General features: G+C 38.4%; 3 protein-coding genes and 2 pseudogenes across 11 annotated transcripts; all 5 read left to right on the top strand.

Moving 5' to 3' along the window:
- The first annotated feature begins 9,960 nt into the window (after nt 1-9,960).
- LOC125471523 lies at nt 9,961-12,744 on the top strand. 3 transcript variants are annotated; one of them, XM_048571999.1, is made up of 7 exons: nt 9,961-10,079; nt 10,185-10,314; nt 10,512-10,681; nt 10,967-11,108; nt 11,436-11,599; nt 12,165-12,271; nt 12,351-12,744. In XM_048571999.1, exons 1-7 carry the CDS (start codon nt 10,052-10,054, stop codon nt 12,444-12,446), a joined length of 837 nt encoding a protein of 278 aa, XP_048427956.1. In that variant the 5' UTR covers nt 9,961-10,051; the 3' UTR covers nt 12,447-12,744. The 3 variants fall into 3 exon arrangements, with proteins under 3 accessions (XP_048427956.1, XP_048427953.1, XP_048427955.1); XM_048571996.1 differs by having other exon boundaries at nt 10,817-11,108; XM_048571998.1 differs by lacking the exons at nt 12,165-12,271; nt 12,351-12,744 and adding an exon at nt 11,671-12,022 and having other exon boundaries at nt 9,962-10,079; nt 10,817-11,108.
- A 5,551-nt stretch (nt 12,745-18,295) lies between these two features.
- LOC125471414 lies at nt 18,296-19,413 on the top strand (annotated as a pseudogene).
- A 3,486-nt stretch (nt 19,414-22,899) lies between these two features.
- LOC103944675 lies at nt 22,900-25,402 on the top strand. 4 transcript variants are annotated; one of them, XM_048571771.1, is made up of 7 exons: nt 22,900-23,250; nt 23,434-23,533; nt 23,639-23,768; nt 23,971-24,140; nt 24,275-24,566; nt 24,941-25,104; nt 25,174-25,402. In XM_048571771.1, the coding sequence occupies exons 2-7, from the start codon at nt 23,506-23,508 to the stop codon at nt 25,326-25,328; spliced, it is 939 nt and encodes a 312-aa protein (XP_048427728.1). In that variant the 5' UTR covers nt 22,900-23,250; nt 23,434-23,505; the 3' UTR covers nt 25,329-25,402. The 4 variants fall into 4 exon arrangements, with proteins under 4 accessions (XP_048427728.1, XP_048427729.1, XP_009353409.1 ...); XM_048571772.1 differs by having other exon boundaries at nt 22,900-23,274; XM_009355134.3 differs by having other exon boundaries at nt 22,900-23,533.
- Nucleotides 25,403-29,151: 3,749 nt separating this feature from the next.
- Nucleotides 29,152-30,956, top strand: LOC103944782 (annotated as a pseudogene).
- A 4,199-nt stretch (nt 30,957-35,155) lies between these two features.
- On the top strand, nt 35,156-38,457 carry LOC103944783 (ubiquitin C-terminal hydrolase 12-like). Of its 4 annotated transcripts, none has more exons than XM_048571768.1 (6): nt 35,209-35,528; nt 35,634-35,763; nt 35,955-36,124; nt 36,260-36,549; nt 37,965-38,128; nt 38,275-38,457. In XM_048571768.1, exons 1-4 carry the CDS (start codon nt 35,501-35,503, stop codon nt 36,451-36,453), a joined length of 522 nt encoding a protein of 173 aa, XP_048427725.1. In that variant the 5' UTR covers nt 35,209-35,500; the 3' UTR covers nt 36,454-36,549; nt 37,965-38,128; nt 38,275-38,457. The 4 variants fall into 4 exon arrangements, with proteins under 4 accessions (XP_048427726.1, XP_048427727.1, XP_048427725.1 ...); XM_048571767.1 differs by having other exon boundaries at nt 38,271-38,457; XM_048571769.1 differs by lacking the exons at nt 37,965-38,128; nt 38,275-38,457 and having other exon boundaries at nt 35,156-35,528; nt 36,414-36,805.
- Nucleotides 38,458-57,772: the final 19,315 nt, after the last annotated feature.

Genomic DNA, 57,772 nt, shown 5'->3' with positions numbered 1-57,772 from the left:
CTATTGCTCGTGCTATTGTTTCAGATTCCATCATTGACTGAGCAAGAATGATCTGTTTCTTAAACTTCCACAAGACTGTACCCCCAACTATGTTAAAAACATAGCCACTCGTGGCTTTAGAGTCTTCTGAAGTGTATTCTAGTCAGCGTCGCTATATCCTTCAAAGACAGCGGGAAACTTTTCATAGCATGGACCAAAGTTGATGGTCTTCCTAAGGTATCTCATTTCCCTTTCAATAGCATGCCAGTGCTCAATGCTTGGATTGCTCATGAACCTACACAAGATCCCCATTGCATAGGCTATGTCTGGCCTAGTGCAATCAGTTGCATACCTTAGACTTCCTATGATGCTTGCATAGTCAGTTTGTCTAACACTGTCTCCAGTGTTCTTGAATAATTTCACACTAGGATCATACGACGTACATGCAGGCTTACAATCAAAATAGCTAAATCTTTTTAGAATTTTCTCTATGTAATGTGATTGATCTAAAGAAAACCCTTTCTTAGTTTTACTAACCTTAATACCAAGAATAACACTTGCCTTTCCTAAGTCCTTCATGTCAAAATTAACACATAACAGTGACTTTACTTCATTTACCACATAAATATTAGAGCCAAAGATAAGCATGTCATCAACATATAAGCAAATTATAGTGCACAGATTATTCATAGATTTGACATACATGCATTTATCACTTTCATTAATTTTGAAACCATTATTTATGAGTAAACTATCAAACTTAACATGCCATTGTTTTGGTGCATGTTTTAAGCCATAGAGTGACTTGTCTAATTTACAAACCTTATGCTCTTGGCCAATTATTATAAAGCCATCAGGTTGATCCATATAAATCTCTTCCTCTAACTCTCTATTCAAAAAAGCAGTTTTAACGTCCATTTGATGCACAACTAAATCAAATAATGATGCTAATGCAAACAAAACACGCATGGAAGTAATTCTAGTGACTGGTGAGAATGTATCAAAGAAATCAACATTCTCTCGTTGTCTAAACCCTTTAGCTACTAACTAACCTGGTTTTAAACTTGTCCACAGTTCCATCAGCTTTTAGCTTCCTTTTTCGTATCCATTTGCACCCAATGGTCTTGCATCCAGGGGGAAGATCAACTAAGTGCCAGGTTTTGTTGGATTCCAGTGAATCCATTTCATCATTTATGGCTTCTTGCCATGAATATGCATCCAGAGAAGTCAAGGCTTCTTGGAGTGTTTTAAGATCTTATTCCAGTGTGTAAGCTTGGAAGTCAGTCTCAAAATCCTTGGCCACTTTGGGCCTCTTACTCTTTCTTGGTTCAAAGCTAGTTTCAATCGAATCACTGAGAACATGGTTGATCATTCCAGACAACCCCAAATTAGTGGAAGTTGAACCCCCACTATTGCTTGGCTTAAAAGGAAATTTATTTTCAAAAGAAGGGATAAAAAGTATACCCCCAAATTTATTTCTTGGTAGGATTTTTACCACCTGCAAAAGTAGGGATAAAAACACTTACAAAATACTTGCAAGAGTACAAGGTTGTCGTAGTATAGCGGCTCAAGCAGGGTCGTTTTCCACAGGGATTGAATGAATAATTTGTACTTATACTAATCCTTAACTAATTATTTAGAACAAAGTTGTGAAAAGGATGATTTTGGAATTTAAAATAATAAAAACGAATTTAAATTAAAAACAATTAAATAAATTAACTAGAGAACAATTTAAAGAAAATCAATTTGTAAAAGCCCTGGGGTTCAGCCGTCCCTTTAACAATCCTACGCAATTTTACCAATTACTTATGAATTTCCACACACATGCTTTGAAGGTTAGGTTTTCCTAATGCATATTTTCCTCATGATGTTCAAGCAAAAACATATATCTGACATGCAAGCCGTCTGTGATGTTCAGATCAAATATAAACATGCAAGACTCATTAAGCTTTGTGAAAACCCCTTGAAAAACCATGCAACTCTTAAGAGCATGATGTTTGCCTTAAGTGAACTTACAATTACTAATCACAAGGAGACCTCCTCAATTTTAGGGTGATGTTCCAACAAAAATTGAATCAAATTACTTGTCTAAAAACCCTAATGGTTGAGAATCACTAAGACAATTAGATAGTTTAATCGCGGTGATTAATAATTCAAAGCAAGCATGCATCCATTCATAAGAAAATTAATAAAATCACATATTCATGCTAAGACTCGGGGCTTTGCCCTAGCAAAAGAACTAGTTACGAACAATCATAATAAAATATTATTAAGAACAAGGATAGAAAACACTTAGAAAATAAACTTGAATTGTCAAAGGTTAAGCGTTTCCTCCTCTCCTTCCCTAATGGCTAAAAAGCTTTATTTATACCACTCCAAATTAAATTCCTGATAGAAAAAGGCTTTCTAAAAACTAGAAAATAAAACCACAAAAGGATAACTAAAAATTACATTCCTATTATGACTAGGAAATCTGCCCAGCAGAGAAATAACCACGTTTCTGGACCTTCAGGGTTCCAAAATAGGCCTAAAATGACTCAAATTAAAGATTAGGGCCTCCTCTTCAAGTTCTAAGAATAGCCCAAGTCCAAAATCCATCATCTTCAAGCCCAAAAGTCGCAAATAAGCTCTGCAGCCCAATCTGCCAGCACTGCATGTTGGACATAAATTAATTCACCACGATCAGATGCTTAGGGATAAAATTATGAAATTTTGACCCGTTCCAATTGGAATCACTCAAAAATTCCACTGTCTGATTACTTTATGCTCAAAATAAGTTTGTGTGTCCTATATTAAAAACACATAGCAAAACATCAAAATCTCACCAAAATAATAACCAAAATATACCAAGAATAGGGAATAATATATAGTATAAAATTGACTCATCATTAAGCATCATTTGTTTGAATAATAACATGATTTTTCAAGTCATAGAACTTATATGCTTTACTATTGGATGCATAGCCAATAAAAACACATTTAAAAGCCTTACTTGCTAACTTTGATCTCTTAATGTTAGGTTTGCGTACATACGCTAAACAACCCTATGTTCTTAACTAGGACACATTAGGTTTCTTATTCTTCCAAATTTCATATGGTGGAGTTTTTGTCTTTCAAGAAGGAACTCTATTGAGAACATAACAGACAGTTAATAAGAATTCACCCCACCAATATGAAGCACTGCCATAATTAAGAAGCACAGCCACTGTTAATTCACAAAGTGTCCTATTTTTTCTTTCGGCCTTACCATTCATCTGTGGAGTATAAGGTGCAGTTGTTTCATGTATTATACCTAGGTTTTTATAGTGCTCATGGAAAGCCCTAGATTCATATTCAAGTCCCCTATCACTACGTAACCTTTTTATTCTTTTATTGAACTGATTCTCTATTTCAGCTAAGAATAGTTTGAACATGTCAAAAGCTTCACTCTTATTTTTCACCAGGTAAACATAACAATAATTAGAGTGATCATCTATAAAATTAATGAAATACCGTTTCCCATTTCTAGTAATTACCCCATCAAATTCACATATATCAGTGTGGATTAGTTCAGGTAACTCAGTTTCTCTAATTATTGATTTGTGTGGAGCTTTAGTGACCTTAGCTTGACTACAGAATTCACACTTTTCAAAATTGCTTAGTGAGAGTTCAGGAAGCAGTCCTAGGGTACTCATTTGTTTCACTAGTTTCTTATTTACATGACAGAGTCTAGCATGCCAAACATTAAAGGAACAAAGCATATAAGCAGAAGCAACATTTTTATTCATAAAATCAACATTTAACTTAAACATGCCATCAGCAGTATACCCCTTCCCCACAAAGACACCATTTTGTGTGAGAGTATACAAATCAGCCCCAATTGTTTGAGTAAACCCAGCTTTGTTGATAAGGTAACCATAAACCAAATTTTTCTTGATCTCTGGAACATGCAACAGCTTCTTCAATATTACTGTTTTTCCTGAAGAGAACTTGAGCTCAACATCCCCGACTTTAGCAACATTAGTTGAGTGAGAGTCACCCAACAAAACCCTTCTGTCTTCAGCTTCAGTGTAAGACTTAAAAAGCCCACGATCATAGCAAACATGGCGTGTAGCACTAGTGTCTACCCACCACCCCTCGGATCCATCAACTAGGTTGATCTCGGACACCATTGCAATGAGTCGACCCTCAGCGAGGTTGGCTTAAGGAGTAACTCTTCGTTTGTTGTGACAGTTGCGAGCAAGATGTCCAGGTTTATCACAGTTGTAGCACATAAATGGCTCAGCCGTTTCATCTCTTGAGGGGGGTAGTTTTCTGGTGTTGTTTCGATAAGTGTTCAGTACCTTCATAGGGTTCTTGTTACTGGAGTGATTCTTGGTGGCATTCTTCAGATTCTTGTTGTTTGGTTTGAGGACAACAATTGCATGGTTCTTTGAGTGTGGTTTCTTATTGGTATTGGAGATGACCAGAACTTCATCTTTCATGTCCTGTTTCCTTGCCTCTTCCTCGATTCGAAGACGCGTGATCAAGCTCTCTAGTGAAAAACTCATTTGTCTTGTGTCGCAGATCTTTCTTGAATTCCTTCCAGCTTTGTGATAGTTTGTCAATGATCACAACAACTTGGAATTGTTCATCCATGTTCATTCCCCCAGACACAATCTCATGGGCAATCTTCTGCAGCTTATGTGATTGGGTCTCTATAGGTTTTTCATCCATAATTTGGAACTTGAGATAACAGCTGACTGCAAACTTCTTTGCTCCAACTTCTTTAGTATCATACTTCTTTTGGAGATATTCCCACGGTTCCTTAATATAATTACAAGAAGAATAGTAGCCACAAAGGTCATCGCATAGGCCGTTTAATATGTAGTTTTTGCACAAAAAGTCATTTTCAGTCCAGGTTTGAAACAATTTAAATTGTTCAACAGTTGGATGTTCAGGTAGTAGTGGCATCTCAGAGGTGCAGTTTGAGGCAATTTTCTTGGTGGTCAAGAAAAACAACATCTTTTGCCTTCAACGTTTGAAGTGAAGTCCTTCAAAATTGGTGGGTTTGTTCAAATCAGTGAAAAAGTCCATGGCAGATGATAAACATCTTAAAAATGTTGACGGTATTGCACAAATTCAAAACAAAGAACGAGGTTACCTGGAAAACAAATATTGCAGACTTCTCCTGGGTTGAGTTGCGGACAATGTCACTTTCTTTAAGAAGTTTAGCGGCTCTGCCCAAGTTGTGCAAGCAGTCAAAAGTACCATGACATCCCCAGGATAAAACAGCCCATAAAACACCTTTGTATTCCTTTGCACTAAGGAAGATCAGTTCTTCTAGTTTTTCTTAATTTTTCTCAGTGTATTTTTATGTAGTAGAAAACCCTAGTATTTATACACAATTGTAAGACTTTAACGTTGAAGTAGTTGAGCAGATCACGGCCAAAAATTCCGGCCACAAAACAAGGGAGTAATGATAGGAGCATATTTATGTGACTTTTTTAGCCTATTTCCTTGCATTTATTTATTTAGTTTATATTTATTAGAGTGTTTTAAGCTATTTTCGTGTGTTTGTAGGTTCAATTGGCAAAAGTGGCAAGAAAAGGCAATTTGGAGCATTTTAGAGCATTTTTGGGCTTGGAATGGATAGCACATGCATGGAGCAAGGTGGATGGACGAAATTGAAGTTCAAGAAGGGCTAAGAATATGCTAAAGAGATGGAAGAATTAATTCAAGACAAAGAAGATATGGAAGTTCAACAAAGAAACAAGGAACATGAGCCAAAATACCTTATTTTGTCTTAGCCAATCCTAATCCTACACTACTTAAGTTCCAGCTACTAGGGGGATCCCTAATTATATTAGGACACCTAAATATATGATTCTAGAAGGTCTAATCCTAATTCTACAAGGGTGCCGCACCTATTCCTTCTAGAATACCCATGCCTTGCCGTGCCCTCCCTTTCCCTTTCCTTCCAAGATCTTGCCGCATTTTCTTTCCCTTTTTCCTATTGGATTCTGATTTTAATTAGCCTTTTTCCTTGTGGATTTGGAGTGCAAATCTTCCCAAAATTTAATGAGGGCCGTGGCTTTCTCCTTTTAAAGATATATGTATTCTGCCGCACAGGGGAGATAGATACCACTCGTCTATCTCTCACCACAATCCAAACATCCATCTACCACACACAATAACCTAATTTTAGAGCCAAACACCTTTGTGCCGCAACTTTGCAAGGAAGGAGAAGATAGCTTGGAGTCGTACCTGCCATTCAAGACTTTTGGATTGTTGGAGCGTTTCTAGGTGTATTCAATCTTCTGTTTTCAATATTTAAATTTAATTATACTTGTTTAATTGCGAACATGAGGAGCTAAACTCGTTTTAGCTAGAGGAGAATTCAAAGCCATGAACGTTTATGTGATATGAATTGATTACATCCAATTATTGTTTCGTAAAACATGAATGCAATTTGCTTAACTACTTGATTGATAACTTATTCTTGTATGTTGATTGAGGATGCATACTTAGTTTGCATGCATGAATTTGATGCTAAAATATAAGGGATTTTCACCTAATCGTTATGAACTTATATTTATAAGTAGTGGAGGTCGCTAGTTACGATCGTGTTAAGTAAATTCTTGGCAGGAGTATCATGATTTTCATAGTTACGAATGCCATGTCAGTGCTTATGATTTTCATAGAACTTAATGTTCTTTGATATGTATCTCAATTATGTTGTTCATATAGGGAACTTGATAAGAATAATTTGGTTGCGTCGCTGAGTTCAATTCAATGAAATTAGGCAAATCTGAGAGTTAATTTGTGCAATTCACAATTAATTTGGGGCATTGTCATTCATGGTTTATTGGAATAATAATTGGAAATCGATTTGTATGCATATGTGTCATGTGTGGAGAAGGACCTTCTAGCTAGCCTATCACCCATCAATTCATCCAAATTCGTATCAATTTACTTTGTTTCTGTAACTTGTTTGTTTAAATTTTAAATTCGTCAAAACCAACTCCCCTTTAAATATTTCGTGTTTACTTAGCTAGAACTTGTTCAAATCTATTTTTATTAGTGTTTTGAGTCAAAATCATCCTTAGTTTTTGTTTTGAGTCAATTTGCTTGTTTTATGCTGTTTTGAGCCATTCTAGTTTGTTTTGAGTCATTAGAATCTAGTTTTCTGTTTTTGAGTCTAGTTTAGTGTTTTAGAGTTTAAAATTGAGTAGATTAGCATCCCTTCTAATCCTTGGCCTATAACGATCCCTACTTATTCATACTACAACTACATAAAAAGGGTTTAAGTTTGTGTGCTATTTTATATCACACCAAGTATGACCATTTGTTGAGAAAGAATAGGTCTCCCAAATCAAAATAAAACCTTGCCGTTTAAGAAAAGATTTTCTCCATAAAAATAGGAAACCAAAGTTAAACAGAAAACTAACTCCAATAAATTTAAATAAACGTAAAATCCCAACAGTATATAACCCTAAACTTGTTAGACTTCGCTCCCTCTATAATAAATTTCTCTTGAAGACATCGGAAACTTAAGCACAGTTTAACTAAAAGTTTTGTAAATGTTTTGGTTGTTTTGCAGGAAGATACAGCTCTATCCCAAGTTAAAAAGGCAATGGAGTTGATGCCCATCTGGCTCTTTATTTGGTGTTAGCCGAACCAAAATCTCTTCCTCCTGGCTGTAAAATATATGCAGAGTTTAGCCTACGCCTCCAAGACCAGGTGCATGCCAGGCATCAGTTTGGTAAAGGTAAAGATTTGCTTAATCCTATTGCTACATAATCATATGCGGAAATAAGGATATGAAAATGTTATAAACTTCAAAATTAAGGGTGTTTTATTGCCGCCCCCTTATGAAATTCACCCCATGAACGACGACGATGCTCGAGTTCTTCGTGGCGTTTGAATCTTGATGGCATACGATACAACGTGGTGATGCTTACTATTGAACTTGAGTTCAGTGGAAAGTTGTTTGATAATTTATGCTTGTAACCTACTGAAAATATTCCCAATTTTTTGTTGGTTCTTGCGAAATGTTGACTCTTGTTGGGCTTCTAGTAGAATGCAACTGAATGTTTTGAGTAACATTAAAAGGACGATAATACATAGACAACAATTTAATCTGTTGTCTAGGGTCATTTAGTTCGAATTTTTATGAATAGTTCGTAACGTCTTTGTGCGTTAGATTCCAAGACACTCGTAAACTTATAAAACTTTTGGTGCTTGTAGTAAATTACTGGTTCAGTGCCTCAAATTTGGAGTCGGGATGGTGGAGATTCATTACATTGGGATTTTTCAATCAGGTGGGCATGAAGGATACATGCATGCTTCGTGGAGGCAGATGTTACTGCCCATGGAATTAGTAGTGCACTATAGCCAAATAGTAAAACAGTAAAAAAATGCCTCCTATACCACAAATTACCATTTGTTTGACGAATCAAATCTCATTGAGCAAAGTGCCTTTACTCAATGGAACAAAAACATTGGTTAGGCAAAATTGGTCAACATTTTAGTTTTTTTTTCAGAGGCTTTAGGCGACGGAAACATTTCGATGAGCAACGTAAATTTGTCAGACAAAATTTATGCGCCAAGGGAAAAAAGTTGGCGCCTATTTTTCTAACTTTTGCCTAACAGAACAACAATTCACTAGTGAAGGTATCTTTACCTGACGAACCATGTTGTCGGACAAATCTCAATTCATTAAATATTTCATTGGTCAATTCTCCTTTTTCTTGGTGACTTAGGGTTTAGAGTTTACATTTCGTCGGGAAATTTGAAAATTTATTTACTTAAATTTTTAAAATTATGGATCGATAATCTTAATTGGTTTTTTTTTTTTTTTTTTGTAGGCTTCTGTTTTGTAGCAGAAGGACGAGTACCTCGCCAATATCTCCCAACAACAACCCGATATGCCAATAGAGGAGCTGACACCTGATCTAGAGGTGCTGCTACTGCTCAAAATGATGAACTACGATTGGGTCGATCCATTCACAGGTTAGGCGCACAACAAAGTAAAATGAAAGGTTTCTACACTGTTGAACTATTAGTTTGTTTTTTGTTATCATGCTTCGGATTGGAGCGTGACAACTTTAATGATATCTGAACTTAGGTACGAAGTTCTCGTACATTTTCATTAGAGCGAGGATTATTAGTGAAAGAAAAAAAGGAGAAAAACAAAAAGAAAAAGTTGACAGCAAAGCAAAAGGAAAAAGCTAAAGCATAAAAGAAAAAGTTGAAGTTGGCTTCCAATATTTCTCATCAGAGATGCAAAGAAGTGCCTAAATCTATTATCAACAGCAGTAACCGAGAACCTTTTCGTATTCTCCTTGTATCGCAGAGCAGTGCCTAGATTATAACTGGTTCAGTGCCTCGGGTTCAAGTTATGTTGCTAATTCAACGTTTCAAAATTTCATTTTAATGGGCATGAATATTGCCTCATTGTGCTTGGGAAGAAAGGTTTGAGTGCTTTGTGTTGGAATTTGAAGAAAGACCGTTGTATGGTTTGAAGATTAAAGTACGTACGTGTCTTCCCTTATACAATCTTTTCACTTTCAATTTTTACCAAATCCAAGCTATCCACAATGTATGAGGCGAGAGATTTTTCAGTATGACCGGTACACGGGATGGTATACGACGTGTCACTATAAAAATGGTGAGATACGTGCGCTAAAAAGTTAATAACTTAAAAAATAAAATTTCTCACCACTTTTATTAAAACACATGGTGTACCACTTGTGTTCCCGTCATAATGAAAAATTTCTTGTATGAAGCTATTGCGTACAGTATAGAGAGATGAAAACACATATCTCGTCCAATATGCAGCAAACTCATTGCATGGAGAGATTTTTCACTATGCCGATGGTATGTCACATACAATTTGAGGAAACTTTTTTTTTTTTCCTCTTCAAATGGATAATGACATGTGGTGTACCATTCATTGTTTTGGATACACTGAAAAATCTCTCTACTGGATGGTCGTACTTCCTTCTCTAATGCAAAATCTATATATATATATATGTAGGTAAGCTCCTCTTGAAGCAAAAGATATCTCTTTAGCTTTAACAGTTTGTCAATCAATTTCAATTTTATTACCATGGCTTGTTATCCCTTTCAACAAAATGGTTAGATACTTGATCTGCTTTATATTACCGGTTTTCAGATTTCAGGTTGTTGTTGTATGTCATAGATGCCTGATATATGCTTGCATCAATACTATTTTGTTTCAGGGTTTTCGACATCATATTCAGATTCACCTCCAACTCATTACACTCTAAAAATCAGGAAGTTTTCATTGCTAACCAAAAATTTAGAGGACGAATATGAGTCGGGAGAATTTGAAGCTGGAGGATACAAATGGTAAATCCCTCATTGTATCATCTGCTAAAGTTTGAGTTTAATATCATCTTCTGCAAACTTATGTTTCACCCTCACTGTCTGACATTGTTCTATGACATTTTCTGTTTTTATAATGCAATAATGTATTTCGTATATCATGTTCTATATAAGCGGCCGGGTAAAAAAAAATGTTAGCCATACTGTATGTTCGCTCCCAGGAAACTAGTGCTCTACCCGAATGGAAACAAGAAGAAAAATGTGGAAGGCCACATCTCTGTTTACTTGGAAATGGTTGGAGCTGATTCACTTCAGACTGGATGCGAAGTATATGTTGATTTCAGGTTCTTTTTGCTTGATCAGAATAAAGGCATGTTCCTGGTTCTTCAAGGTACATTTTACCTACTTCGAAAGTTAATTCTCATCACGTGATCATATTTATAGACCGGAAAATTTTCTTGTTTGAAAATTGCAATGCTCCCTGCTCATTTTCTGATCATTATTTTTTACCTTGCTTATTCCATAGATACTAATAAAAAGGAAAAAGTTTTGCATGCAATGATGCGTTATTCGGGATTTGATAAGCTTATCACTCTTACATCGTTTACTAATCCTTCCAACGGATATGTCATTGATGATAATTGTGTGATTGGAGCTGAGGTCTTTGTTTGTAAAGAAAGAAGAGCTGGCAAAGGAGAGTCAATCTCGAAGATCAAGGATGCTGTTAAGTGCAAGCATGTTTGGAAGGTTGAGAACTTTTCAAAGTTAGGTACTGAGTGCTGCAAATCAGAACCATTCACTGCTGGAGAATGGAAATGGTATCTCTGCTAGCCCTTTATATTAATACCCTTAACAAGAGAATTTTAATTTTTTAATCCACTGTATAATCTCTTATCACTCATCTTGTTTTACCTGCATGATAACAAAAGGATATGATTTTTGAGTTTCAAACTATATATGCAATTTTAACTACATAACTTTCGCACTATATGTGGTCGATCACTGTAAAACTTGTTGAAATTTAGCTTCCCATGTAGGAGTTTGCTCTTTTAATTCAATCCCAAAGATGTGAGGTGAATAGGGTCCCATCCCAATTAACGAGAGATACGTAATAAATAGTCATCATATTCTTCCCAATGTTGCAGGAAGATACTGCTCTATCCCGAGGGAATTGGCGAGGGAAAGGGTACTCATATTTCTCTTTTCTTGAAATTGGATGATCCGAAAAAAGTTCCTGGTTCCAAAGTATTTGCAGAGTGTTCCATGCGCATTGTAGATCAAATGCATGCCAAACATGAGTGGTTTATAGGTAAAGATTGTCCTATTTCAGTGTTTAATTGTATGAATATCCTTCATAACATCAGGGTGTATTATGTGTAGTTAACCACTGGTTCAGTAACTCAAAGTCGAGTTTGGGCTGCCGTCAGTTCATTTCACTGGCCGATTTTAATCAGGCAGGCAATGGTTTTTGGGTGAAGGATACTTGCATAGTGGAGGCAGAGGTCACTGTCCATGGAATTGTAACTGCACTGTAGTCGGCATGTCGTACGTTTTGGCTGTTGCTAAAAAGATGTTACGATTGAAAGGACTAAAGGCCTTGTCACGGTCCATGATGTTGTAAAAGCACCGTCTATATGTGGGTGTAACTTAGTGCTAAAATCCTTGTTCTCCAAATGACTTGTGATTGAAGGGTATTTTGATGTTTATAATTAATTTTGGCTGAAGTTTGTGACTTTTGCGAATTGGAAGGCCGCTTTTCTTCCTTTTAAGTATGTTATGCGTTAAACATATTGAGCCATTGGCATGCACATTTTTTAACATTTCACCTCGTTGTGTGAGGTCAGTTAAGACTAATAAATAAGCAACCTTTGTAGATGATCACTGTGTGTTTGGGGAGCGGACGTCTTTGTTTGTAAAGAAAGAAGAACAGGAAATGGAGTGTCTATCAATGGTCAAGAATGCATGCATGAGTTTAAAGAAGGTAAAAGGTCGGCCTGGTAAGCTGAGTGTTTAATTGTATATAATGCCGTATAACATGAGATTTTATTTCTTCTGTGTAGATGGTCACTGGTTTAGTGCCTTTATTCCGGATTGGGGCTGGTCTACATTCCTTAAATTGGACACTTTCAATCAGGCAAGCAAGGGGTTTCTCGTGAAGGATACTTGCATAGTGGAGGCAAAGGTCACTGTCCATGTGATTGCGGAAGCACTATAGTCAGCTTGTGTTAGGTTTCAGATATTGTTAAAATGATGTTAATTGACTTATGAATACGAATGAAGATCTGCGTCCATGATATGATTTGTACTAAAAGTGGCGTTCTATAGACCCTAGAGCTACAGTCCTTTCCCACCAAATGACTTGTGACTGAAGTGCATTTTGACAGGACCTATTTTCTTCAAAAATTTGTAGTGTGAGAAATATGTCGAGTCTTGACCAATAAATTTCAATTAGCATCGCTTGTGTTTAACCAAAAACATTGTTTGGCTAGTCTAATCTTTACTTGTTTGACAATGCTAAACCGTAGACATTGTTCCTTTTAATAAGAACTAAAATTGCAGTATATGTGTTTGGAAGCACCCGCAGGCAGGTGATGGATACCTCTTAAATGAAACAAAGGCAACCCTTTTGAAGCAAAGCATAACAGTTCAATCTTTAAAAGGTTTCAAGTTAGGAATAACGCCTTTAATTTTTCCTTAATAAAAGCGGGAAATTTATTGTGCAACTGAAAACCGGTTGAATTCTTTGTAATCGAATCATCGGAAAATTAAGGTTATCGACATGAACAGTCTTAACTTCAATGACCAAAATGGTAAGATGCTCCATCTCTTTGCTTCAGTGTGTTGGAGTTGAAAGCAGTAACTAATGTACGCATTTTATTTCAGTGATTTTGAGAACAATTTCTGATGATCACTATGGAAATTTTAAGTTTGTTTGAATGTATTTTTCATAGATTGATTGAATGTACAAGGGGGATATATAATGAGGTAGAAGGTTACAAGCAACCCTACCTTGGCAAATCCTACTAACCCGGTAAACCCTAAAGCTGTCACTCCTTAAATTAAGGAAGTGCAGCAAGTAGCTAGCACACAACTATCAACAAGTCATCTAGATGTCAATCTTCCTGAAATTAAGGGATTAGACTTGATAGAGAATCCTATGGAAAGAGGGAACATAAAATCTGACAGCATTAGTTACCCAATATCGTCTAATATCCATATGCAACATCAGTCACCCCATATCGTCTAATACTCCCCCTCAAGCTGGATCGAGGAGATTGATCGAGCCAAACTTGTCAAGGAGACGTTGAAAAGGAACTGAGGGAAGTGCTTTTGTGAATACATCTGCCAGTTGATCATGACTGCGAGTATAGATGGTTTGAATAACTTGGGATTGAACTTGTGCCTTAATGTAGTGACAGTCCACCTCAATATGTTTGGTCCTTTCATAGAACACGGGGTTAGCAGCGATATGCATGGCTGCTTGATTGTCACACATGAGTGGCATTGGAGTAGAACTAGAGAATCCCAAGTCTAAAAGTAACCCCTTGAGCCAAATTAACTCACATGTTGTCGATGCCATTGCACGATATTCAGCCTCCGCACTAGAACGTGCAATAACCTGTTGTTTTTTGCTTTTCCATGTGACGATGTTTCCTCCAACAAATGTACAATAGCCAGTGGTAGACTTCCTATCAATTGCATTTCCGGCCCAATCTGCATCAGTGTAGCCACTGATTTGAGTGGATTGGTTGTTCTTCATAAGAATACCTCTACCAATAAAGCCTTTGAGGTAGCGTAGAATTCTTTTGACAATGAGAAGATGTTTCACAAATGGTGCATGCATGAATTGGCTAACCAGGCTCATAACATAGGTGATGTCCGGTTTGATTATGGTAAGGTAAATAAGCTTTCCAACTAACCTTTGGTAGTGACTCATATCGGTGAGAGGTTCTCCATCCATCTCAAGCTTTAGCTTACTATCAAGGGGAGTGATAGCAGGCTTGCAATCAAGTAATTCAACCTCAGTGAGAAGATCCACAACATACTTGCGCTGATTTAAAAACAAACCCTTTTGAGATGTTGCCATTTCAATGCCAAGGAAGTATTTTAGTCTCCCCAGGTCCTTTATGGCAAATGTGTGATTGAGAGATTTCTTGAGAGCTTCAATTTCAACTTCATTTTCACCTATGATGATGAGATTGTCCACATAGATGAGAACTACCAATATACTAGCTGATCCTTTACGAGTGAACAAGGATGAGTCCGCATTACTTCAAACAAAACCAGTAGCTTCCAACACTGAACTCAACTTGGCATACCATACATGTGAAGATTGTTTCAAACCATAGATTGCCTTGTGCAATCGACACACCATATCATTTTTACCTTGAGAAGAACTTGGTGGAAGTTGCATATATACTTCCTCTTGTAAATCCCCATGAAGGGACATATTTTTTACATCCATTTGATACAATGGCTAACCACAATTCATAGCCACTGAAAGAAGAACCTTAACGAAGTTCATTTTGGCTACTGGAGCAAATGTCTCCTTGTAGTCTACCCCAAACGTTTAAGTGAAACCACGTGCAACCAATTTGGCATTGTCACGTTTAATTGATCTATCAGCCTTAAACTTTGTTTTATAGATCCATCCACTCCAAACAACCTTCTTTCCTGGGGGTAACTTCACAATGCTCCATGTTTGATTGTTTTCCAAGGCATGAAGTTCATCCTTCATCGCATTTCTCCACTCAGGAATTAGTTGAGCCTCTTGAAAGGTTTGTGGTTCAATGTGATGAGAGATTTCAGCCAGGAATGTGGCATGATTGGGGTGAACACGATTATAACTCAGCACCTTAGTGATCGGGTGTTTGGAAGCGAAGGTGACATAGTCTCGAAGTCTTGCTAGAGGTTGTTGAGCACGCACAGGATTACGCCTTGTAGGAGGTAAAGTGGGAGCCTCTTTGTGACTTTCATCTTGAGTAGACTCAGTACCATCTTCCAGGTTTCTTGGTTGAGAAGACACATGAGTAGTTTCACTCACAATCTCTGCTTGTTCATGATTGCTAGTGGCTTCTGGATCCAAGTGCACTGAGTGATCAATGCACGCAGGCAAGGGAAATAAATCACACATTAACTCCCCCTCTCGGGAGTGAGCAGACTCCTTGGAGAAATAGGGAACTGTTTCCTCAAATCTTACATCTCTAGATACAAGCATCTTGTTAGTAATATGATGAAAACATTTGTAACCATTTTGGGAGGATGAATATCCCATGAAAACACACTTTGCAGCCTTAGCATCCAGTTTGTCACCGTGCAATGCTTGAACATGAACAAAGCACGTGCAGCCAAAGACTCTCAAATGTGATAAAGTTATATGTCTTCTTTTAAGAGTTTCATAAGGAGACTTAAACTCTAAAACACGACTAGGCAATTTGTTGATTAAATAGGTTGTAGTGAGAATGGCTTGTGACCAAAATTTCTTTGGTATGTTCATATGCAACATTAATGCACAAGTCTTCTCAAGTAAATCCCTGTTCTTTCTTTCAGAGATCCTATTTTGTTGTGGGGTTCCCACACAACTTGTCTGGTGAACAATACCATGAGAGCTCAAATATTGACTCATATTGTTGGATAAGAACTCAGTGCCATTGTCGGTTCTTAGGTTCTGAATGGTTGACTGAAATTGAGTTATGACAAGTTGATGAAAGTCTTTGAACATAGTGAAGACATCCTTTTTAGATTTTAACATATATAGCCATGTTGTTCTAGAAAAGTCATCCACAAAGATAACAAAATATTTATATCCATCAAATGATTCAATAGTTCGATCCTAAACATCGTAGTGTACAAGTTCAAAAGGTTTGCTAGCCCAAAACATCAGAGTGTACAAGTTCAAACAATCTTTGATAGATGGGTTAATCTTTGATGCTAGATTTGTTGGTCCTTGGAAGAAATTGAATCAACTTGGAAAGCTTTGACTAAATGAGGTTCCTTGCATATATAGTAAAGACCATTCAGGAAGAACCCTTAACTAATCGTCTTTTTGGTGAGAGAATCTTGAAACATAACACTGCTTGGTGAGAAAGTGACAAGACAATTTAGGGTTCTAGTGATCTTTCATATTGACAGAAGTTGAAAAGGAAAGGTAGGAACAAACAATGTAGTAGACTCAAGGTTGTTTGAAAGAAACTTTACTTTTCCTACGCCCAAAACCATGACCTTTTTTCCATTAGCAACTGACACATGAGAGGGTTTTGACAAAGTTTGAAAACTGTGTAAGTTTGAAGCTTTGTTTGTCATATGGTCAGTGGTTCCTGAGTCAATAATCCATTCAATACTAGTGTAAAGAGCAGTTGAGAATGCACTAAAAATACCTGGAGCTTTGCTTTTTAGTATATTCTCATTTTCAGCAAGGAAACCTGCGAACTGTCCCAGTAGTGCAGTGGGATTTTCAGTTGTACCCCTTGAGCTTTCTGCAGCTTCTCTATGTCCCATGGTTTACATGTATATTGCAAAGTCATTTATGAGAGAGACAGGATTTGAACTGAAGTCCTGAATGCTCTCAGGAAATGAGGTATAACTGTGATTTGTTGCATGCTGAGGTTTGTATGAGCTAGTATAGAATTGCCTTAAAGGAATCATTATGTGATCCTTGTTGAACTTAGGTTTCAGTTCGGGGTGCAAAATCTAGTACCTTACCTCCGCGTGACCTACAACGTCACAGTAACTACACTTTATGTGTGGATTTTTACCCTTGTAAGGCCTGTTGTCTGAGGGTTTATGTTTGGCAACATAAACTATTGACTAAAAAATCTTGGAATTCTTCTCCAATTCATCACCCTTTTTCAAGCTTCCTCACGTTGAACCGTGGCACAAACCGTTTTGAAGGAAAGAAGTTCGATATTCATCAGGATGTGACTCTTGAGATCCTCATAGTCTGAGTTCAAGCTCGTAAGCAGTTGATATATCTTGTCTTCTTCAACTCTTTTTAGAAGAACTGCAACATCAATGGTGTGAGGTAGATAAACATCTAACTCATTCCACATCGTCTTGAGACTTCCCAGGTGCTGCACAAAAGTTTTTCCATCTTGTTGAAGACTGACAATGTCCCTTTTTAGCTGAAACACTCGTGCATAATTATTTTGATTCTTGTACATGTCTTTCACAGATTTCCACAAATCGTGTGAAGACTCAGAATAGCTGAAGATTTTAACGACATGTTTCTTCATGGAGTTGAGAAGCATTGACATGACTTGTTGGTCCTTGCACAACCATGCTTCATATGATTGGGTAGAAGGCTTGGGTGCTTCAACTCCTCCATTGATGAACCCTAGCTTTCCTCTTCCATTGAGAGCAAGAAACACTGCTCTAGACCATGGGAGATAGTTGAATTCATTCAACAAAACTGAGCATAAATGCATATTTGTATTTATCTCAGTATCTGGAACAAAAGAGGGAGAACTTTGTGAGTTTTCTCCCCCAAGGTTTACTGAACTTTCTTCAGCCATAACTGGAGCCTGAAGACGAACAACAATGGAAAAAAAATGGGCAGAGACAGGTCAAGGACGACACTGCTCTGATACCACGTGGAAATTTTACGTTTGTTTGAATGTATTTTTCATAGATTGATTGAATGTACAATGGGGGATATATAATGAGGTAGAAGGTTACAAGCAACCTTACCTTGGCAAATCCTACTAACCCGGTAAACCCTAAAGCTGTCACTCCTTAAATTAAGGGAGTGCAGCAAGTGGCTAGCACACAATTATCAACAAGTCATTTAGATGTCAATCTTCCTCAAATTAAGGGATTAGACTTAATAGAGAATCCCATGGAAAGAGGGAACATAAAATCTGGCAGCATCAGTTACCTCATATCATCTAATATCCATATGTAGCATTAGTCATATGCAGCATCAGTCACCCCATATCGTCTAATATCCATATGCAGCATTAGTCATATGCAGCATCAGTCACTCTATATTGTGTAATAACCACCAACTCATTACACGGTAAAAATCTAGTCAGTTTCATTGCTCACCAAAAACTCACTGGAGAAATATGAATCCAGGGACTTTGAAGCCGGAGGATACAAATGGTACAATCCTTTCTCTCAATTTCTAGAAACAAATTCTTACTATTTCTTTTTTCGTAAGCTTTGCAATAATTGCTAGTATTTTCTTATTTTCGAGCTGCTTAATCTAGACTACTATAATTTGTTGTTTTGTTGTTGGAAATTGGCTTTCTATCCAAATGGAAACAAGAACAGGAATGTGACAGACCACACCTCTCTGTACTTGGTAATTCAGGATCAAATGCTCCCCAGATTTATTCAGAAGTGTATGTTGTTTTCAGGTTGTTTTTGCTCGATCAGAACAACAGAAACTACCTTGTTTTTAATGGTACTATTTCTTTCATTCAATTCAAAATATAAACAAGCATATAGTTCTCATATTAGCAAAGCATCTTCTCATGTTCTTATATGTTTTCCATGTGCATTGCTTAGAACAAAAGGAAAAGTGCTTTCATGGTTGAAACTCGAATGGGGGTTCAATCTATTTGTCCCCCAAGGTGTTTTCACTGAAGCTTCCAATGGATTCCTCATTGATGACACCTGTGTGCTCGGAGCGGAGGTCTTTGTTTCTAAAGAGAGCAGCACTGGCAAAGGAGAGTGTTTATCGATGGTAAAGGGTCCTGTTATGTACAAGAATATTTGGGTGATTGAAAACTTCTCTAAGCTAGACGAGGAATCCTATAATTCAAAAACATTCACTGCCGGAGACCAGAAATGGTATATAATCCTAAACTTGTTAGACTTCGCTCCCTGTATAAGAAATTTATATCGAAGACATTGTAAACCTAAGCACTACCAAGTAAAAATTTGTAAATGTGTAGGTTGGTTTGCAGGAAGATACAGCTCTATCCCAAGGGAAAAGAAAATGGAGTTGGTACTCATTTGGCTCTTTATTTGGCGTTAGCTGAACTGAAATCCCTTCCTCGTGGCTGGAAAATGTATGCAGAGTTTAGCCTACGCCTCCTAAACCAGGTGCATGCCAGGCATCAGTTTGGTAAAGACAAAATTTGCCTAATCCTATTGCTACTTAATCAGATGAGGAAATAAGGATTTGAACAAGTTACAAACTTTTAAATTAAGGGTGGTTTTAGAAGAGAATGCGTTGAAATTGTATTTTTTATTCCCAATCTGAGGTACAATATACAATCGTAGCGCTGACATAAAAAGAAAAGGATAAATACAATAATTACAATCCCATATTACAAGGAATCACCTTAACTAAGGAATCCTAAATTGTAGGAAACTATTTACAAGTCAACACTCCCTCTTAAGTTGGTGCATATATATTACACATGCCCAATTTGTCTACAAACTTAGAAAACTTTTCACTTGAGACTGCTTTGGTGAGAATGTCCGCTACTTGATCTTTTGTTTTGATTGGAGGGACTTCAATTATTTTCCCTTCTTTCTTTTCTTTAATAAAGAACCTGTCAACCTCTAGATGCTTGGTTATATCATGTTGCATAAGATTGTGAGCAATATCACAAGCAGCCTTATTGTTACAAAACAATCTCATCGGCTGACTCTGTTTAACACCCAAATCTTGTAATAGAAACTGAAGCCATAAAATCTCATAAATACCAAGCACCATACTTCTATATTCCGCTTCTTGCTTCTCCATGTGACCAGATTTCCACCAACAAAGGTAAAATAACCGGATGTAGAGCGTATACCATCCGTCGAACCAGCTTAGTCAACATACGTGTAACCTTTAATTCTGAAATGACCATTCTTCTTGAATAAGATACCTTTTCCCGGACTTCCTTTCAAATAACTCAATATCCTCATAACAGCACTCATATGTTGTTCTCCTGGATCATGCATGTACTGACTAACTACACTAAAGGCTTGTGCAAGATCTGGCTTAGTGTGTGCCAAATACATTAATCTTCCAACTAGTCTTTGATATCTTCCTTTATCAACTGGTACTTGGTTAGGATCAATACTCAGCTTCATTCCTTCTACCAACGGAGTAGTCACAGGTTTGCATGCAAACGTACCAGTTTCTTTCAACAGGTCAATAATATATTTTCTTTGTGATAGAAAAATTCCTGATTCAGACCGCGACACCTCAATCCCGAGAAAACATTTTAGAGACCCCAGATCTTTCATCTCAAATTCTGTAGCTAAATACTTCTGCAAGGTTGCACACTTATCAAGGTTGTTATTAGTAACTATCATATCATCCACATATACAATGAGTGCTATAAGCTTCCTATTCCGATGTTTTAAGAACAGCGTGTGGTCACAATTACTCTACTTATATCCAAATGCTTTCGTTGACTTGGTAAACTTACCAAACCATGGTCTCGGAGACTGGTTCAACCCATACAATGATTTCCTGAGCCTACACACCTTTTGTCTATGCCTATCAGGAACATTGCTCCCTGCAGGTAAGAGTTCCATATAGATCTTCTTGGTTAAATCTCCATGTAAGAAGACATTTGTTACGTCAAACTGTTGGAACGACCAATCTAAGTTTGCTGCTAAAGATACTAAAACTTGGACTGTGTTGATTTTAGCCACAAGTGCGAACGTATCAATGTAGTCAATCTTATACTTTTGTGTATACCCTTTTGCCACCAACCTTGCTTTAAAACAGTCCACTATTCCGTCTGCTTTGTATTTCACTGTATAGACCCATTTGCATCCCACAAGTTTCTTGCCAGCTGGCAAGTCTGTTACTTCCCAAGTAGCATTCTTCTTCAACGATCTCCATTCCTCATTCATTGCTTCTTTCCAGCGGACATCTGCTAAGGTCTCCTGCACATTGCTAAGGTCTCCTGCACATTGTTAGGAGCCCATAAATCATAGTTGACACGCCCCGACCTAGATATTCCTCGAATACCTGGATAGGCACGTGCTGGTCGACACCTAAGGGTGACGAAAGCCATTTATTGAGTGCAAATGCTGAAAACAAGGGATAAATAAGACTTATAAATATAAAAGAATAATGAATATGCATTTAAGGAACGTGTTCAAACCATACAACTAACTAGAACACTAAAAGAAATAATATAAAATTGAATGAAACAAAGGATGGATCCTACACCGAGAGGACTCGAAGATGCCAATGTGGAAGTGCCTGGATGCCGAGATTGTATGCCTCGATTCTAAGTCCTGAAGGGGGCACAAAACAAACATGAGTGGATCAAGTTGATATATATATATATATATATATATATAGTAGAACAGTTATCAACGTACTAACCCTCAGGTTTTATGAAAACACATATATATCATGATAAACATAGGTTTTCCGAAACCTAGCATGCCGTGCAATGTCTCAAATCATAACTCGTATATATAATAATCATTAGTGAATGTCCGATAACCCCCAGGCCCCATGCCGGCTCCCTGTCCCTGTGTTAACAGCCAGAGGAAACACACTCCAGGCCCCATGCCTGCATAAGTGCTTGTTGATTCTTCAAGGGAATGCTTCGGCTTTGATCGAAAGAAAACTTCGACTTTGGTTGTGCTTTCTTTGAAGAGAGCTTTGACAACGTATTAGTCTTCAAAGACTTGGCAATGGTTCTTCTCAATGTGAGAATTTCGGCCCTTCAATGTAGAAATTGTCGACCTTGAATGTAGAAATTGTCCACCTTATGTTTGTCTGAGGACCTTGTATTTATAGATGTCCAAAGCCATGCCTTTGAGTAGATTTGGCTTTGATTTGTGTCTTAATTCGTCCATGGGAGGATTTAGGCATGTTTTGTGTCTTGTTTTCAACCACTATCCCTTGCTTGGCCGAAATTTATAGGGCTTATTGCCTATTTTGTGAGCAATCTTCAATTCTTGCTTGTTTTGTGAAGATGTTTTAGCTTTCTTTCCGGTTTTGGGAGCAATTTGGGCCCCTTGCCAATTTTAAGGAGAGATTCCCCCCTTTTGCCGAATTTCGGGGAAGTTTTGAGCTTCCTTTGCTTGATTTGTGCCACATGTTATTGATGACTTGTCTATTTGTGATGAGTCATATGCTACGTGGAGCTTTGTGATGCATCATTTGTATACAATGAAATTTACATGTTTATAGTAGCCACAAAATAAAATAAAAGATTTTTACGCTGTTGAATTATTAGTTTATTTTTATCATGTCTTGAGATCAAAGTGTGACAACTTTAATAGTATCAGAACTTAAGTACTAAGTTCTTGTACCTCTACCCTAAGGTGACGACTGTGAGTTAAAGAAAAAAAAGGAGAAAAGCAAAAAGAAAAAGTTGACAACAAAGCAAAAAGAGAAAGTTAAAGAAAAAAAGAAAAAGTTGAAGTTGGCTTCCAATATTTCTCAAAGGGGATGAGGATTCTCTTCGAATCCTTTTTATGAAGATCTTAGAGATCTTCAAATCTTTTCAGTTCATTATACATCTTGCGGTCAGTTATCGTTAGGTACTATTTGTGTTCAATTTTATATAAAAAAAAATTAAAATGATTTCTGACCGCACGATGTACGATGAATGGATAGGAATCCTCACAAAGAGGATCCAGATGAGATTCAAATCCTCTAAATGGAGCTGCAAACCAGTCCCTAAATCTATTATCGCAACAGCACTGAGAAGAACCTTTTCATATTCTTCTAGATAACTGGCTCAGTGCCTCGGGTTCAAGTTATGTTGCTAATTCAAAGTTCCAAATTTTCATTTTAATGGGCATCAATATTGCCTCATTGTGCTTGGGAAGAAAGATTTGAGTGCTTTGTATTGGAATTTGAAGAAAGACCTTTGTGTGGTTTGAAGATTAAAGTATACTCGTCTTCCTTTATACAATCTTTTCACATTCAAATTTACCAAATCCAAGGTATCCACAGTGTATGAAGCTATTGAGTACAGACTACAGTATAGAGAGATGAAAAGACACATATCGTCCAATCTGCAGCAAGCTCATTGTATGGTGAGATTTTTGAAACATGGAGTGGTATGTCACATATCATCATACAATTGGAGAGAAGTTTTTTTTTTTTTTTTTTTTTTTTTAAAGTGTAATGACATGTGGCATACCACATTGTTCGGGGCACACTGAAAATTTTTTCATTGGATGCTCGTACTTCCTTCTCTAATGGCATTATATATATAGGTAAGCTCCTCTTGAAGCAAAAGATAACTGTTTAGCCTTAACAGTTTGTTAATCAATTCCAATTTTATTGCCATGGCTTGTAATCCCCTTCGACAAAATGGTTAGATACCTTATCTACTTTATATTAGCGGTTTTCAGATTTCAGGATATTGTTATATGCCAGAGATGCCTGATATACACTTTCATCAACACTATTTTGTTTCAGGGTTTTCAACATCGTATTCAGATTCAGCTCCAACTCATTACACTCTAAAAATCGGGTCATTTTCATGGCTAACCGAAATATTTGTGGACAAATATGAGTCGGGTGGATTTGAAGCTGGAGGATACAAATGGTAATTCTCCAATTATATCATCCGCTAAAGTTTTAGTTTAATATCATCTTGTTCAAACTTATGTTTCACACTCACTGTCAGACATTAGTTCTATGACATTTTCTCTGTAATGCAATGATGTGTTTTCGTGTATCATGTGCTGTGTAAGCTGGTTAAAATAAAAATGTTAGCCATACGCCCCATACTGTATGTTTGCTCCCAGGAAACTAGTGCTCTACCCGAATGGGAACAAGAAGAAAAATGTGGAAGGCCACATCTCTGTTTACTTGGAAATGGTTGGAGCTGATTCACTTCAGACGGGATGCGAAGTATATGTTGATTTCAGGTTCTTTTTGCTTGATCAGAATAAAGGCACGTTCCTGGTTCTTCAAGGTACATTATATCAACTTAAAAAGTTAATTCTCATCAGGTGAACATATTCATAGACTGGAAATTTTTCTTGTTTGCAAACTGCAATGCTCACTGCTCATTTGCTGATATTATTTTTTACCCTACATCTTCCATAGATGCCAATAAAAAGGAACTATGTTTCCATGGGATGATGCGTTATTCAGGATTTGATAAGCTTATCACTCTTAAATCGTTTACTGATGCTTCCAATGGATATGTCATTGATGATTCCTGTGTGATTGGAGCTGAGGTCTTTGTTTGTAAAGAAAGAAGAGCTGGCAAAGGAGAGTCAATATCGATGATCGAGGTTGGTGTTATGTGCAACCATGTTTGGAAGGTTGAGAACTTTTCAAAGTTGAGTGCTGACTGCTGCGATTCAGAACCATTCACTGCCGGAGAACGAAAATGGTATCTCTTCTAGGCCCTTTTTATTAATGCCCTTAATAAGAGAAGTTTTAATTTTTAATCCACGGCATAATCTCGTATCAGTCATCTTGTTTTACCTGCATGATAATAGAGTACTAATCACCCTTGTTAGCTAAAGTCAATTTTCCTCCAAACAAAAGCATAAGGTTTTTGAGTTTCAAACTATATATACAATTTTAACTACACAACTTTCGCACTAGATGTGGTTGATCGCTGTAAAACATGTTGAATTTTTGCTTCCAATGTAGGACTTTGCTCTTTTAATTCAAACCCAAAGAGGTGAGGTGAATAGGGTCCCATCCCAATTAACGAGAGATACGTAATATTAAGTCATCATATTCTTCCCAATGTTGCAGGAAGATACTGCTCTATCCTGAGGGAAATGGCGATGGAAAGGGTACTCATATTTCTCTTTTCTTGGAATTGGATGATCCGGAAAAAGTTACTGGTTCCAAAGTATTTGCAGAGTTTTCCCTGCGCATTGTAGATCAAATGCATGCCAAACATGAGTGGTTTATAGGTAAAGATTGTCCTATTTCAGTGTTTAATTGTATGAATCGTTCATAACATCAGGGTGTATTATGTGCAGCTAACAACTGGTTCAGTAACTCAACTCGGGATTGGGGTTGGTCTACGTTCCTTAAACTGGAAACCTTCAATCAGGCACACAAGGGGTTTCTGTTGAACGATACTTGCATAGTGGAGGCAGAGGTCACAATCCATGGAATTGCGGAAGGACTATAGTCAGCTTGTATTTGGTTTCGGATATTGTGAAAATGATGTTAATTGACTTGTGAATACAAATGTGGTTCTGGATCTGCGATATGGTTTGTCCTAAAAGTGGCGTTCTGTAGAACCCTAGAGCTGCAATCCTTTCCACCAAATGACTTGTGATTGAAGTGTATCTTGATAGGACCTGTTTTCTTAAAAAATCTGTCCTGTGAGACATATGTCGAGTCTTGACCAGTTATTTTAAAGTAGCTTATCTTGTGTTGAGCTAAAAACTTTGTTTGGTTAGTCTAACCTTAACTTGTTTGACAATGCTACACCATAAACATTGTTCCTTTGCATAAGAATTAAAATTGCAGAAGTGTTTCGAAGCACCCACAAGCAGGTGATGGATACCTTTTCAACGAAACAAAGGCAACCTTTTTGAAGCAAAGCATAACAATTCAATCTTTAAAGGTTTCATGTTAGGAATAACACCTTTAACTTTTCCTTGTAAAGGCGGGAAAACATATTTGATTCTAGAACTGAAAACCGGTTGATTTATCTGTAATCGATTATTGGAAAATGAAGTTTATTAACATGACCAGTCTTAACTTCGATGACCAAGATGGTAAGATGCTCCATCTGTTTGCCTGGGTGTGTTGGACTTGAAAGCAGTAACTAATGTACACATTTATTTCAGGGATTTTGAGAACAATTTCGGATGCACCACCAACTAATTACACAGTAAAATCTAGTCGGGTTCATTGCTCTCCAAAAATTCACTAGAGAAATATGAATCCAGGGACTTAGAAGTCTCAGTTTCTAAGAACAAATTCTTACTATTTCTTTTTTCATAAACTTTCCATCAATTACTAGTATTTTCTTCTTATTTGAGCTGCTTAATTTATAATAGTATAATTTGTTGTTTTGCTGCAGGAAACTGGTTTTCTATCCAAACGGAAACAAGAACATGAATGTGAAAGAACCTCTCTCAACTTGGTAATGTTAAAAGTACAACACCAGCCCAAATAATAAAGATTGGCCCATGATGAAGAAACAAAGGAGAAAGCATTCATATGCTAGAATCTTCTAGCATAAGTGTGTCGGTGGGAACAAGCTAGAATTGTCTAGCTATTATAACAAATGTGTGTATGTGTGTGTAATAATATGCTAGAGAATTCTAGCATCATTTAAATCGGCAAGGCTGATATGCAAAGCCTAGGTTGGTGTAGTGTGTGCATGATCATGCACTAGAAAATTCTAGTGAGGCCATATGTCGGCAAACATGCCTATAAATATGTATGCATGTGTGTTGCAATGTAACAAACCAAGCAAGCTTGTAAGCAAGCAAGCAAGTGAGAGTAAGAAGAAAGAATAGTCTTGTAAGAGTGTGAGTGTTCTAGAGTTTGTCTCTAGAAAGTGAGTGAGTGTCATAGCTTCTCAAGAGTGTCTTTGATAGTTTGTGTTGTAATATTTTGTTTGTATAATACAAGTAATTTGTTTACTTGTATTGTCTCTCCAACACTTGTGTTAGAGTTGTGTACTCTAAGTTTTTTCACCCCAACAATTGGTATCAGAGCGGTACGATTAGGGACCGTCTCTATTAAAGCTTTTGAGAATCGTGAGAAGTTTAGTACTTCGCAAGATTATTTGTTAATCTTGTTTGGCTTATTGAAGCTCTGCCGACACGATGGGAGATCTTCAAGTTGTTGGAGGAATCAAGAAGTTGAACAACAAAAATTACAACACGTGGGCGACGTGTATGGAGTCTTACCTACAAGGCCAAGATCTTTGGGATGTTGTCGGCGGTAATGAAGTTACGCAGCCAGAAGAAGACACTAGCGGCGCTTTGAGGAAGTGGAAGATCAAGGCAGGTAAGGCCATGTTTGCCTTAAAAACCACAGTTGAAGATGACATGTTGGAGCACATACGGAAGGCCAAGACACCAAAAGAAGCGTGGGACACCTTCGCCACACTCTTTTCAAAGAGGAACGATACAAGACTGCAGCTTCTCGAGAACGAGTTGTTATCAGTGGCCTAAAGGGACATGACGATTGCGCAGTATTTCCACAAGGTAAAGTCTATTTGCCATGAAATTTTTGAATTAGATCCTAGTGCTGCCATTGTAGAATCCAGGATAAAAAGAATAATTATCCATGGATTGAGACCCGAATATCGAGGCTTCGTTGCCGCTGTACAAGGATGGCCGACCCAACCATCACTTGTTGAGTTCGAGAATTTGCTTGCCGATCAAGAAGCTTTGGCAAAGCAAATGGGAGGGGTCTCGTTAAAAGGTGAGGAGGAAGCTCTCTACACCAAAAGTAAAGGCAGCTTTAAGCAGCGTGCTAGTGGTGGATCTAAAAGAAATGGTGACAAGGAAAAAGTTCATCAAGGAGGAGGGAGTTCTCGGCCAGGGGGAGCTCCGAAGTATCACGGCAACCGTGGTCAGTCCCAGAATAATAAAAGATTTGAGGGCAAGTGTTACAATTGTGGAAAGAATGGCCACATGGCGAAGGATTGCTGGTTCAAAAGGCCTGCAGAAAGTAACGTCGCCAACTCAGAGAAGAAAATTGAAGATGATTGGGATGTCGTTGCGTCTCTAGCTGTGGAGGAAGAATGGGACGCAGAAGCATCATCTTGTTGGTGCTCAGAAAATGAGGTGTCACTTGACCCAAAAGAGTTTGAAGATACGTTGCAAGGGAAACTGGGAGACCAAGCTGCCCAAATCCAATCAAGTCCAGATGAGCCTGAAGATTTGCTTGCTGGAGACGGTGTCGAGCAAGAAGTACCTAAGAGTCCTTGGCAAACAGGTGTGTACCAACAACCACAAGAAGTTAGACCTAGTAGAGTAGAAGTATCAACTCCACAATCACAACTAAGAAGGTCAACAAGAGTACGAAAGCCAAATCCTAAATATGCTAATGCTGCCATAACTGATGGAGCACCAAAAGAACCTGAGGTGTTTGAAGAAGCATCACAGAGTTCTGAATGGATAAGAGCTATGGAAGAAGAAATCACTGCGCTTAAGCAGAATCAGACTTGGGATTTAGTGCCAAAGCCAAGGGATGTGAAACCCATATCCTGCAAATGGGTGTACAAGATAAAGCGTCGTCCTGATGGTTCAGTTGAAAGGTACAAGGCTCGGTTGGTGGCTCGAGGCTTCTCTCAGCAATATGGACTAGACTATGATGAAACGTTTAGTCCAGTAGCAAAGATTACAACCGTACGAGTCCTACTTGCACTTGCAGCTAACAAAAATTGGAATCTATACCAGATGGATGTGAAGAATGCTTTCTTGCATGGAGAGTTAGATCGGGAAATCTACGTGATGCAACCAATGGGCTTTGAAAGTAAAGTTCATCCCGAGTACGTGTGCAAGTTGAGGAAAGCACTCTACGGTCTAAAACAAGCACCAAGGGCGTGGTACGGTAAAATTGCAGAATTTCTAACTCAAAGTGGTTACTCAGTGGCGCATGCAGATTCCAGCTTATTTGTTAAAGCTAATGGAGGAAAGTTAGCTATCGTGCTGGTGTACGTGGATGACCTAATCATCACTGGCGATGATGAGGTTGAAATTTGTCGAACAAAAGAAAATTTGTCAGTTCGGTTCAAGATGAAAGAGCTTGGACAACTCAAGCACTTTCTTGGATTAGAGGTTGATCGCACACAAGAAGGCATATTTCTGTGTCAACAAAAGTATGCAAAAGACTTGTTGCAGAAGTTTAGGATGCTTGAATGCAAGCCAATCTCAACACCGGTGGAACCTAATGCCAAGATGTGTGCACATGAAGGCAGAGACTTGGAAGATGCAACAATGTATCGACAATTGGTAGGTAGTGTTGAGGGGGAGTGTTAAAAGTACAACACCAGCCCAAATAATAAAGATTGGCCCATGATGAAGAAACAAAGGAGAAAGCATTCATATGCTAGAATCTTCTAGCATAAGTGTGTCGGTGGGAACAAGCTAGAATTGTCTAGCTATTATAACAAATGTGTGTATGTGTGTGTAATAATATGCTAGAGAATTCTAGCATCATTTAAATCGGCAAGGCTGATATGCAAAGCCTAGGTTGGTGTAGTGTGTGCATGATCATGCACTAGAAAATTCTAGTGAGGCCATATGTCGGCAAACATGCCTATAAATATGTATGCATGTGTGTTGCAATGTAACAAACCAAGCAAGCTTGTAAGCAAGCAAGCAAGTGAGAGTAAGAAGAAAGAATAGTCTTGTAAGAGTGTGAGTGTTCTAGAGTTTGTCTCTAGAAAGTGAGTGAGTGTCATAGCTTCTCAAGAGTGTCTTTGATAGTTTGTGTTGTAATATTTTGTTTGTATAATACAAGTAATTTGTTTACTTGTATTGTCTCTCCAACACTTGTGTTAGAGTTGTGTACTCTAAGTTTTTTCACCCCAACAGGTAATGCCAGGAACAAATGTCCCCCAGATTTCTTCGGAAGTGTATGCTGTTTTCAGGTTGTTTTTGCTCAGAACAACAGCCACTACTTTGTTTTTCAAGGTACTATTTCTTTCATTCAATTCAAACAATCAACAAGCTTATAGTTCTCATATTTGCTAAGCATCGTCTCATTTTCTTGTATGTTTTCCCCGTGCATTGCTTAGAACAAAAGGAAAGGCGCTTTCATGGGATGAAACTCGATTGGGGGTTCGATCAATTTCTCTCCCACAAAGCTTTCACTGAAGCTTCCAATGGATTCCTCATTGATGACACCTGTGTGTTTGAAGCGGAGGTCTTTGTTTCTAAAGAGCGACGCACAGGCAAAGGACAATGTCTATCAATGTGGTAAAGGATCCTGTTATGTACAAGAATACTTGGAGTATTGACAACTTCTCAAAGCTAGACGCCGAATCCTACAACTCAAAAGTATTTACTGCCGGAGACCTGAAATGGTATATAACCCTAAACTTGTTAGACTTCACTCCCTCTGTAATAAATTTCTCTCAAAGACATCGGAAACTTAAGCAAAGTTTAACAAGGGAATTGTTAATAGCACTCCAAAAATCTCATTTGGCACTCCAAACTTGCCATAATTAGAAAGAAAAATACCACTTGTGAGGAGTGTAAAATGAGATTTTTGGAGTGCTAATAACAATTCCCTTTAACTAAAAGTTTTGCAAATATTTTGGTTGTTTTGCAGGAAGATACAGAACTATCCCAAGTTAAAAAGGCAATGGAGTTGGTGCCCATTTGGCTCTTTATTTGGCGTTAGCCGAACCAAAATCTCTTCCTCCTGGCTGTAAAATATATGCAGAGTTTATCCTACGCCTCCTAGACAGGTGCATGCCAGGCATCAGTTTGGTAAAGGTAAAGATTTGCTTAATCCTGTTGCTACATAATCATATGAGGAAATAAGGATATGAAAATGTTATAAACTTCAAAATTAAGGGTGTTTATTGCGGTCCCCTTATGAAATTCACCCCATGAACGACGACGACGCTTGAGTTCTTCGTGGCGTTTGAATCTTGATGGCATACGATACAACGTGGTGATGCTTACTATTGAACTTGAGTTCAGTGGAAAGTCGTTTGATAATTTATGCTTGTAACCTACTGAAAATGTTCACAATTTTTGGTTGGTTGTTGCCAAAATGTTGACTCTTGTTGGGCTTCTAGTAGAAAGCAACTGAATGTTTTGAGTAACACTAAAAGGACGATAATACATAGACAGCAATTTAATCTGTTGTTTAGGGTCATTTAGTTCTAATTTTTATGAAAAGTTCGTAACGTCCTTGTGCGTTAGATTCCAAGATACTCGTAAACTTATAAAACTTTTGGTGCTTGTAGTAAATTACTGGTTCAGTGCCTCAAATTCGGAGTGGGGATGGTGGAGATTCATAACACTGCGATTTTTCAATCAGGTAGGCATGGGGTTTGTGTTGAAGTATACATGCTTTGTGGAAGCAGAGGTCACTATCCATGGAATTACTAGTGCACTATAGCCAAATAGTAAAACAGTAAAAAAATTCCTGCTATACTAGAAATTACCATTTGCCCGACGAACCAAATTTCATCGAGCAAAGCGCCTTTACTCAATGGAATAAAAGCATTGGTCGGGCAAAACTGGTCAACGTTTTAGTTTTTTTTTTTTTTTTTTTTTTTCAAAGGCTTTAGGTGATGGAAACATTTCGACGAGCAAAGTAAATTCGTCAGACAAAATTTATGCGCCAAGGGAAATAAGTTGGCGCCTATTTTTATTACTTTTGCCTGACAGAACAACAATTCGCCGGTGAAGGTATCTTTACCCGACGAACCATGTTGTCGGACAAATCCAAATTCATTAAATATTTCATTAGTCAAGTCTCCTTTTTCTTGGTGACTTAGGGTTTAGAGTTTACATTTTGTCTCGAAATTTCAAAATTCATTCACTTAAATTTTAAAAAATATGGACCGATAATCTTAATTGGTTTTTTTTTTTTTTGTAGGCTTCTGTGTTGTAGAAGAAGGACGAGCATTTCGCCAATATCTCCTAACAACAACCTGACATGCCAATGGAGGAGTTGGCACTTGATCCAGAGGTATTGCTACCGCTCAAAATTTACAGGTTAATAAATTAAAACACTAAACCTTTGGTGGGATTAGGATATGGACTCAAAGATTTAAGTGGTTCACCCCTCAAAATTGGGCTACATCCAATGTGTTGCTCAAATTATATAGATTTCAAGACTGAAAATAGCACTCGGCTAATATATGAACTCTTTCCCCCCTTCAGTCGTCCAACCCCAATATAGGAGGTTCCCACCCCTTTATATAGGCCCTCAATGAACCCCCCCTCCCCCACAATCTTGGTCTTCCCAACTTGGCATTGAATGCGCCACCTACATAGCCTAGCATACTAACATATTTTCACCTATCAACCAGACATTCGGCGGTGAAGTAACATGTGTTTGGTCGAGAGTGCGTGTCCTTTCATAATGATGCGGGTCGAGCACCCTGCTCGGCCTTGGTTATCCAACCCCATCTCTTCGAGCATTGAACTTTACGTCCCATCCTAGGTCTTTGGCACTAAATGTGATCCGTCACGTGGCCTTGTTAACTTCTGGGTAGGCATGTCCTTGGAGACTTGTGTCATAAAGCTGTTAGCCTACCCACGTGCCCCTAGAGGTCGAAAAGTTCATTACATATCCTAGTCAAGCTGAACTTATAGGTGGTTGCCTTTAGTGCTTGGAAGTATCCTCTCCTAAACCCATTGAACCTTGTGCTTTTTGATCTCCCTTGGGCTTTATGTGGCTTCTTTCCCGATCTACACCATCATGTGAGCCTAAAAGTGCCCAACATTAACAAATGTCTCTACAGTTACTGATGGACGGGGTTGGACGGTAGAAAGGTAAAGAATTACGCAGTCTATGAGCGGGTTGGGTTCGGGACCTCAAGAGATCTTCTTCATCTAGCTTTCAGCTTCCAAGCATGACGTCTTCCAGATTGTAACAATTGGAGATGGAGTTAGTGAGTCAATAGAAGAAGTTGCCAATGAGTGAGAAGAACTGCACATGAAAGAAGAAGCTCGGGAAGAAGTGGCACACGTCCCCGATCATTTGATGACCTTTAGCCGCCATCGTACTAGCCACCCCACTGGTAGTTAGTTTAGAATATTTTACATACTGTTGCACGAATAATTCAGTTTTAATATAATTAAATATTGCCACTTAGTATTACAGTCTAGTAGTATTTCTCTCACTTGTATGTGAGAGGTATTAGGTTCGATTCTCGTCAAAGGTGAATTTGAACCACATTATTGCTAGCACATTGTGAGGCTAAACCCACCCCTCTCTTTAGTGTAAATACTATCGTTTGTTTAAAAAAAAAAAAATTAAATATTTTTTTAGATTTGTAGATTAATATAATTAAAGCTAATTAATTAATCTAAATATGGTTTGAAAAAAAATTAAACCTTTTGCCCGATGATACGTTCGTCGAGCATGTATTTTTTATTTATTTTTAAAATTGATTGCCCAACAACTAGTTTGTCGGGTACATTATCTTCATCTTGCTAAGTTGGTAAACGCACTTTAAGCGACAAAAATTAAAGTTTTGTCAAGCAAATGTTTCAGCGAAGGGTTTTGTGCGACGAACTTGGCCCGACGAATGTCCGTCAGGTAAATCCCTGGGCGACGAAATAGTGTTTGACCTGATGAAATCATTTCATTTGAAAAGGGGTTTTTTTTTGTAGTGTTTAGGGGTGTAAAATAGGGAAGCAAAACTAATATACCGGAGATCAATAAACCAAGTTTCAAGGATAAGCTCCTTCTCTGTCTCAGTCAATTAACGAGTTAATATTTCCTGAGCAAAAACCAAAAAGGATAGCAAACAGCAACACAAATTCAACACTGTTGTTTCTAACCTCTTCACATCATGGGTAGCCTTAGCTTTGACCAAGCTGCAGGTAAGATGCGTCGTGTTCAAAACTGGTGCTGCTTCTATTAGAATTTAGGGACTAAAGTTGCATAACACTACAAATTCCAAAAATTGAGTCTTTGAAGGCCAAATTACTGGACAATGAGTAATATAGACAAAAGGAGAAAAGCAAAAAGAAAAAGTTAAAGCAAAAAAGAAAAAGTTGAAGTTGACTTCTAATACTGCACCTCAAGCTGATCAAGGAATTTGACTGTTTCAAGCTTGGATACAAGTCGATGAAATTGAGTCGTGGGTAGGGTCTTGGTGAGAACATCCGCAAGCTGATCATGGTTGCGAGGATGATGAGTTTGAATCGTTTGGCATTGAACTTTCTTTGAATGTAATGGCAATCGACTTCGATATGCTTAGAGCATCTTTAAAGGAGATATTAAATTCAAAACATCAAATTTAAATTTAATCGCTTATGTAGCGATTTGACATCTTCATTTATTTTATATTTCTTTGTTATTATTTTAGTCTTGACATACTAAAAATTGACGCTTCTCTCCTCACTGCCAATTTTGACGGCATGGAGGCAATGTGCATTGGTGCTCTATTGTCACAGATAGGCCTGCGCACAGTACGGTTCGGTTAGGGATAGAGGTGAAACCAAAACTGAAACCAAAAAAAGTTCTGGTACCGGTACGATACTGTGTATAGGGGTGGAACCAAAGGTGTATGGAACCATTTGGTACCAGTTCAGCTTCGGTACGACATGAGATAGTTTTGGTTTTGGGCTGCAATGACAGACAATTCCCAGAAATTTCTGGTTGGATCTGGGATCAATGAGCTTCAAAATTCTCAGAACTTTCAATTGACAAAATGATGAACTATGATTGGCTTGATCGCTTCATAGGTTACGTAGGCAGTCTAACCCTATGGTTAGGTGCACAACAAAGTAAAATGAAAGGTTCCTACGCTGTTGAACTATTAGTTTGTTTTTTGTCATGCTTGGGGATTGGAGCGTGACAACTTTAATGATATCTAAACTTAGGTATGAAGTTCTTGTACCTTTTCATTGGAGAGAGGACTATTAGTGAAAGAAAAAAGGAGAAAAACAAAAAGAAAAAGTTGACAGCAAAGCAAAAGGAAAAAGCTAAAGCATAAAAGAAAAACTTGAAGTTGGCTTCCAATATTTCTCAACAGAGATGCAAAGAAGTGCCTAAATCTATTATCGCAACAGCAGTAACTGAGAACCTTTTCGTATTCTCCTTTTATCGCAAAGCAGTGCCTAGATTATAACTGGTTCAGTGCCTCAGGTTCAAGTTATGTTGCTAATCCAACGTTTCAAAATTTCAATGTAATGGGCATGAATATTGCCTCATTGTGCTTGGGAAGAAAGGTTTGAGTGCTTTGTGTGGGAATTTGAAGAAAGACCTTTGTATGGTTTGAAGACTAAAGTATGTACGTGTCTTCCTTTATACAATCTTTTCACTTTCAATTTTTACCAAATTCAAGGTATGCACAATGTATGAATCTATTGAGTACAGTATAGAGAGATGAAAAGACGTATCTTGTCTAGTGTGCAGCAAGCTCATTGCATGGAGAGATTTTCACTGTGCTGATGGTATGTCACATACACTTTGAGAAAGTTTTTTCTTTTCTTCAAACGTATGATGACATGTGGCGTACCATCCTTTGTTCGAGTGCAGTAAAAAATCTCTCCACTGGATGGTCGTACTTCCTTCTTTAATGCAAAATCTCTCCCTAGCATTACTCTTATATATAGAAGCTCCTCTTGAAGCAAAAGATATCTCTTTAGCTTTAACAGTTTGTTAATCAATTTCAATTTTATTACCATGGCTTGTTATCCCTTTCAACAAAATGGTTAGATACTTTATCTGCTTTATATTACCGGTTTTCAGATTTCAGGATATTGTTGTATGTCATAGATGCCTGATATATGCTTGCATCAACATTATTTTGTTTCAGGGTTTTCAACATCATATTCAGATTCACCTCCAACTCATTACACTCTAAAAATCAGGTCGTTTTCATTGCTAACCAAAAATTTAGAGGACGAATATGAGTCGGGAGAATTTGAAGCTGGAGGATACAAATGGTAAATCCTTCATTATATCATCTACTAAAGTTTGAGTTTAATATCATCTTCTGCAAACTTATGTTTCACCCTCACTGTCTGACATTGTTCTATGACATTTTCTGTTTTTATAATGCAATTATGTGTTTCGTATTTCATGTTCTGTATAAGCGGGTAAAAAAAATGTTAGCCATACTTATGTTTGCTCTCAGGAAACTAGTGCTCTACCCGAATGGAAACAAGAAGAAAAATGTGGAAGGCCATATCTCTGTTTACTTGGAAATGGTTAGAGCTGAGTCACTTCAGAATGGATGTGAAGTATATGTTGATTTCAGGTTCTTTTTGCTTGATCAGAATAAAGGCATGTTCCTGGTTATTCAAGGTACATTTTACCTACTTCAAAAGTTAATTCTCATCAAGTGGTCATATTTATAGACCGGAAATTTTTCTTGTTTGAAAATTGCAATGCTCCCTGCTCATTTTCTGATCATTATTTTTAACCTTGCTTATTACATAGATGCCAATAAAAAGGAAAAATGTTTCCATGCGATGATGCGTTATTCGGGATTTGATAAGCTTATCACTCTTACATCGTTTACTAATCCTTCCAATGGATATGTCATTGATGATAATTGTGTGATTGGAGCTGAGGTCTTTGTTTGTAAGGAAAGAAGCTGGCAAAGGAGAGTCAGTCTCGAAGATCAAGGATGATGTTAAGTGCAAGCATGTTTGGAAGGTTGAGAACTTTTCAAAGTTAGGTTCTGAATGCTGCAAATCAGAAACATTCACTGCTGGAGAACGGAAATGGTATCTCTGCTAGGCCCTAATACCCTCAATAAGACAATTTTAAATTTTTAATGCACTGTATAATCTCTTATCACTCATAGAGTCATAATTTCTTGTCACTCATCTTGTTTTACCTGCATGATAACAAAAGGATGTAACATCCCACATCGCCCAGGGGAGTGATCCTTAAATGTATATTCCCATCTCTACTTACCATGAGGCCTTTTGGGAGCTCACTGGCTTCGGGTTCCGTAGGAACTCCAAAGTTAAGCGAGAAGGGGGCTAGAGCAATCCCATGATGGGTGACCCACTGGGAAGTTGCTCGTGAGTTCCTAAAAACAAAACCGTGAGGGAATGGTAAGCCCAAAGCGGACAATATCGTGCTACGGTGGTGGAGCGGGCCCGGGAACTGATCCGTCCTGGGCCGGAATGTGAAATTTGGTATCAGAGCCTAACCCTGGCCGTGGTGTGCCCACGAGGGCGTCGGGCCCCTAAGGGGGGTGGATTGTAACATCCCACATTGCCCAGGGGAGTGATCCTTATATGTATATTCCCATCCCTACTTAGCACGAGGCATTTTGGGAGCTCACTGGCTTCGGGTTCCGTAGGAACTCCGAAGTTAAGCGAGAAGGGGGCTAGAGCAATCCCATGATGGGTGACCCACTGGGAAGTTGCTCGTGAGTTCCCAAAAATAAAACCGTGAGGGCATGGTCGGGGCCCAAAGCGGACAATATCGTGCTACGGTGGTGGAGCGGGCCCGGGAAGTGATCCGTCCCGGGTCGGGATGTGACAATTTGGTATCAGAGCCTAACCTTGGTCGTGTTGTGTCGACGAGGACGTCGGGCCCCTAAGGGGGGTGGAATGTAACATCCCACATCGCCCAGGGGAGTGATCCTTAAATGTATATTCCCATCTCTACCTACCACGAGGCCTTTTGGGAGCTCACTGGCTTCAGGTTCCGTAGGAACTCCGAAGTTAAGCGAGAAGGGGGCTAAAGCAATCCCATGATGGGTGACCCACTGGGAAGTTGCTCGTGAGTTCCCAAAAACAAAACCGTGAGGGAATGGTAAGCCCAAAGCGGACAATATCGTGCTACGGTGGTGGAATGGGCCCAAGAAGTGATCCATCCCGGGCCGGGATGTGACAAAGGATATGATTTTTGAGTTTCAAACTATATATGCAATTTTAACTCATCTTGTTTTACCTGCATGATAACAAAAGGATATGATTTTTGAGTTTCAAACTATATATGCAATTTTAACTACCTAACCTTCGCACTAGATGTGGTTGATCATTGTAGAACTTGTTGAAATTTAGCTTCCCATGTAGGAGTTTGCGCTTTTAATTCAATCCCAAAGATGTGAGGTGATTGGGTCCCATCCCAAATAACGACAGATATGTAATAAAAAGTCATCATATCCTTCCTAATGTTGCAGGAAGATAATTCTCTATTCCAAGGGAAAAAGCCTTGGAAAGGGTACTCATATTTCTCTTTACTTGGGATTGGATGATCCGGAAAAACTTCCTGGTTCCTAAGTATTTGCAGAGTATTCCCTGCGCATTGTAGATCAAATGCATGCCAGATATGAGTGCTTTAAAGGTAAAGATCCTATTCCAGTGTTTACTTGTATGCATCCTTCATAACATCAGGGTGTATTATGTTTAGTTAATGACTGCGACTGGTTCAGTACCTCAAATCCGAGTTGGGGTCTAAGTTCATTTCGGTGGACACTTTGAATCAGGCAGGCAACGGGTTTTTGGTGAAGGATGCTTGCATAGTGGAGGCAGAGGTCACTGTCCATGGAACTGCAACTGCACTGTAGTTGGCACGTCGTATGTTTTGCTAGAAACCTTGTCACTGTCCATGATATTGTAAAAGCACCGTCTAGGTGTGGGTATACCATAGTGCTAAAATCCTTGTTCACCAAATGACTTGTGATTGAAGGGTATAATTAATTTTGGCTGAAGTTTGTGATTTTTTGCAATTTGGAAGGCCGCTTTTCTTCTTTTTAGGTATGTTATGCGTTAAACATATTGAGCCATTGGCATGCACGTTTTTTAACATTTAATCTCGTCGTGTGAGGGCAGTTAAGACTAAGAAATAGGCAACCCTTGTAGATGATGACTGTGTTTGGAGCGGACGTCTTGTTTGTAAAGAAAGAAGAACAGGAAATGGAGAGTGTCTATCAATGGTCAAGAATGCATGCATGAGTTTAAAGAAGGCAAAATATCGGCCTGGTACGTTGAGTGTTTAATTGTATATGATGCCGTATAACATGAGGGTTTATGTTTTCTGTGTAGATGATCACTGGTTTAGTGCCTTTATTCCGGATTGGTTGGCCTACGTTCCTTAAACTGGACACTTTCAATCAGGCAAGCAAGGGGTACCTCGTACCGCAGAGGTTTTCCCAAAAAAAAAAAAAAAAAAAAAAAAATCATTAAAATTTCAGGCAAGCAAGGGGTTTCTGGTGAAGGATACTTGCATGGTGGAGGTAGAGGTCACTGTCCATGTGATTGCGGAAGCACTATAGTCGGCTTGTATTAGGTTTCGGATATTGTTAAAATGATGTTAATCGACCTATGAATACGATTGAAGATCTGCGTCCATGATATGGTTTGTACTAAAAGTGGCGTTCTATAGACCCTAGAGCTGCAGTCCTTTCCCACCAAATGACTTGTGACTGAAGTGCATTTTGACAGGACCTATTTTCTTCAAAAATTTGTCGTGTGAGAAATATGTCGAGTCTTGACGAATAAATTTCAAGTAGCATCGCTTGTGTTTAGCTAAAAACTTTGTTTGGCTAGTCTAATAATAACTTGTTTGACAATGCTAAACCGTGGACATTTATCTTTTTAATAAGAACAAAAATTGCAGAATATATGTTTGGAAGCACCCACAAGCAGGTGATGGATACCTTTTCAATGAAACAAGGCAACCCTTTTGAAGCAAAGCATAACAGTTCAATCTTTAAAAGGTTTCAAGTTAGGAATAATACCTTTAATTTTCCTTAATAAAAGCGGGAAATTTATTCTGCAACTGAAAAACCAGTTGAATTCTTTGTAATCGAATCATCGGAAAATTAAGTTTATCGACATGACCAGTCTTAATGTAATGACCCGTCCCCAAATATTACGGTTCGTATAATTTTAAAGCGTGAATTTACAAAAATGCCCTTTGAGGAAAAAAATGTTGACTTTTGTTGACCACCTTGTCGTGTCGTGTAAGATTCGTTTCCTTGGCGTATCCTTGTAGTACTTAGCGTTACGAACGTGTGAGCGCAAATGGAAGGTAATTTGGAGTTATAATGAAGAAGTTATAAACGAACAAATACAAGGGCAAAATGGTTATTCGATTATTAATCTGGAAAGCTCCAGATTTGTTGGAGCATTGATCTGGGGTACCACATGTGTGGCTATGATTGGAGAAGGAAGAAGGAAATGAGAGAAATGAGGGAGTACTGACTAGTCCGGGAGGAGAGAAATGAGGGAAATGAGGGAAGGGAGAAACTAGCCAAAACCGGACCTTCTTTGACCTGCCGACCCGACCCGGCCGTATCTCCCTACTCCGACCACCGTTGACGACAAGACCGGTACCATCTTCTTCCTCACTTCAAACCCAATCAAACCCTTACCTTTAATTCTACCTTTTGATCACCATATTTGAAGATTTGAGCATGAAAAACTCGATGCTCTCTGTGAACCCTAGAACAATGACTAGCCTTTTCGGCATCGATCACGATGGCGCACCACCAAGGGTTAGTAGCCTTCCCCCTCAAGAGTTAGAATTGAAGCATTCGATTTCGGCATCAGGGCACTTCTGCATAGGTATCTTCAAGTTTTTTCAGAATAAAATCCTTTCATTTGTTTGTACCATTTGACACGCCCAACCCTGATATCCTCTAAACACTAGGGTAAGCATGTGTTGGCCGACACCCGAAGGTGACGAAGCCATACTAACATGCATGAGAAGTAACGAACATAAATAAAACTTATAAATTTAAATACAATGATTATGCAATTGTGGAATGTGTTTAGAGCATACAACTAAACCGAGACACTAGAAAGGAACAATATAAAATTGAATGAATAAAGGAATGGGTCCTTCACCAAGAGGACTCGAAGATGCTGATGCAGAAGTGTCTTGACTTCGGGATTGTACGCCTCGATTCTAAGTCCTGAGGGGGTGCAAAACAAAACATGAGTGGACCAAGTTGATATATAAGTAGTACTAAAACAGTTATTCAACAACCTACTAACCCCCAAAGTTTATGAAAACTCATATAGTATAATATGTAAGAGATTTTTTGAAAACCCCAGCATGCTGTAAAACTTCATAAAACATATATCATATATAGTGCTTAATAATGTTATCATAATTTGCCAAAGTCACAAACTCATACCCAGCCATAGCCATATTTAAGTATCTCCCGGTTGAAGCCAAATATAAGTATCTTTCGCCCGTAAGCACAACAACCCCCGGCCGAAGCCAATATAAGTATCTTTCGCCCGTAGGCACATATAAGCACATAAAATCATAAACATAATATTTCTAAATTATATCTCATTAGAGCTCAATAGCCCAAACATCATATCATAAATCTCAATAACAGTTATTCGATAAAGCATGATATTTCATAAAGCGTAAATCCAATTTACTCATAAATGTTTCATAAAACGTAGCCATAAAATCATGCTTTCATGTATGCATTTCTAATAGTAAAATCATGCATTTTAGAAGGGGTCCACTCCTAAATACTTCGCCGTCGAAGAGTCGTGCGAACTAGCGAAGACGAAAATGCCATAAATAATTGCACCTAAGCACATAAAGGTACCAATTAATAAAACTCTATCATAATGATTGAATTTTGGGAAACAGACATCCTAAACGAATTTAGGATGTCGAAAAACATAATAGGGGACCTCGAGTACCCCCATGCGCCGCCGTACGTGCCGATTTGAGTTGTCGGAAAGTTGGTTGGAAAATTCGCAGGCATCGCCAGCATAGTACCTCTAGTGAAGGCGTGTGTGCTCCACGTGCCTTCTAGGATAGGGGCATACACGCAGGCCCATGCTTCGACTGGGATATAGGCTCCGACTGGGTTTGGGCTTGGGCTTCTGGTTCTCAGTTAGGCTTGCGTTTAGTTTTGGGCTGTGTTAACAAATGGGTCTGGACCTGGGTTCAATGGGTCTGGGCTTAGCCTAAAGGGTTTCGGGTTTTGGGTTACCAGGTTGAGTCAACCCGGTTTCAGACTAGTTTCAACGAAAAAGGAGGTCGGAGTTTCTCGAGCTCCGTTCAACTCCGATTCTTCACCCTAACCTACCCACCAAATTGAAGAGAACCAAAATTAGTTTATGAATATACCTTTTGTTTCCCAAGTGGTGGCCGGAGTTGGCTGGGAATGTCGTCTGAAACCCACAGCTCACGCCGAGAACCTGTGTTTGGTTTTCTTCCCACGTCAAGAGGTCGAGAGGCTCGCCGGGGGGCGGTTGGTGGTGTCGTCGCCATCGTGGTGTGAGTGGGTATGTGTTGGTCCTTGAGGGAAATAGATGGGTGTGTGGGTGTGTGTGTGGGTCGCCAGAGGGAAGCGCACTGCGAGAGAGAGTTTGGGGGGGGGGAGATGAAAGAAATAGAGAAAAGTGAGGGAAAGAAAGAGAGAGAGAGAGAGAGAGAGAGAGAGAGAGAGAGAAAGGAGTTACTTTGGGCCGGGGGAACAAAATCAGGGGTGGGCCCCCTTGGACACACCATTTAAGACCAAAAAGTAATATTTCAAACAAATATCCCACAACCCAAGTGAAATTACCAATTTACCTTTTTAATTCGCCAAAACCAGGACGGGTTGTTACAATCTACCCTCGTTAAGAAAATTTCATCACGAAATTTGAAATAACTTGATATACAAAAATATTCAAAGATAGACAGAAGAATATATATGTGAAAAGGAAATCAAGTCAGAACGGTTGCATGAAAGGGAAAATGCCATATCGTCACGAGCAGGTTGCAATGGTTCCTCTTTGATGCCTCCAAGCTCATACCTTCTTCCCCCATTAGTGTATAAGTACAATATACTTTATAAAGATATAAATTTGAAAATATATAATAACGTAAGGTCGAAAGTATGCACATAATATACAATAACGTCAAAATAGATATGTAGTAACATAGAGGTTGAAAACTCGTGCTGAACTTAAAAATGAAAATGGAAAAGACTTCCCCCAAAACATTTTTAACGTCAGAACACACATATATAACTATAATAAGGTAAGTTAAAATACTTGTGCTAAAAATCCAAACCAAAAATGAAAATGGCCTTGTCAAAACATTAGTCATGTCACGTACTTCACGAATGGGTGTGTCTTGAGTCGAGTCGTAATCATAGCTAACTAAGAGCTCCTACTATCGACGGATGACTTGCCCACTTGCTTAATGAACCCAACAATTAAGCCATCGTTATTACAATATGCAGCCTGTAATGCTGATAACTCATCATTGTCTCGGTAAGCATATGAGAAGTTTCCGAAGTTGTCAAAATGCTATTGTGCTCCTCAATGTGAAATGTTCCTAGATCATTCGATTCATGCCTCGATTGTACTGCTGCACTACTCCAAAGCATACCAACCAGAGCTATCAGAAATACTTCGACATCCACGTGCATCCAAAGTTCCGAACAACAAGGTCCTGTAGTGAAGTAGTTGAAAGATGCGTAGAGGTGAACACATATCGTAAGCACGTCTTTCGTGACTAACTGCGATCATCGCTCTCATGGCCGAGAAGTACAAGATTCGAAACCTATATTAGAAGAACAATCACTCAAACTACTTGCTTCGAATAACGACTGCCACTTCACATCATTCACAGAAACTGGCTCACAATTACCAGACTCGGAACCCAAGATGGAATTTAATCTCAGTAGATGTATATATGATGTGGTAGAAACTAGCACACAAATTAAACCCTCTTTTTGATAGTTGTAGTATATGAAAGTAAGGATCGTTCTAGGCGGGGGGTTAGGAGGGCTGCTAATCTACACTAATTAGACTCAAAAACATAAAATTAAGCTAAAATGACTCAAAACAAACTAAACTAACTCAAATAACACAAAACTAACTCAAATAACTCAAAACAAGCACTAAGGAGTGATTTGGACGAAAATCTAACTAAATTGACTCAAAACATGAACTAGAGACAAGTTTGGATGCAAAATTAAACTAAAAAGACTCAGATTACTAAATGGGGGTTGTTTTGATGAATTTAACTAAAACTAAGTAAATTGTAGAAACAAATTAAGTTTGGTACAAAATTGGGTGAATTAAAGGATGAAAGGCTAGCTAGAGGATTCTTCTCCACACATGAACCATATGCATACAAATCGATCTCCAATTATTATTCCAATAAACCATGAATGACAATGCCCCAAGTTAACCGTGAACTGCACAAATTAACTCTCAGATTTTCCTAATTTCATTGAATTGAACTCAGCGACGCAACCAAATTATTCTTATCAAGTTCCCTATATGAACTGCATGATAGAGATACATATCAAAGATCATTAAGTTCTATGAAAATCATAAGCATTGACAAGGCATTCATAACTATGAATTGCATGATACTCCTGCTATGGATTTACCTAACACAATCATGACTAGTGATTTCCACTACTTATAAATATAAATTCATAACGATTAGGTGAAATTCCCTTCTATTTTAGCATCAAATTCATGCAAGCAAACAAAGTGTGCACCTTAATCAACATACAAGAATAAGTTATCAATCAAATAGATAAGTAAATCGCATTCATGTTTTACGAAACAATAATTGGATGTAATCAATTCATATAAAACATATGTCAATGACTTCGAATTCACCTCTAGCTAAAAAGAAATTAGTTCCACATGTTTGTCATAGTTGAAAAGCAATCTAAAATAAACATCGAAACTAAAACTAAGGATAGAAAGAACCCAAGACGCTCCAGCAATCCAATGGCAGATTGCACAATCCTTGGATGCAGCACGGCTCAAAACTCCTTCTCTCCTTCCTTCCTTGCTATGACACAAATTGAATCTTTCTGATTTTTTCTCTGTAAGGTTATCTCTCTTTTGCGGTAGAAAATATGTATTTATATGCTAAGGTTTCACGGCACCAATCCTTGGAAGACAAGGATAGGCATAGCATAAGTCTAGAAGGAAAAGGACTAAGGTTAGGTGCGGCAGAAATCTAGGGCTTCTAGAATAGGGTATTGTGATAAGTTTATAGAAGGAAAAGGGATGAGATATGCGGCACAAACTTAGGCAGAGAATAAGGCTTCTAAAACCAGATATTTAGGTATTTAATGTGAAATTGATTCCCCTTTGCAGCTGGAATTAAGGTAGGAAAAATTAGGATAGGATAAGATAAGGTTAGGTTGGATAAGGTTTGGATAATGTTCTTTCTTTTTAGCTGATTCCTTATCTTCAATGTCTTGAATTAATTCTTCCAGATATTAAGCACATTCCTAGCCTCTTTTGATCTTCAAAAATGTCCATCCACCTTGCTTCATACATGTGCTATCCATTCCAAGTCCAAAATTGCTCTAAAAAGCTCCAAATTGCCTTTTCTGGCCAACTTTGCCATTTGGACCTACAAACACACAAAAATGGCTTAAATCACTATAATAAATAAAAACTAACTTAATAAATGCAAAGAAACAAGCTAACAAAGTCGCATAAATATGCTCCTATCAATATAAAAGGTGTGTTAGGTTTGGGTGGAAGATACCCTTAAAATATTTGGACAATGAACTTATATATATATATATATCGTTGGGAAAGAACTACTAGAGTATGATATGATGCCTATGAATTGTAGCAAGATAATATGAGGTAACTATTCATTTCTGCGTGAAGATAGTGATCGGTGATGTAATCCGCTGACCACCAGTACTACTACCTTCACCAATCCCTTACTAAAAGGCGGCTCCAACCTCAAGGCCACAAAAAACTCTTCTTGATAAGTCTGGTAGGTTCACGAGAAGGTTATGCTCCAAATATTCCTACTAGCATCGGTATGAAACTTGGCGCACGAATTCGCTGGTTGATCTATCGTGAAATCTTCACTAATTGAGCAAGAAGCCACGTCGAGAAGGCTAAAAGAACGCTCTAGGATTTGAGGGTCAAAACAAGTCCATTAAATCTAGAGTACAAGATATCTGGATTTGAATATACAATTTTGATGCTTGAGTTCATACAAGTACCTAGCTTGATTGGGTAGTAACAACTTGAAATGGTCGAACCTGAAAATTAGCTAACTCGGTTTCCTGATGATCTATAGTCATCTCGGAAAATATCCAAGAGTTCCATACAAGGGGGAAATGTAACTGCTTGAAGAATATTCGGGTATCGGTGTGTCTTTTTACTAAGATGTTTAAAAACTATGCTTGCACAATCGGGGTGGTACCGATGGTGCAGTCGTAGACATTTATATACTTTATTAATCACTGTCACCAGAGACTTAGCTCATTTCGACTGAGAATCTAACTAAGAAGTTTTGCGAGGTTGAAAAAGGTTTTACGCGTTTCACCACGGTGAGTGTGTCCTTAGATTTTCAAGTCAGGACAATAATGATGCGTTACGAATGTGACACACAAATTAAACCCTATTTGTGACAATTGTAGTAATGATGTAAGTAGGGAACGTTCTAACTGGGGATTAACTAGGGGTGCTAATCTAATATGAATTGACTCAAAAAACACAAAAACTAAACTTAAAGACTCTAACTAGACTCCTATGACTCAAAACAGATTTGAAAAACTCAAAACTGCCTAAAACAATCAAATTGACTCAAACAGAAACTAAAACTTGATTTGGACGAATTTGAAAGTGTTTGTGACTCCAAATACTTAAAAACACAAAATAAGACAAATTATAATGACTAAGACTTAACAAAATATGGGGGTATTGTGTTTGGACGAAATTAAACTTAATGGGCAGATTGTAAAGAAAACAGATTGTAAGACAAATTGTGATGAACCAATGGATGATGGAATAGCTAAGGGGTTCTTCTCCACACATGAAATATATGCAACGTAAATTAATTTCCAGTTATCAATTCAATAAGTTATGAACCTCGACACTCCAAGTTAATTAGGTCCGCTTAAATTAACCTTCAGATTTCCCTAGAATCATTGAATTGGATGAATATGCATCGCAACCAAATTATTCCTAACAAGTTCTCTATATGAACAACATGATAAAGACACAAGTTAGAATCATTACGTTCTTTGGAAATCATAAGCATCGACAAGGCATTTGTAACTATGAAAAGCATGATACTCCTGCCAGGAATCTACTTAACACGATCGTGACTAGCGACCTTCACTACTTGCGAATATAAATTCATAACGATTAGGTGAAACAAACTTATACCCTAGCACCAGATTCAAGCATGCAAATTAAGCGTGCACTCTCAATCAACATACAAGAATAAGTTCTAAATCAAATGGTTAAGCAAATTGTATTCACGACTTATGCAACAATAACTGGAAGTAATCAACTTATTTCACATATATAATCATGGTTTCGAATACACCCTTAGCCAAAACGAATTTAGCCAATCATACTCAAAGCAAAACAAAGATTACATGAATTAGACATTGAAATATAAGATAGAATACACCTAAAATTGTTCAACAACTTAGAATGAAGAGCCAAACAATTGAGTGAATCTGTCTCATTTCCCTTGCTTGCGGCAGATTGGGTGGTGATGGTTTCTGGGCTGTTTTGATGATGTAGAATGAATTTTGGGGTGTTTAGAGGCACGGCAAGGGATGTAGGTTGAGTGTGGATCAGTGTTTGATGGTTGGAAGGTGGTGGAGGACTTGGCAAAGATGGTGGAAGAAGGTGGAGCGGCTGGTTGTATTTCTGGGCTGCAAAATGGTGTTTTGGGATGAATGGATGTGTGTGGGAGTGAATAGACGAATTTCTGTGGTGAATGATACTCTAGGGTTCGGCCAAGGGCTGATTATATGTGTTTTGGGAAGTTAATAACATACCTAATTGAGTTATGATTCAGATTTCCTAGTCTAAATAGAAAAGGTAAGTGAATAAAGTCCAAATAAAATCAGAAAAAGGGAATGCACGAATTTAAACAAGTAAGTAATGTCTTTGCCTTGCAAGGAATCAGAAATTAAACCTCTTGCACAGCAAGGAAAGGGAATTTAAGGTAATGTACGAAATTGGTGCAAAAGAAGGAAGGAAAAGTCAATTCCTTGCAAGAAATCAAAAATTAGGACTTTAGGGAAAGTTTTAGAACTAGGAAAGTGAATTAAACTAGGAAATAAGAAATTGAAATCAAGAAACACAAGGGAAGGGTGCGGCACATAGTTTAGGGAAAGGTAAGACACAAAGCAAGAGGTATTAGAATAAGGGAAAGGTCCTAACACAAATGGAAAATAGGGAAGTTTACACAAAGAAAGGGAAAGTTGCAAAGAACCTTTGTTTGTTGTCCAAGGGTGCTCGGGAGCCATCTTAAGTGCTAAAACTTAGAGCGTTCTTGATTTAGGAAAGGTCAACCAAAATAGGAAACTTTGGCTTAACTTTCCTACTTCAAGTGGGAATCCTTGTGTGATTAGGAATCCTCGTCCAACCAGGAATCCTCATGTGAGTGGGAAACCTCCTTCAATTTGGAAACCTTCTCGTAATTGAAATCCTCGTCGTAGTAGGAATCCTTGTGACATCAACTCTTCAATTTCGTCCATTCCTTTTGCTCCAAGCATAAGCTATGCAATTTGTGCCCAAAAATGCTCCAAAAGGCTCCAAAATGCATCCTTTCGCCAAATACGTCTTATGAACCTGAAAACACACAAAATAAGCTTAAAGAACTAAAATAACTAAGAACTAATAACATAAATGCACGAAAACAAGCAAACTAAGTCGCATAAATATGCTCCTATCAAATAACTTTAAACTCTATGTATGCTTTGAACAAACCACACTCTGATACCAAATTGACACGCCCGACCCTAATATCCTCCAAACACAAGGGTAGGCACGTGCTGACCGACACTTAAAGGTGACGAAGCCATACTAACATGTATGAGAAGTAATGAACATAAATAAAACTTATAAATTTAAATACAATGATTATGCAATTGTGGAACGTGTTCAGAGCATGCAACTAAACCGAGACACTAGAAAGGAACAATATAAAATTGAATGAATAAAGGAATGGGTCCTTCACCGAGAGGACTCGAAGATGCCGATGTGGGAGTGCCTTGACGCCGGGATTGTACGCCTCGATTCTAAGTCTTGAGGGGGTGTAAAACAAAACATGAGTGAACCAAGTTGATATATAAGTAGTACTAAAACAGTTATTCAACAACGTGCTAACCCCTTAAGTTTATGAAAACTCTTATAGTATAATATGTAATAGGTTTTCCAAAAACCCTTAGCATGCCGTAAAACTTCATAAAACATCATATATAGTGCTTAATAATGTTATCATAATTTGCCAAAGTCACCAACCCACACTCAGCTCATAGCTATTACCCAGAAGGCTCTAAGGCTACATTTGAGGAAAAAGTTTTATAATGTGCAGTTTAATGAACTTCAAAAGTTGGTGATCACAGCTACTAAGTATGAGAAGTTGTTGATAGAAGAACAGTAAGTGAATCACTCATCTAAGGTGCCTCATTTCTATAAAAACAAAGCCTCAATACACCAGTTGGAGTTTGAAGGCCTAAAGTTGAGAGAGAATGACAACAATATAGGAGAGGGAATTGAGTTATGTGCAGCAGAGATGACCACTCCTTTCAAACCTTTAATGGTGAAATGATTGGTCCAGCCTATCAAAGACTACAAGATAATAATGAATGATGGATGTGTTGTGCCGATGAAGCCCCTAAAGTATCAGACATACTCTTTTAATCTAACCAAGGCAGCAGATATCTATGAGGAACTAGTGAAGGCTAAAGTGATCTTGCCCGATGTTACCAAGAAGGTGCCCAAACCTGAAGAGCTTAGAGGGAAGAAGTATTGCAAGCTCCACTACACCTTCAATCACTCTATAACCAATTGTGTGCAGTTCAGAGATTGGATATAGGATCTCATAGTCAAAGGAAAACTGTTATTAGAGAAACCTCAAGCCAACATGATGATTAACACAGATCCATTTCCTGAAGCCCCAATTAACATGATTAACCTTAATTGGGTTGAGAAAGGAAAAACAAAGGCTATTTGGGATGAGAAGGGAGAGAAAAAGCAAGTTGTTAAGCCATTAGAAGGTGTTAGAAGGTTCCCCGACAGATCCCAAGTGGCTGTGGTCAAATGAGTGGTGTTATGCAATAAGTGTCAGTGTGAATGTGAGTTGGAGGTGCCAGCATCAGACGCCATCATTGACTGAGAGTTAGTTAGAAGAAGGGAAATAGAGGAACAAGATGATCGCATAAGTGTCATTTGAGCTGCATAAAAGGAAACTTCCAAGAATATGTTCCAAAGGTTACGAGGAGATTCAGAACCTAAAGGCCTATATGAGGTGTTCAGAAACTATGAAACCTCTTAAGAAGCTAAAGATAAGGAAGCCAAAATGCCAAGTTGGGTGGATGTGAAACCTCCCCAACCAAATTATCATAGTAGTGTAAGGCAAGGGTGGCGAGAGAGGATCGGGAACTCAATTCCCCCAGTTACTAAGAAGGATTCAGCTCAACTCGGCCGAAAGTGGTACATAGTAAGGAAAAATGGGTGACTTGTTAGAGAAATGGGCGCATCCATGATAAGGAGGTTTCAAAGATAGCATAAAGCTCATATGAACTCATTAAAAATACCTACCATTTTAGAAGCTTCTGGAAATGTTAAGTTTGAAGAGGTCACACCAGGAAGAAAAAGATAACTTCAATGGAGAAGTAAGAAAGAGATAGAGAGAGCTAATAGTAAAATTGAAGGTGAAGGGGATCATGTACCTTAAAACCGTTACCCAGGGAAGTACAGAGGGTTGATGAGAGCTCAAGAGAGTGTAGTGATGATGCTTACACTAGGCTGGAATCCAGGGCCTATCTGTTTTGGACTATTTCCCCTGAAAGGGGAATACTTTCACCTTTACTGGTAGACATGCCTTGTGAAATTCCAAGGCAGTTGCATAACTTTGCTATAGCAGAAGAGGAGAAGGTTCTTGAGTTGATGCTAACCAAGGATGCCCAGGCTTGGATGGATGAATTTGTGTATCAGATTACGGGAAAGAAAAAAGAAGTGCCTGGACCAAGCAACTTCCATGTAAATATTACCTATGTTTTATTAGCCATGTTATGTGCAGAACTATATCAACCAATAACAATAGAGGGTGACTATTTGGTACTAGAACCCTTGACATCACTTATGAACATTGAGAAGGTTGGAAGAGAGGAGTTGAGCTTGGCAGACTTGCCTAACCCTGCACGAAAAGATCCCGAGAGGGTTTATTCTGATAAAATGGTTTTCAGCAACCCAAGTCTAGCCTTAGCAAACCATCTGAATCCAATATATATGACAACTCATCTGGAAGGAGTCCTTTTCAAGAGGGTGTTGATAGACGGATGAGTAGTGGTCAATGTGCTCACATTCAAACAAATAAGGAGGCTGTGTAAAAGTGAAGAAGGTCACATTCTCATAGATCTTATAGTTTCTTGCTTCTCTAGGGCTATCACCGGAACTTATGAGATATTGCCTTGGAGGTAGACTTGGGATCCAAGCAAATCATGTTGGCATTCTTTATGGTAGATAACAGCTCCATCTATGGGGCATTGCTATCTGTGCCATCCACCTTACATTAACAAGTTGTTGTCTACCATGAGGCCAGAACTACACCAGGATTTTGGGAGATAGTAGAGGCCGAATCACGACTATTTCTCCCCACAACCAATGTTACAGAGGCAAATTTTTACAATCCAGTGTTGAGATCTTACAATGCTTAGGTGTTGATGAGAACGGCTGCCCTACCAAGATGATGGCCCGAAATACTGTTTATATATGGCAAAAAGAGAAGAGTGGTTAAGGAAAGTTCAGCTAAAAAGATGGTATAGTAGGGAGAAGAGGTGGAAGCAGCTATTCATATGGCTGAATGTGTGTATAACTTGGGTTGGCCAGAAGATAAGCCTGAGGCCTTAAAGTCAGTTGAATTTTTTGTGTATAGAACCAGATAAACCAGCACCAGAAGTACAAGATCCCTTGAAAACCATTAATTTGGGGACTGAGAAGGATCCAAGGCCAATACAAATCAGTGGCTTGTTGGAAGCTAGAGACCGGGCAAAGATAGTAGACCTTTTACATGAATTCAAAGATTGTTTTACATGGCATTATAAAAGATGCTTGGATTGGACACTAGTTTAGTGGAGCACAAAATGTCTATCAAAGAGGGGTATAAACCTGTGAAGCAGGCACCGAGAATAATGTTGAAGGAAATAGAAGATAAAGTCAAAGAAAAGATTGAAAGGCTGGTAAAAGCAGGATTCATTAGGCCTGTAAAGTATGTTGAATGGTTGGCCAACATTGTACCCGTGTTAAAAGCTGTAACTAATGCCAGCGATGTTGTGTTGACTATAGAAACATTAATGAGGTAACTCCCAAAGATGAATACCCCATGCCCATGGCTGACCTATCCATCAATGCGGTTGCAAAACATAAAGTTCTATCTTTCATGGATGAGAATGCTGGATATAATCAGATAAAAATGGCTAAAGAAGATATATATAAGACAACATTTAGGTGCCCAAGACATATAGGAGCATATGAATATGTGGCCATGCCATTTAGACTGAAAAATGCTGATGTTACCTATCAAAGGGCAATGAATGCTATATTTCATGATCTAATCGGGCATAGTATAGAGGCATATATTGATGATATTATGGTGAAGTCTAAAACTGAAGAGCAACACTTGGAAGATCTCAGACAACCTTATTGAGAATGAGGACCCACTAGTTAAAGATGAACCCTAAGAAATGTGCCTTTGGGGTTAGATTGGGCAACTTTTTGGGATTCCTAGTTCATTAAAGAGGGGTGGAAATAGACAAGAACAAAGCGCTGGCTATAATGGAGTCACTTTCCCCCTCCAACAAAGTGCAATTACAAAGACTGTTAGGGAATATCAACTTTTTAAAGAGATTCATTGCTAACTTGGCAGGTAAGATCTAACCATTGACTCCTTTATTAAGGTTGAAAAATCAAGATGAATTCGAGTAAGGCACTCAACACGAAGAAGCTTTTGACAAAATAAAAGTCCGTCTAGCGTCTCCACTAGTGCGCATGCCCCATCAAAGGGGGAAATCTTTAAAGCTCTTCAACTCTGCCGGTCAATGGGGAATGAGCAAGCAATATACTACCTTAGTAGGATCCTTACTAAGGTAGAAACAAGATATACCCCAGTTAAGAAGCTATGTTTGGCTTTATACTTCATTGCCTGCAAGTTAAGGCATTACATGTTGCCATGCCACATCCATATCATTGCCAAGACTGATGAGATCAAATACATTCTGCCTAAGCCAATGCTAACTGGAAGAATGGGGAAGTGGATTCTAGCACTATTAGAGTTCAGTTTTCAATATGTACCTCAAAAAGCAATAAAAGGGCAAGCAATATGATGCAGGAGCTGGTACTGTTATTGTTGATCCAAAGGGAATTCAACATTGCTATTCATTCCTTTTGAATTACCAAGATACACGTGATAAAGGCCCACATTGGTAAGCACATCTTCAGATCAGCTTAAGACATCTTCAAGCCATTCCCAATAAAACTCAGCAAAGACAGCCTCTTCAGTAGTGGACAAGATGCCATTCTAAGTCAGACCTTCGCTATGGATACGATCACCAAGAAGCTCAAACGAAGCCGATGAATTGTCACGAACATGGTGTGAAGGATTCAAGATAAGAATGCTCGACGTACACGCCTTCTTTTTCGTATTTGGTCGACCAAAATCTATCACCTCCCAAGATACTTTAGAAGATCACAACTTGATATGCATCGAGTTGCCTTTTGCAGGAAGAATAAGCGTTTTAGGGCCAGTCAACGGTGCATAAGGTTTCAACATCGTTCCTCTATCTTGCGAATCACTTTCCTTCATAAGAATAATGAGGGTATTGCTTTTAAAGCACTTGAAAAATACCATGGCTGCAACGAAAAAAAAGAAAAAAGAAAAGAAAAGACAACATAAGCACAAGGTGAGATAGCAAGAAAAAAAACAAGGAGAGAAAAAAAGATTGCTTCACTAAAGCAAAAGACATGTTAGACAAACCTCGTGAGTGTTGAAGGATGACGATGACAAAGTCACAACGACAAAAAGAAATCAGCCATAAAGCTTGAGAAACACAGCAAAGAGGGCAACTACAAGATGGTCCTTCAAAGCACGCTATAGTAGCAAAGAAAACCAAAATGCTATGCAATCGCACTACGCAACCCCGTAGCGATTACGCAAGCAGTTTCTTGCATTGTACGACAATGTCACCACTGAGGGAAACTGCAACTAAAAGCCACTACACAACGTAACCTCGCTGCAGTCTTTTGCAAAGCACCACGTGGTAAAAAGTGATGCATTGCAACAAACTTCAAGCAGCTACAACTAATGGCAGCAAGCAACACACACAGCGGCAGCAAGAACAGTGCACACAGCAAAGAATTGTTGTGACAAAAACACACACCCAATTGTCCTATAAATAAGGGTCAATTACTTACTAATGCTATAGGGAGAATACATACAAAATAACAAAAGGAAAATCAGAAGAAGGAAGTACATTCCAACCAAAAGAAGGAAGCAAATTCCAAGCAAAACATGGCAAGGTGATTTCGGCCACAAAGGGAAAAAAGCATGTTGTTTTTGCAACAAAATTAGCAAAGAAAAGACAAGAAAACAAAAAAAATAAATAAGGAAAGGGCTTCAAAATTCCAAAACATCAAAGGAAAGTACCTTTCCTTGCCAAAATACAAAAGGGAATCCCTCTAGGGCAAGGACAAGCCTTCTAGTTTCCTAAACCAAGAGGGAAAACACCCTTTGGCCGAAAAAATGGAAAGGAAAAGAAAAAAAAAATGCAAATCCTACTTACCCAAGGACAAGCATTAAATCTTTCCAAAATCTTGAAGGAAATCACTAAAGTTTTCCAACATCTTGAAGGAAATCACCCTCATTACCAAAATTGAAGGAGACTCCTACTTAAGGAAAAAACATTTTTGCCACACCCATAAGGAAAAATTCCAAGCCTCAAAATACACCAAATGTATTTTGTCAAAAATTATGGAAAATCAATGAGTATGTGCCGATTTATCCATTTTCAAAATTTTCATTCAAGATCAAGCCTCTACGGCCCTTGGAGAAAATTTTCATTTCATTTATGTCACATCCCGAATCGGGCTTGACTCCGCCGCTTTGGGCCCCGACCATACCCTCACGGTTTTGTTTATGGGATCTCACATGAGAACTTCCTAGTGGGTCACCCATCCTGGGATTGCTCTCGCGCGAACTCTCTTAACTTTAGAGTTTCGATGAACTCTGAAGCTAGTGAACTCCCAAAAGACCTCATGCTAAAGGAGGTGGGCATGTACATATAAGGCATAGAGGATCCTTTCCCCTGGGTGATGTGGGATCTAACAATTTAAGACCAAGCCTCAACGACCCTTGAAGAAATGTTTCGTCCAAGAAATACGCCTTAATGGCCCTAATGAAATTCATCATTTCAATTCAAGAAATACGCCTCAACGGCCCTTGAAGAAATGTTTTGTTCAAGAAATACACCTTTACAGCCCTTGAAGAAGCAAGCTAATTCAAGATCAAGTCTCAACGACCCTTGAATTAGAACATTCACATTGCAGGATTTCAAAACACATTTTCGACATGTGACAAGCATATGCCTATAACGCGCCTTGAAGTGGGGGCATTTGTAGACATGTAAATTTCATTGCATACAAATGATGCATCACAAAGTTCAATGTGGCATATGAATCATCACAAATAGACAAGTCATCAAAGACATGTGGCACAAATCAAGCAAAAGAAGTACAAAACCTTTCCCAAAAGTTGGCAAACGGGAGAAAATCCGTCTTAAAATCGGCAAGGGGTCTAAGTTTCTCCCAAAACAGGCAAGAAAGCTAAAACATCTTCATAAAACAAGCAAGAATTGAAGATTGCTCACAAAATAGGTAACAAGCCCTATAATTCGGCCAAGGTAAGGGAAAGTGGCTGAAACAAGACACAAAACATGCCTAAATTCTCCCATGGATGAATCAAGACACAAATCAAAGCCAAATCCATCCAAAGACATGGCTTTGGAAGTTTATAAATACAAGGTCCCAAGACAAGCAGAAGGTTGACAATTTCTACACTAAAAAGTCAAAATTCTCACAAAAGGATAACCTTTGCCAAATCTTTGAAGACTAATACGCTGCTAAAGCTCTCTTCGAAGAACACACAACCAAAGCCGAAGCTTTCTTTCGACCAAAACCAAAGCATTCCTTTGAAGAATCAACAAGCATTTGTGCTGATTCCTTCAAGACTTTGTTGCAAGCTCAAAACTTGTAACGACATTCGATTCAAGATCAAGTGATCAAGACCTTGAATCAATGAAGTCCTACATCAACTCTACCTTTGTTGCAGCTTTGAGGTGAAGACCATCCAAGCATCATTTCAAGCTCAAAACTTGAAGCAATCATTCAATCGTTCGTCCGAGATCAAGTCTGACCCTTGGATCAACAACCTACACATTTACATCAAATTTGAAGACCGAATCAGAGGAAAATTGTAAATAGAGATTGTAACCTACAAATTCATCAATATAAATCTACCTTGTACACGTGTTCTCATTTAATTCGTTATAGGATTTTCGTGTTTACAGACCCAGCCACTCCGATGAGTTCGACTTTACCTGAGCCATTGCTGACGAGTTTAATGTCATCCCTCACATCTTCTGCCTAATCCTCGTCATCCTATCCCTCGAGCGACAACGTTAACCACATTCTGCGAGTGGGTGGTCGTGAGGTTTTCGCGGCAGAGAGCGATGATCTCGTCGTGGGACTAGTAGGAAGGAAGGAAGCGGCGGGAGAAATGTGGGGTTGTGTTCAAATGAGTTTACTTAGATTGGGTTAGCCTGGGTTGCTGGGTTTGTGGTGGAGGAGAATGAGGCTACAGAAGGAGGGTAGAAGAGAGGAAGGCTACAGGAGAGAGATGGTAGATAGTGAAATTAATGAAAAAGATGAAGGGTATTGTTGTCCAAAAAGTTATCATTTTGTGTTCCATGGGCTGGAACAAGTTGTTTTAGGAGGGATGGTGGCATAAAAAATTGACTAAAATCCGTTCCACGAGACAGGGTGTCCCAGGCAAATTGGCGCACCAAACGTGGGACGACTATGTCCCGTCCCATTGCGTTCCGTCCCATCCCACGTACTAAATGGTACTTTAGTGAACGTGAGTCCTTTTCAATCCCATTAAACTTAGTCCCACTATGCAACAAACACATAATTACATTGATAAGTAGTCTAGTTTAGTCCAGTGAAGGTTAGCGAAGCCAAACAAACGCACCCTTAGGGACTAAAGATGCATAAGTTACCTTTTCTTTTTTTTTTTTTTTTTCTACCCTACAAATTCCAACAATTGAGTCTTTGAAGGCCGAATTACTGGACAATGAGCGAAAGACAAAAGGAGAAATGCAAAAAGAAAATGTTAAAGCAAAAAGGAAAAAAGTTGAAGTTGACTTCCAATACTCCCCTCAAGCTGGATCAAGGAGATTGACTGATTGGGATGTGGGTAAGGCCTTGGTGAAAACATCCCCAAGCTGATCATGGTTGCGAGGATAATGAGTTTGAATCGTTTGGGATTGAACTTTCTCTCGAATGTAATGGCAATTGACTTCGATATGCTTAGAGCATCTCCAAGGGGATGTTAAATTCAAAACATGACATTTAAATTTGATGGCTTATGTGGCAATTTGACATCTTCATTTATTTTAATATCCAACCGGTATGTTTCTTTGTTATCAATTTAGACTTGATATACTAAAATTTGGGTGAAAAGAAGTTAAAATTCACTCTAATACGGAGAAAAAATAATAGAAATTTTATGTGGGCCCTAGTATAAAACCAAGGAAATGGAAGAAATTGACACCTACTCTCCTTTGCTGCCAATTTTGATTGTCACGGAAGAGGGAAATAGGTTGGCTACTGGGAAACCCCAAATCAGAAAGAAGTACTTTTAACCATATGAGCTCAAAAGCAACTGACGCTTTGCCTTATACTCAGCTTCGATGCTCAAATTAGCAAATTATGT

This window comes from the organism of the source record quoted next, unplaced genomic scaffold, assembly GCF_019419815.1.
Source record: "Pyrus x bretschneideri cultivar Hongxiangsu unplaced genomic scaffold, Pyrus_bretschneideri_v1 Contig6, whole genome shotgun sequence".
In the NCBI taxonomy this organism is placed as follows: domain Eukaryota; kingdom Viridiplantae; phylum Streptophyta; class Magnoliopsida; order Rosales; family Rosaceae; genus Pyrus; species Pyrus x bretschneideri.
The sequence above is the reverse complement of the archived record's forward strand: the minus strand, read 5'-3'. Positions and strand labels throughout refer to the sequence as shown.

Excerpts from the sequence above, each read along its gene's own strand:
- LOC125471523 (XM_048571996.1), top strand. The coding sequence starts at position 10,052 with ATGGCTTGTTATCCCTTTCAACAAAATG. Across the intron at positions 10,080-10,184 it reads TTATCCCTTTCAACAAAATG|GGTTTTCGACATCATATTCA; the intron begins GTTAGATACTTG and ends ATTTTGTTTCAG. Across the intron at positions 11,600-12,164 it reads CAAACATGAGTGGTTTATAG|ATGATCACTGTGTGTTTGGG; the intron begins GTAAAGATTGTC and ends CAACCTTTGTAG.
- LOC103944675 (XM_048571771.1), top strand. The coding sequence starts at position 23,506 with ATGGCTTGTAATCCCCTTCGACAAAATG. Across the intron at positions 24,567-24,940 it reads ACTGCCGGAGAACGAAAATG|GAAGATACTGCTCTATCCTG; the intron begins GTATCTCTTCTA and ends CCAATGTTGCAG. Across the intron at positions 25,105-25,173 it reads CAAACATGAGTGGTTTATAG|CTAACAACTGGTTCAGTAAC; the intron begins GTAAAGATTGTC and ends TATTATGTGCAG.
- LOC103944783 (XM_048571768.1), top strand. The coding sequence starts at position 35,501 with ATGGCTTGTTATCCCTTTCAACAAAATG. Across the intron at positions 35,529-35,633 it reads TTATCCCTTTCAACAAAATG|GGTTTTCAACATCATATTCA; the intron begins GTTAGATACTTT and ends ATTTTGTTTCAG. Across the intron at positions 35,764-35,954 it reads GAAGCTGGAGGATACAAATG|GAAACTAGTGCTCTACCCGA; the intron begins GTAAATCCTTCA and ends GTTTGCTCTCAG.